The sequence below is a fragment of the Rutidosis leptorrhynchoides genome, chromosome 3 (genome assembly GCF_046630445.1).
Source record: "Rutidosis leptorrhynchoides isolate AG116_Rl617_1_P2 chromosome 3, CSIRO_AGI_Rlap_v1, whole genome shotgun sequence".
NCBI classification, from domain to species: Eukaryota; Viridiplantae; Streptophyta; class Magnoliopsida; order Asterales; family Asteraceae; genus Rutidosis; species Rutidosis leptorrhynchoides.
Window position 1 is genome coordinate 46,660,807 of NC_092335.1, and position 72,089 is coordinate 46,732,895.

General features: G+C 33.3%; 1 long non-coding RNA gene across 2 annotated transcripts; it reads right to left on the minus strand.

The window, feature by feature from the left end:
• Positions 1–30,610: 30,610 nt before the first annotated feature.
• LOC139896058 (uncharacterized) lies at positions 30,611–32,190 on the minus strand. Of its 2 annotated transcripts, none has more exons than XR_011776120.1 (2): positions 31,860–32,190; positions 30,611–30,995 (listed from the first exon to the last, which is right to left on the minus strand). It is a non-coding gene; the product is annotated as an uncharacterized lncRNA (long non-coding RNA). The 2 variants fall into 2 exon arrangements; XR_011776121.1 differs by having other exon boundaries at positions 30,611–31,008.
• Between the last annotated feature and the right edge of the window lie 39,899 nt (positions 32,191–72,089).

The window sequence follows — 72,089 nt, forward strand, 5'->3', positions numbered from 1 at the left end:
GGTAATCATCAACAATCCAACAAGAAACAAGAAACCACGCAAGGTGCGGGTAGCGGTTCAAACTCAGGTTACAAAGGACGAAATCCTTTATGTAACAGATGCCACAAACATCACTCTGGGTATTGTAATGTGGTGTGCAACAATTGTAATCGAAAAGGTCATCTTGCTGAATATTGTAGGGTTCCCGCTACAAATACAAACGGTACCAAGACTCCTGCCACCAATGCAAATAGAACTGCCTTGGCCACTGTTACTTGTTATGGGTGTGGGAAACAGGGTCATTATAAGAGCCAATGTCCGAATCCAGAGAATAATAATGGATCTGCACGTGGAAGAGCATTTGTTATTAATGCTAGAGAGGCGTGTGAAGACCCGGAGCTTGTTACGGGTACGTTTACCATTAATAACTTATCCGCATCTATTATATTTGATACTGGTGCCGATAGAAGTTACGTGTGTAGAGACTTTTACGCTAAATTGAATTGTTCATCATTACCTCTAGATGCTAAGTACATGATTGAGTTAGCTAATGGTAAACTAATTAAAGCCGATAAAATTTGCAGTGATTGTAAAATAAATTTAGCCGGAGAAACATTTAAGATTGATTTGATACCCGTAGAATTAGGAAGTTTTGATGTAATAGTCAGCATGGACTGGATGTCCAAAATAGGAGCTGAAGTTGTGTGTGCCAAGAAGGCAATTCGCATTCCTCGTAAGGATAAAACGCCAGTAATGATTTATGGAGAGAAGGGTAACTCAAAGTTAAAACTCATTAGTTGTTTGAAAGCTCAAAAGAGCTTGAAGAAAGGGTGCTATGCTATCTTAGCACATGTTAATAAAGTCAAAACGAAGGAAAAAGTGAAGAGCATCAATGACGTGCCTGTGGCAAGAGATTTTCCTGAAGTCTTTCCTGAAGAGTTGCTGGGACTACCTCCTTTCAGGTCTGTAGAATTTCAAATAGATCTTGTACCTGGAGCTGCGCCGGTTGCTCGTGCTCCATATAGACTTGCACCGTCCGAATTAAAAGAACTTCAGTGTCAGTTAAAAGAATTACTGGACCGAGGATTCATACGACCAAGTACTTCACCGTGGGGAGCTCCGATTTTATTCGTCAAGAAGAAAGATGGATCTTTTAGGATGTGTATAGATTATCGTGAATTAAATAAGTTAACTATCAAGAATCGGTATCCACTACCGAGAATTGACGACTTATTTGATCAACTGCAAGGATCATGTGTGTACTCGAAAATCGACTTAAGATCGGGCTATCATCAATTACGTGTCAAAGAAGAAGATATTCCGAAAACTGCTTTTCGGACACGTTATGGTCATTACGAATTTTTGGTTATGCCGTTTGGGTTGACTAATGCGCCAGCTGTATTCATGGACCTCATGAATCGAGTTTATAGTCCGTATTTAGATAAGTTTGTTATCGTTTTCATTGACGATATTCTTATCTATTCCAAGAGTGAGCAAGAGCATGAGCAGCATTTAAGGTTGGTATTAGAATTGTTAAGAAAAGAACAGTTATACGCCAAATTTTCTAAGTGTGCATTTTGGTTGAAAGAAGTGCAATTTCTTGGCCACGTTGTTAGTAGCAAAGGAATTCAGGTTGATCCAGCTAAAATTGAGGCCATTGAAAAATGGGAGACTCCTAAGACACCAACGCAGATACGCCAATTTTTGGGTTTAGCTGGTTATTATAGAAGGTTTATTCAAGATTTTTCTCGAATAGCTAAACCATTAACAGCGTTAACGTAAAAAAGGAAGAAGTACGAATGGACTTCTGAGCAGGAGAGTGCATTTCAATTACTGAAGAAGAAGTTGACTACAGCGCCTATTTTATCGTTACCTGAAGGGAACGATGATTTTGAGATATATTGTGACGCTTCACGACAAGGTTTTGGTTGCGTCCTTATGCAACGGAAGAAAGTTATTGATAATGCTAAAAACGAACATATATTTCATAGCATTATTCCTCAAGAAAGACAAGCTTTTAGTTGCAATTGTTCTATTTACAAGTGATATTCGTTTAAATAATAAAAGGTGAAGACAAAAGACAGATTCGACGAATTGAAGACGCAAACGACCAAAAAGCTCAAAAGAACAAAAGACAATCAAAGAGGTTCCAATTATTGATAAGAAACGTCTCGAAATCACAAAAGTACAAAATTCAAAACGCAAAGTACAAGATATTAAATTGTACGCGAGGACGTTCGAAAATCCGGAACCGGGACCAGAGTCAACTCTTAACGCTCGACGCAACGGACTAAAAATTACAAGTTAACTATGTATATAAATATAATATAATATATAATTAATTATATTAATTATATATATATTATATATATATAATAAAAACCGTCGGCAGAGAAAACTCCAAGGACTGAGCTGTAATTTCTATCTCCGCGACTCGCGGAGTTTGAAGGGCATTTTGTCGCGAGTCGCGGAGCCCCAAAAATCAAGTCTGGCTATAAAGCAAACCGAATTCTGATCAAATTTCATATTCTATTTCTCTATATCTCTCAATATATACGATATATATATATATAATTTATATTTTAATTTTAATTTTAATTTTAAATCCTAATAATAAGGGTATGTTAGCGAATGTTGTAAGGGTGTAAGTCGAAATTCTGTCCGTGTAACGCTACGCTATTTTTAATCATTGTAAGTTATGTTCAACCTTTTTATATTAATGTCTCGTAGCTAAGTTATTATTATGCTTATTTAAAACGAAGTAATCATGATGTTGGGCTAATTACTAAAATTGGGTAATTGGCCTTTGTACCATAATTGGGGTTTGGACAAAAGAACGACTCTTGTGGAAATTAGACTATGGGCTATTAATGGGCTTTATATTTGTTTAACTAAATGAAAGTTTGTTAATGTTAATATAAAGATTTACAATTGGGCGTCCTTATAAATTACCATATACACTCGATCGGACACGATGGGCGGGGTATTTATATGTACGAATAATCGTTCATTTAACCGGACACGGGAATGGATTAATAGCCACTAGAATAATTAAAACAGGGGTGAAATTACATTCAAGGGTAATTGGTGTAATTGTTAACAAAGTAGTAAAACCTTGGTTTACACGCAGTCGATAACCTGGTGTATTCATTAAACAAAGTATTAAAACCTTGTTACAATTCGAATCCCCAATTAGTTGGAATATTTAACTTCGGGTATAATAATAATTTGACAAGGACACTCGCAATTTATATTTATGACTGATGGACTGTTATGGACAAAAACCAGACGGACATATTGAATAATCCAGGACAAAGGACAATTAACCCATGGGCATAAAACTAAAATCAACACGTCAAACATCATGATTACGGAAGTTTAAATAAGCATAATTCTTTTATTTCATATTTAATTTCCTTTATTTTATATTTAATTGCACTTCTAATTATCGCACTTTTATTTATTTTATTTTATCGCACTTTTAATTATCGTACTTTTTAATTATCGCAATTTTATTTTATCGCATTTTTATTATTCGCAATTTCATTATCGTTATTTACTTTACGCTTTAATTTAAAGTCTTGTATTTATTTTATATTTTACATTAGGTTTTAACTGCGACTAAAATCTTAAAATCGACAAACCGGTCATTAAACGGTAAAAACCCCCTTTTATAATAATAATATTACCTATATATATATATTTGTATTTTTATAAAAGTAAACTAATATAGCGTTGAGCTTTGTTTAAAGATTTCCCTGTGGAACGAACCGGACTTACTAAAAACTACACTACTGTACGATTAGGTACACTGCCTATAAGTGTTGTAGCAAGGTTTAAGTATATCCATTCTATAAATAAATAAATATCTTGTGTAAAATTGTATCGTATTTAATAGTGTTTTCTGCTAAAATTAATAACTATTTTATATACACCCCGCTGCACACCAAGTATTTTTGGCGCCGCTGCCGGGGAACTATCTTAAAAGCCGGAAGCGCAACGCTAATATAAAAAGAAAAAAAAAAGATTTTTATCTACTTTTATTAAAAGTCGTTTTTGTAAAATTACGTTTTAAAAATTCGAAAAATATAAAAAGAAAAACAAAAATATTAGTATTTTTAAGATTTTGTTAAATATTTAAGTTTTATAAGTTTCTTTATTTCTATTTTAGTTTATAAAAATATAAGTTTTATTTTAAAATCTTTTATTTATTTAAGAAAACAGAAAACATAAAATAAAAAAAAATAATAAAGAAAACGCGTAAAAATTTCAAACCTGTCAACAGAATTTCTAAACCCCGCGACTCGCGGGGTTTTCTTCAATAATTGCCGCGACTTGCGGAGACCTTCTGACAGGCGACAGGAAGCCCTAAACCTGCATTAATTACGGTTATTATTAATTAATTATTATTAAAACCTAATTATTATTATTATTATTATTAGTTTTAGTTTTATTTTTACTTTTTATTTAATTTGTTGTATTTGCTTTTAATTAGTTTAATTAATTTGTAAAATTAGTAGTTTTATTAAATAAATAATATAAAAATAATATTTTTATAAAAATTGTACTTTTTACAACTTTTTGTATATTTTTATATTTTGTACCTTTTTAATCATTGTAGCGTAATATTTGTATTTTTAGCTCATAATTAATTTTAAACTTAGTTTTTGCTATAGTTATTTTTACTCCTAGATTTTTAGGCTTTGCCATAGAATTCCTTAAGTGCTTTTTCTTTAGACTAAGATTTAGGTGCTTTAGAATTTTGCGACGCCTTTTTAAGTTTTAGTTTCTTTTTAAGTTATTTCCATTTGGGATTTAGTTTTTCCTGTAAGCTTTAATATTTTTAGACACCTTTTACTATGTACCAATTATCATTCCAATTAGTAATTTCAATTTGCGATTATAATTTTAAGTTAGTTGTAGTAATAAGGTTAGGTTAGTTAAGTATTTTTAAGTTTTTATAAGTTTTTTTTATTTTTCCGTCACCTTTTATTTTTCAACCATTTTTTCTTTTTCGACCTTTTTCGACGAACTCTTTGTCTTTCTTATTTCTCGCTATTCTAGTTTTTAGGACTTAGAATTTTTTCTACTTCTTATCTAAATTTCTCAAAATTACGAAAATTTATTTTAAGTGGTTAAATTGATAGACATCAAAATTTTCTGGTTCGTAGTAATAGTTGGATTTGTACGTGGACCGGGTTATTGGAGCCAAACAGTCCTCAATTATATTGAGACCAAACGAATCCTGCCCCTCTGCTGCATCTTTTGGCTATTCGAAACGTGGGCAAAATCAGAAAAGTCTATTGATTGGATAACTTATTATAATTTTTCTTTCCTTTTTAAAACTAATAGGATATTCAGTGAATGCACCGAGCAAGACGTTCATCACCTTTTGTACGTTCACCACCTGTAACTCGATCAAGACATCGTTTAACAAATATAACCGCCGTTGATTTTTCTTTAGAATCGTCATCCAGTCGACCAAGTACTTCAGTTCAAATTTCCGATAATCCATTTTTTGAACCCAACCTCACAATTGAGAATCCAGAAAATATTCAGGAACGGTTCGTAGATCCTGAACCATTAAACTTTCCTCCGGAACCACCAATCATTCAAACAGAGATTGTTGAGGAACGAACCATTAAAACAGAATCATCTAGTGATACCGATTCAACAAATTCAATTATGGAGAATCTGGAACCTTTAAGTATGGAAGACCGAATGAGAGCTAAACGCACTGGCCAAGGTCACGCAATTACTCATCCAGACATTAATGCGCCAGATTATGAAATCAAAGGACAAATTCTACACATGGTGACTAATCAATGCCAATTTAGTGGTGCGCCGAAGGAAGATCCGAATGAACATCTACGTACCTTTAATAGGATCTGCACACTATTTAAAATACGAGAAGTGGAGGATGAACAGATATATCTCATGTTATTTCCCTGGACTTTAAAGGGAGAAGCCAAAGATTGGTTGGAATCGTTACCTGAAGGGGCGATCGATACATGGGATGTTTTAGTTGACAAATTTCTTAAACAATTCTTTCCTGCATCTAAAGCCGTAAGACTTCAAGCAGAAATTGTTACGTTCACACAGAAACCAAATGAAACTCTATATGAGGCGTGGACAAGATATGGAAAGTTATTAAGAGGATGTCCGCAACATGGTTTAGACACCTGTCAAATAGTACAAATATTCTACCGAGGATGCGACATCACTACAAGAAAAGACATAGATATAGCAGCTGGTGGTTCTATTATGAAGAAAACCGAAACTGATGCTTACAAAATTATTGATAATACTGCTTCCCACTCGCATGAGTGGCACCAAGAAAAAGATATCATTAGATCATCTAAAGCGGCTAGAGCCGATTCTAGCCATGACTTAGATTCCATTTCGGCAAAGATAGATGCTTTCGAGAGACGAATGGAAAAGATGACTAAGGATATTCACTCAATACGAATTAGTTGTGAGCAGTGTGGAGGACCACATTTGACAAAAGATTGTCTCAGTATTGAATTAACAATGGAACAAAGAGAGAATATTTCATACATAAACCAAAGGCCTGGAAATAATTATCAGAATAATTATCAACCGCCAAGACCGATTTACAATCAAAACCAGAATTATAACCGAAATATTCCATACAACAACCAACAAGGTCCTAGCAATCAACAAGTATCCAATAATACTTACAATTAGCAAAGACCGAATTTTCAAAACAAACCACCACAACAAACCGATGATAAAAAGCCGAATTTAGAAGATATGATGACGAAGCTAGTTGAAACTCAAACGCAGTTTTTCACATCTCAGAAACAAACCAATGAACAAAATGCTCAAGCATTTAGAAATCAACAAGCTTCTATTCAAAATCTGGAACAAGAAGTAAGTAACCTAGCAAGGTTAATAGGTGAAAGAAAACCGGGAAGTCTACCTAGTGATACAAATGCTAACCCCCGGAATGAGACAGCTAAAGCTATTACCACAAGAAGTGGTACAACACTTAAACCACCTGAAATACCTGTAACTTCTGATGAAACTATTCCTACTCCACAAGAACCACAACCTGATCAAGATAAGGAAAAAGAACCGGTAAAGGTTAATGAAGATAACACAGTTAAGGATAAACCTTATGTTAAACCATACCAACCACCACTTCCTTACCCGAGTAAAATGAAGAAAGAAAAACTTGAAGCCGAGCAATCCAAATTCTTGGATATGTTTAAACAGATAAATGTAAATCTTCCTTTCATTGATGTGATTTCAGGAATGCCAAGGTATGCTAAATTCTTGAAAGATCTAATCACGAATAGAAAGAAAATGGAAGAACTCTCGGCTGTTACTATGAATGCTAATTGTTCAGCAGTGCTGTTGAATAAGATACCAGAAAAACTATCTGATCCAGGAAGTTTCACAATTCCATGTTTTCTGGGTAGTCTTAGTTCAATAGAAGCATTGGCAGACTTAGGTGCTAGTATAAATCTAATGCCGTATTCACTATACGCTAAACTAGACCTTGGAGAATTGAAACCAACCAGAATAAGCATACAACTAGCCGATAGATCAATAAAATATCCTAGAGGGATAATGGAAAACATGCTAGTTAAAGTTGGTACTTTAGTATTTCCAGTAGATTTTGTTGTTTTGGACATGGAAGAAGATTCTCAAGTTCCTCTCATATTAGGAAGACCATTCTTAAACACGGCTAAAGCAATGATAGACGTGTTCGGTAAGAAACTGACCCTAAGTATAGAGGATGAGAGTGTTACCTTTTCAGTTGATAGAGCAATGCAACAACCACAATCTGCAGATGATACATGTTATTATATTCAAACTATAGATGCACATGCAGAATTATTAGAAGAATTTCCAGAATTACAAGGAACAGGAGAATGTTCTTTAGGAGAAGGTAATGAACCAATTGATGAAGCTGAAATGTTAGCTACACTTATAGCTAATGGATATGAACCAACAACAGAAGAAATTCAAATGCTAAAAGAAGAAGACAGATATCGATATAAATCATCGATAGAAGAACCTCCGAAATTAGAGTTAAAGCCACTTCCAAACCATTTGGAATACGCTTATTTACATGGTGAATCTGAATTACCTGTAATAATATCGTCTTCTCTTACTGAAAATGAGAAATCACAACTCATTTCTGTGTTGAAAGCTCATAAACCAGCCATTGCATGGAAGATTCATGATATTAAAGGAATAAGTCCTTCGTATTGCACACATAAAATCCTTATGGAAGAAGGTCATAAAACGTATGTGCAACGCCAACGAAGACTAAATCCTAATATGCAAGATGTAGTTAAGAAAGAGATTATTAAACTGCTAGATGCAGGTTTGATATATCCAATCTCTGATAGTCCATGGGTAAGCCCAGTTCAATGCGTACCTAAGAAGGGTGGCATGACTGTGATTACAAATGAGAAAAATGAGCTTATTCCTACTAGGACTGTAACAGGATGGCGTGTATGTATTGATTATAGAAAATTAAATGACGCCACCAGAAAAGATCACTTTCCCTTACCTTTCATAGATCAAATGTTGGAAAGATTAGCCGGAAATAGTTACTATTGTTTCCTAGATGGATTTTCCGGATATTTTCAAATTCCAATAGCACCCGAAGATCAAGAGAAAACCACATTCACGTGCCCTTATGGTACTTTTGCTTACAAAAGAATGCCATTTGGACTTTGTAACGCCCCTGCAACCTTTCAAAGGTGTATGATGGCGATTTTTCACGATATGATAGAAGAATGCATGGAAGTATTCATGGATGACTTTTCAGTCTTCGGTGATACATTTAAATCATGTCTAGTTAATCTGGAACGAATGCTAATTAGATGCGAAAAATCAAATCTAGTACTTAATTGGGAGAAATGCCATTTCATGGTTAAGGAAGGCATCGTTCTTGGACATAAAATTTCAAAAGAAGGAATTGAAGTGGATAGAGCTAAAGTAGATGTAATTGCTAAACTTCCACATCCCACCAATGTTAGAGGAGTTAGGAGTTTTCTAGGGCATGCCGGTTTTTACCGACGTTTCATAAAAGATTTTTCTAAAATTGCCACTCCTATGAATAAACTCCTAGAAAAGGATGCTCCATTCATCTTTTCAGATGAGTGTATCAAATCTTTTAATATTCTTAAAGAAAAACTCACTAATGCACCGATCATGATAACACCAAATTGGAATCTACCATTTGAACTAATGTGCGATGCAAGTGATTTTGCAATGGGAGCCGTTTTAGGACAAAGGATTGAAAAACGATTTCAACCTATATATTATGCTAGCAAGACATTACAAGGAGCACAAACGAATTGTACAACTACTGAAAAAGAACTCCTTGCTATTGTCTTTGCTTTTGACAAATTTCGATCATATCTCGTTCTAGCAAAAACGGTGGTCTATACCGACCATTCTGCTCTTAGATACCTATTTTCAAAACAAGATGCTAAACCAAGATTAATCCGTTGGATCTTACTCTTACAAGAGTTTGATATTGAAATCCGAGATAAAAGAGGAGCAGAAAATCTCGCCGCTGATCATCTTTCTCGTCTTGAAAATCCCGAATTAGAAGTTCTGAATGAATCGGCCATACAAGACAACTTTCCTGATGAATATCTATTGAAGATAGATTATAAAGAAATCCCATGGTTTGCAGAGTATGCAAACTACTTAGTTTGTGGATTCCTTGAAAAAGGATTATCGTACCAAAGACGAAAGAAATTCTTCAGTGATATAAAACACTATTTCTGGGAAGATCCACATCTGTTTAAAAGTTGTCCCGATGGAATAATACGCCGATGTGTATTTGGAGATGAAGCTAGTAAAATTTTAAACCATTGTCACACAGGACCAACAGGAGGGCATTATGGGCCTCAACTAACAGCAAGAAAAGTTTATGAAGCTGGATTCTATTGGCCTACAATTTACAAAGACGCACACCTTCTTTGCAAATCCTGTGATGCATGTCAAAGGGCCGGAAGAATAAGTCAACGTGATGAAATGCCACAAAATGTCATCCAAGTATGTGAAGTATTTGACATTTGGGGTATTGACTTTATGGGTCCATTTCCAAAATCTCATAATAATCTATATATACTCGTAGCCATTGATTATGTATCTAAATGGGCGGAAGCACAAGCTCTCCCAACTAACGATGCACGAGTTGTAGTCAACTTTTTAAAACGTCTTTTTGCAAGGTTTGGAACACCGAAAGCTTTAATAAGTGATCGGGGTACTCATTTCTGTAATAATCAACTTGAGAAAGTTCTTAAAAGATATGGAGTAACTCATAAAATCTCCACCGCATATCATCCACAAACAAGTGGACAAGTTGAAAATACCAACCGAGCTTTAAAACGTATTCTAGAGAAAACCGTAGGATCAAATCCGAAGGAATGGTCCATTAAATTGGAGGATGCACTCTGGGCTTTTAGAACAGCCTACAAAACTCCAATTGGAACCACACCTTTTAGACTTGTTTATGGAAAAGCATGTCATCTTCCAGTAGAAATTGAACACAAAGCATTTTGGGCTTTGAAGACATGTAATCTTGATTTACATGAAGCCGGACGTCTACGATTAAGTCAACTAAACGAATTAGAAGAATTAAGACATGAAGCATACGAAAATTCGTTAATCTATAAAGAAAGAACGAAGAAATGGCATGATAAAAGAATCAGAAGTTCAAAAGAATTTAAAGAAGGAGACAGAGTTCTTCTTTTCAATTCACGATTCAAGCTATTTCCTGGAAAATTGAAATCAAGATGGTCTGGACCATTCATAGTCAAAAGAGTTTTCCCATACGGAACAATAGAATTGATAAATTCAAATGGGATTGAATTTAAAGTTAATGGTCACAGAGTTAAACATTACATACATGGTCCGATGGAAGTCGACAACGAAGTTAATCACAATTTCGACACCACAGCTAACTAAGTGTGGGGAGAATCAAGTGTTTAAAGGATAATATGTATTTCTGTTAGAGTTAGATTGTCTGTTTTCGTGTAGTTCTCAAAAATGGAACACGTATGGTCTTTCCCTAGCAGACCCTAAAGAACTAGTCTTCTCCCCCCATTCTGAATTTTTATTTTTTTTAGGTTTTTACAAAATGAAGACTGCCTGTGAACTAAACCATGGTCTAATGCTACACGCTTTGATCACTAAACGTAATAATGACATACTACCGAGCGAATTAGTATCAGTAATCAGAGAAAGAATGGACGGAGTTAGAAAAGGATCCAGATGCGAAGATAATAAGTTACAATTTGGTAAAGGAAAATCAAAATCCGCAGCGAAAAGAAGAGCACGACACCTAGAAAGATGTCACAAATGCGGAAAATGGTCACATGGAGGTAAATGTTCAAATAATCAAACCTATTCAAATACCGAATTTGTTACTTTATGCAGAGACGGACCGTTCATATGTTTAGAAGAAAAGACAATGAATGCTCGAGGTTACGCCTATGCAGCCATGGAAAATCAATTAAACCGACTATCTTATGAATGGAATAGATCATATAACTAAGAAATCTATTTCACAGGTATGTCTGTACAGTTTTTATTTTTATTTTTATTTTTAACCTTTTGATAATAAACGCTAATTTGTTCGCTAAAAAGTATTAAATTGGTATTAAATAAAATTAGGTTTGGCGACCGAAATTATTGATATCATTCAAAAATTTATTACATCACTGCGAAATTTAACGTTTATTCTTAAGGTATAAATATCTTTAATCAATCAACCCAAAATATTTCAAAAATTCGTCATGAGTTAAATTAGGTCTTGGAACCGAAATTACTTTACCGAAAAGAGGGGCGCATATTTTTGATAATATTTGATTGATTAAAGTGGGATAAAAAGACAAAAAGATTTTTAATTTTATTTTTACCATGTTTTTAAAATTAATATTTAAATCTTAAATTAATATTGTAAACTTTGTAAAAACAATATATTTAAAATTGTAAATATTTGAAAAATTAATATAAGTTTGATATGAATTTATGAATTTTTAAATTAAGTTTGGTGTGAATTTTTAATTTTTAAAATATGAAATTTAAATTTTATGCATTTCAAATTTTAAGTTTGGTGTGAATTTTTAATTTTTAATTTTTAATTTTGAATTTTATATTTAAGTTGTGTGAATTTAAAAACAAAAAAAATTTACTTTATCTCATTAAGTTAAAAATATGATTTTTAAAAATTCGTCGTAAGTTGAAGACTAGGTCTTTGAACCGAAATTGCTTTACCCGAGGGAGGGACGAGAACTTTTATTATCAATATTTTTAATCTTATTGATTTAAAGTAAGCCAAAAACATTGAAAAAAACCCAAAAATCTTAGCTTTTAAAACAATCGCTACAAAAAGACAAATTTTAAAATTTTGTCGAAGGACGGACTAGGACATCGATCCGAAACGACCTCGTCCTAAATAACAAGGGAAACAAAATTTTAAAATTAATTTCTTAATTGTTTTCAAAAGTTAATGATTATAAAAAAAAAAAAAAAAAAAAAAAAAAATACCAAACTCCGCGACTCGCGGAGTTTGGAGCCTAAATCTCCGCGACTCGCGGAGGGACCAAATTACAGAAAAAAAATATAGAGAGCTGCACGAACTGATCAGCTCCCACACACAAAAACTGCAAAAATACAGCTCGAAAAAACCCCGAAAAAACCCGAAAATCACCCCCAAAAATCTCAATTTTTAACCGTTAATCACCAAATTTTTTGCTAAAATCATGTTGAGAAGGATGATATCTAAGAATTACTCAAGAAAAACGAATGAAAGGGGTGAATCTTCATCCCAAGCCCGCCATGCTCCTGCTGAGAACTTGGAACAACAGGAGGTAGATAACTACTACAAGCAGGATGTACCTCATCCAGTCATGACCTTTTCAGATATGCACTTGGAACAGTTGCACCCGAACCTAAGATTTGACAGACTTTGGATAGATTATCCAAAATATCAACGGGGTTTGCATACTCTTCATTCCAAGGTTGTTGAGGTACCGAGGGTCATAGAATGGGGACCCTTAGAAGCTGTAGAATTGGCCGGGCCAATTAGGGAATTACTTGTACAGAGGTATGGTAATTCTTCTTTTAATGACTGGATATGTTTATTCACCATACGCAGACCTGTATATAAAGTATGGTGTGAAGAGTTGTTATGTAGTATAGAGTTGAATGATCGGGTAGCTAGTTTAACCGATCGTTCTTTTATTAGATTTTTGTTAGGCGGTTCGATGCGCCACATGTCTTTACTGGACATGGCTCAGGCTTTACGTATATATACGCCTGAGGAATTAGCGTCTGCCGATTGTAGAGGATTGATACTAAACGGTAGAAAGATAGATGAGAATTTTGATACACACGGTGTGTGGAGTCAAATGACAAGCCATCACCGTTTCAAAGGGGGAAACTACTCTTATTTGGATATAGATAGAGCCGAATTAAGAGTGATACATAGGTTTTTAGCCAATTCGATTACACAAAGGGGTAAGAACAAAGAAAAGGTAAATGAACAAGATTTGTTTTACCATATGTGTATTCGAGACCCACACAGCGCTGTAAGTATACCATATTGTGTGGGTTATTATTTATCAGCTATGGTTCGGGGGATGCGTCCACATAGCATAATAGGAGGTGGTATTTTTATTACTTTGATTGGTGAATATCTCGGTGTGGATATAAGTCGGGGGGGATTATTAGTAGAAGAGCCGGAACCCCGCGACACTATAGGTTTAAATGTAAACCATGGTGCGAAAGTTTTGAAGCGGCGAAATAACGCCGCAGTACGATACAATGGTAGACATCCACAGGTAGAGAGAAACCAGCAGCAAGGTAATGTAGGAGGGGGGAATGAGATGCAAGAAATGCATAGGTTTATAGCTTCTCAGGAATACGAAAATGCTAGACAGAGAGCATTTGAAGATTGGCAAGTTCATCAGAACCAGATCATAGCGCATTGCCAACATATAGGTAGAAACTATATTCCTACACCGAAACCCGTCTTCCCTCCTTGGTCGATAGAGATGCAGCCACCATATCCTACGTATGACCCTGCCGAAGCATTCTATAGCACTTATGGTTATGCGTGGAACCCCTATTGGTACCAATATCATCCTTAGTTACTTATTTTTTTTTATTTTGTAATTTGTAATTATTGATATGTTTAATACTTTTGTTAATATTGTAATCATTTTTATAATTATCTAACTTTTATTCTTAGATTTTAATAATTTTTGAATGTGGGGTAATAAACCAAACTTCAAAAATATGTATATATGTTTGCAGTTTATCTTATGTACACAACAGGGTAAAACAACGCATTTTCAAAGACTGGCATTAAGTTCAGCAAAAGCAACTAATTTTGACGACAAGATGCAAAATATATGTGAAATAACAACAAGACGGAATGAACAAATGATGTGCACCATTTATCATTCAGCAAACAAACGCCAATATATTTGGAAACTTTGGTAAAAATTTAATCATTTTCACACAAATTACCCTCAATAATTTAAATTGTTACTGATTTCTTGCAAATGAGGGCATTGCAAGATCTTAAGTGTGGGAAGGGGTTAAATTCTTTCGGATTTTAAAAATTTTTACTTTATACACTTGGTTACCATTAAAAATACTAGTAAAGCAGTAGTTGTATTAGAATCTAGTGCTCTCTGATAAAAAAGAACAGCCCTAGTCTTATATACTGACTACCCAATTCTAGTAAAATTTTTCAATTAAATGAATTCAAATCATGTTTATACATATTTATGAACGATAAAACTAGGTTTTAACACCGAAATTATTGTTACCTCGGAAAGGACATAAATTGAGAAACAAACTAAAATGTTAAAATTCATTTAAAATGGAATAGAGGACGATAAAAAGAAAAATAAAAAGCCAAGTGTGGGAAAATTTACCAAGTTATTTTAAACATATGCCACATATATTTGTAACAAATAACTGAAAATACTTTTGCTTTGGACTAAACTAAACTGTTTTACCCAATGAAAGAAAAGAAGAGATGGATCTACACGATGAATCAATTCCATCATTAAAAGGAAGTAAAGTCTTCCGAAAAAGACACGCGCTTCTTGATTTAGGTCATGAAGTTGTCGTCCAGACCAGCTGTAGGTTGACGAAAAATCTAGAAAAGTCATCACTAAAATCAGCAGGAAATCCACAGACCTCAGCATTAAACAGGGTCGCCAAGTGGTCAGATTTATCCTAACCATGAGAAGGATTTATCTCGTACAATGGGGGGGCACCATGCAAATTAGCTGGATAAGACTAATGAATCAGATCCCCAGAAAGGATAATCTCCTTAAAGATTAAAAATCAGCTTTTAAGACTGATATTACTCAATCCTAGAGATTGACCTTAAAGATTGAGAATTCAAACTCATGGAATTCAATGATATCTAAACTCGAGCTTAAACGAGAAAATATTTTGATCAAAATTATAAACCGATTTGTTTTCTGAAAACCCTATTTTCAAGGCGTTCATTACCATTGAACGTAAAATCCTAGGAATTCACCTGGAATTCATTAGGTCACCTGAACCAAATCGGGTGTCAACCGTAAGAACGGTGGTTGCATAGCATGGTCAAAGACAGGACTTTGTGCCAAACCGACAAATTATAAGGGTGAGCTTTACTATTGCTCCTACCAAGGATAGTAATTGCGTCCGACACGTTATAGACCATAATCAAAAGCATGTCACGGGACATTGCCTTAACAGTTGCTTGTTCAACGCTTTCCTTTACAACCGGACGGTAGTTTGCCGAAAGGTAATATACGGAACAAGTAAACTGGACGTGTTGCTTTCCAAATACAAGGTTAGCAAGTGGGTGACAAAAAACCGCAAGTTTTGAGCTAAAATTTTCAAATCTGAAACCCACCAAACCCACAAAAATATTTTGCAAACACCGGTAAAGGGTTATTCCGGAAAACTTATCTAGGGTAAAAACTAGATTTAATTTTCAAAAGATCAAATGTTTTTAATAAAGATCCAATTTCCTTAATGGATCTAAATTTTTAGAGTCATGTGGGACTGTAAACCATATCGTTACTACCATTGTTTATACCGCCGTATAGAAATCACTGATGTACAAAGTGTGAAGAATAAAGAAGTGATTCTAGTATTTCAAGACAATATTGCTTGAGGACAAGCAACGCTCAAGTATGGGAATATTTGATAATGCTAAAAACAAACATATATTTCATAGCATTATTCCTCAAGAAAGACAAGCTTTTAGTTGCAATTGTTCTATTTACAAGTGATATTCGTTTAAATAATAAAAGGTGAAGACAAAAGACAGATTCGACGAATTGAAGACGCAAACGACCAAAAAGCTCAAAAGAACAAAAGACAATCAAAGAGGTTCCAATTATTGATAAGAAACGTCTCGAAATCACAAAAGTACAAAATTCAAAACGCAAAGTACAAGATATTAAATTGTACGCGAGGACGTTCGAAAATCCGGAACCGGGACCAGAGTCAACTCTTAACGCTCGACGCAACGGACTAAAAATTACAAGTTAACTATGTATATAAATATAATATAATATATAATTAATTATATTAATTATATATATATTATATATATATAATAAAAACCGTCGGCAGAGAAAACTCCAAGGACTGAGCTGTAATTTCTATCTCCGCGACTCGCGGAGTTTGAAGGGCATTTTGCCGCGAGTCGCGGAGCCCCAAAAATCAAGTCTGGCTATAAAGCAAACCGAATTCTGATCAAATTTCATATTCTATTTCTCTATATCTCTCAATATATACGATATATATATATATAATTTATATTTTAATTTTAATTTTAATTTTAAATCCTAATAATAAGGGTATGTTAGCGAATGTTGTAAGGGTGTAAGTCGAAATTCTGTCCGTGTAACGCTACGCTATTTTTAATCATTGTAAGTTATGTTCAACCTTTTTATATTAATGTCTCGTAGCTAAGTTATTATTATGCTTATTTAAAACGAAGTAATCATGATGTTGGGCTAATTACTAAAATTGGGTAATTGGGCTTTGTACCATAATTGGGGTTTGGACAAAAGAACGACACTTGTGGAAATTAGACTATGGGCTATTAATGGGCTTTATATTTGTTTAACTAAATGAAAGTTTGTTAATGTTAATATAAAGATTTACAATTGGGCGTCCTTATAAATTACCATATACACTCGATCGGACACGATGGGCGGGGTATTTATATGTACGAATAATCGTTCATTTAACCGGACACGGGAATGGATTAATAGCCACTAGAATAATTAAAACAGGGGTGAAATTACATTCAAGGGTAATTGGTGTAATTGTTAACAAAGTAGTAAAACCTTGGTTTACACGCAGTCGATAACCTGGTGTATTCATTAAACAAAGTATTAAAACCTTGTTACAATTCGAATCCCCAATTAGTTGGAATATTTAACTTCGGGTATAATAATAATTTGACAAGGACACTCGCAATTTATATTTATGACTGATGGACTGTTATGGACAAAAACCAGACGGACATATTGAATAATCCAGGACAAAGGACAATTAACCCATGGGCATAAAACTAAAATCAACACGTCAAACATCATGATTACGGAAGTTTAAATAAGCATAATTCTTTTATTTCATATTTAATTTCCTTTATTTTATATTTAATTGCACTTCTAATTATCGCACTTTTATTTATTTTATTTTATCGCACTTTTAATTATCGTACTTTTTAATTATCGCAATTTTATTTTATCGCATTTTTATTATTCGCAATTTCATTATCGTTATTTACTTTACGCTTTAATTTAAAGTCTTGTATTTATTTTATATTTTACATTAGGTTTTAACTGCGACTAAAATCTTAAAATCGACAAACCGGTCATTAAACGGTAAAAACCCCCTTTTATAATAATAATATTACCTATATATATATATTTGTATTTTTATAAAAGTAAACTAATATAGCGTTGAGCTTTGTTTAAAGATTTCCCTGTGGAACGAACCGGACTTACTAAAAACTACACTACTGTACGATTAGGTACACTGCTTATAAGTGTTGTAGCAAGGTTTAAGTATATCCATTCTATAAATAAATAAATATCTTGTGTAAAATTGTATCGTATTTAATAGTGTTTTCTGCTAAAATTAATAACTATTTTATATACACCCCGCTGCACACCAGTTATAGCATACGCATCCCGACAATTGAAGATTCATGAGCGGAATTATACGACGCATGATTTAGAATTGGGAGCAGTAGTGTTTGCATTGAAGATATGGAGACACTACTTATATGGGGTTAAATGCACTGTGTTTACCGATCATAAAAGCCTTTAACATATCTTCGATCAGAAACAGCTGAACATGAGGCAACGTAGGTGGGTCGAGCTGATAAACGACTACGATTGTGAGATTCGCTATCATCCCGGGAAAGCAAATGTAGTGGCCGACGCTCTAAGCAGAAAGGAACGAGAACCAATTCGAGTACGAGCGATGAACATAAAAATTCGCATGAATCTCAACTCACAAATCAAAGAGGCTCAACGAGAAGCTCTTACTAAAGAAAACATAGGAAATGAAATAATGAAGAAGTATGAGAAGCAACTCGTTATACGGGAAGACGGAATTCGATATTTCGCAAACCGTATTTGGGTACCGAAGTTGGGTGGATTAAGGAAGTTGATATTGAATGAGGCACACAAGACAAGATACTCGATACATCCTGGAGTTGGAAAGATGTACCAAGATCTTAAGACGCATTATTGGTGGCCTAATTTAAAGACAGACGTTGCAACATATGTTGGGGAATGTTTAACTTGTTCTAAAGTTAAAGCAGAAAACCAGAAGCCGTCAGGGTTACTTCAACAACCAGAAATCCCAGAATGGAAATGGGATGGTATTACCATGGATTTCATCACAAAGTTACCTAAGACTGCCTGGGGTTATGACACTATTTGGGTAATAGTTGATCGTCTCACCAAATCTGCACATTTCTTGCCTATAAAGGAAACGGATAGAATGGAGAAACTATTACGACTGTACATAAAGGAAATTGTTTCAAGGCATGGAATACCTATTTCCATTATATCCGATCGTGATAGTAGATTTACATCAAAGTTCTGGCAATCACTACAGGAGGCCCTGGGAACTCGTTTGGATATGAGCACCGCATATCATCCACAAACTGACGGGCAGAGTGAAAGAACAATTCAGACTCTTGAAGACATGCTCAGGGCATGTGTGATTGATTTTGGAAACGGATGGGATAAGTATCTACCATTAGCAGAATTCTCGTATAATAACAGCTATAATGCGAGCATTAAAGCTGCACCATTTGAAGCACTGTATGAAAGGAAGTGTAGATCCCCTATCTGTTGGAATGAAGTAGGAGATCGACAATTAACTGGTCCCGAGATCATACACGAAACGACTGAGAAGATAGTACAAATCAATGAGAGATTGAAAACAGCCCGTAGTCGCCAAAAGAGCTACGCCAATGTCCGAAGGAAACCATTAGAGTTTCAGATCGGTGACATGGTTATGTTAAAGGTGTCACCTTGGAAAGGTGTAATATGTTTCGGTAAAAGGGGTAAACTGAACCCAAGGTATGTAGGCACGTTCAAGATCATCGAACGCATTGGACCGGTAGCTTATCGACTCGAGTTACCGCAACAACTCGCCGGAGTACATAATACATTTCACGTATCAAATCTTAAGAAATGTCTTGCAAAGGAAGATCTCACCATTCCTCTTGAAGAAATCCAAGTCGACGAGAAACTACAATTCATAGAAGAACCAGTCGAAATCATGGACCGTGAAGTTAAACAACTCAAGCAGAGCAACATACCGATCGTTAAGGTTTGTTGGAATGCTCGAAGGGGTCCCGAGTTTACTTGGGAACGAGAGGATCAGATGAAACGAAAGTACCCACATTTGTTTCCCGAGAACGCAAAATAGGTACAATTTTAAAATTTCGGGACGAAATTTATTTAACGGGTAGGTACTGTAACGACCCGGATTTTTCCGATCATTTTATACCTATGAGATTAATATTTACATAAATTAAACCTTACCAACATGATAAGTAATCTAAATTGTTGAGATTTATGTTTTTAAAAAGAGTTTTACACAACGTTTGACCGTCCAATTTGACCGATGATATCACGAACTATATAACAAACGATAATTATACGTTTGTGTATATATATGTATTTATATATATTTAACATGATCTAAGAATGGTTTAACATCTTATTTTGTACTAATAAAAATAAGTTATAAGTATACTTTGAGACTACTAACTTAAGTTTTCAAAATGATAACTATACGTAACGTTATTTGACATATATACCTTTAACCTATAATACTTATACAAGTATCGTATAAATATGTATTTAATCACTTTTAAAGGGATTATATACATAAAACAATATAAGTATATTTACAAAAGATAGCTATATTTGAATTCTCGTTCCGTTTCCTCAAAATTTCTACATGTATACCTAGAGTATATGTACTCGTATCATACCCAGCTCCTATATGTATTTACTATTAGTATATACACATCACAATTACTTTATTAGCAGCCATGATTCAGCCAATTTTGGATCTTAGCATGCATGATTAATCAATTTGGCATATTATAAGACTTTTGCACAATATTACAAATTTATACATCTTTTCACCACCATTTATACTCCATTCCAATTTCATTTTTACTACACATTTTCTCTAACCAAAAACACACTCTTAGGAACCTTAAGTGTTCTTCACAATCTCAGCAAATAACCATGAAGATCTAGCTTCAAAAACAAGCCTTAATCATCATAATAAATTCCTTACAAGAAAACTTCAATAATCCTTCCAAAAATACAAGTTTACTTCCAACCTTTTGATCCAACTCCACCACTCTTTTGGTTCTAAGACTTTTCTCATCTTTTACAGTAACTTTGTCCAAGTAACTTGAGGTAGTAACCTTGTTCATAACCTTATTCGATTCATATTTATATAGCTATCTTATTTTGTGGTATAAAATTTTAACAACAAGAACATAGTTTGAATGATTTCAAACTTGTTCGCAAACTAAATAGATCCTTCTAACTTGACTTTTAAAACACTTCAAGACCTGTAATATATCATAATGATATGCTAACTTAACAAGATATAACTTGGTTTTACAAAGAACACCTTAAAAACTGAATCTACGTCGTCGGAGTGCAACCGGGGGCTGTTTTGGGTTGGATAATTAAAAACCATCTTAAGCTTTGAATTGGAAGTTCATGTTCTGGAAAAATGATATTTCTTATGAATATGTTAACACATAAAAATTTCATGGTTTAACTCAAAGTGTAAGTATTTTTAGAAAAATGATCATTAAATGTTGTTTTTATGATGAAAAATGATCACTTTCATAAGTTTTACCAAAGTTTGACCTATAACCTGTGATTTCGAATACAACCTAAGGTATTTTCAGTTCATATTCTTAAAATTTGACTTGATCCAAGGAAGTGGCAAGTTGAACCAACAAAAACGGAGTTGTAATGAAGAAACTACGACTAAAACAAAATCGGGTATCCGAAGCTAGTTTAGCTACGAAAATATTTGGAGAAAAATTAAATTAATCATATATTTCTAATTAATATGATATTTCATATATATTTACTTATGATTTGATTTTATATATTTCAGGACTACCCGTAAACAACACGAGAAGATTAATCATAAGACCTCATGATTGTACGCAACACGTCATTTGACAACACGGTACTTTATGTACGCAACACGTCACTTGACAACATGGTACCATGGGTCGAGATTAATTCTGATCAATACGAATACGATGGAGTCTTTATTTATTTTATTGAGCAACTAATTGTGGACCACTAACATCGGACTGCTAACTACGGACTAAGAAAATATTAAAAGTATTAAAAGTATATATATATATATATATATATATATATATATATATATATATATATATATATATATATATATATATATATATATATATATATATATATATATATGTAACGATTACTTAAAAAGAAAATATGTTGATATATTATATATATGGTTAGGTTCGTGATATCTATCGGAGACCAAGTCGTGATAAATACCTTTAAGGCAAAAGTGAGTATATAGTCCCACTTTTTAAACTCTAAATATTTCGGGATGAGAATACATGCATTTTATGATTTACGTTATGGACACAAGTGATTAAAAATATATATTCTACATTGAGTTGTACCACTGGCATACTTCCCTGTAACTTGGTAACTATTATTTACATGAGGTATTGTAAATGCGAATCCTATTGATAGATCTATCGGGCCTGACAACCCCAACCGGACTGGACGACCAGTATTCAACGGTTGCACAGTACTTCATTTCGGTGACTACACTTGGTACGGTGTAGTAAGATTTCATAATAAAGGGAATATGCGACGTTGATTGAATGTTAAGTATGGTTATCAAGTGCTCAACAACTTAGAATATTTTTATTAAAACGTTTATATATGAAAACTTGTGGTCTATATTTATAATGCTGCCGGCATTAAACCTATATCTCACCAACTTTATGTTGACGTTTTAAGCATGTTTATTCTCAGGTGATAACTAAAAGCTTCCGCTGCAACATGTTGAATTTAAGCAAGATCTTGAGTATGCATATTTGTGTCAAAAATAAAACTGCATATCGGAGGATTTGTAATGTAAAATATGTTGGAAGTCATATTGTTATTATCACATGTAAAGTTTGTAAGTCTAAGATTATCGCTAAACGATAATCATTATTAAGTTGTTTAAACCTTGTATTTGTAATAAAAGCTATGGTTTGTATTGTAAAAACGAATGCAGTTTTTGAAAAATGTCGCATATAGAGGTCAATACCTCGCGATGAAATCATATGTTATTGTAATCGTCCTTATGGTTAAGGTCGGGTTATGAAAATTATGTGGGACACCTGGTCCTCGAGCTCAGTTACCCGAGCACGGAGGATATCCACCTCCCTCGTCAGTTCCTCGACAGAGGGAAAGGCTGGTGGAGCAGGCGGTGCTGAAGGTGCAGGTGGTGCCGGTGGTGCAGATGATGTTGGTGGAGCTGGTGGTGCAGACGGTCCAGTACCAGAAGTAGAATGGATCAGCATGATACGGCACAAGCCGCTTACGGGCGGTAACTCTAACCTTCAGTCCACGTGCGTTAACGAATGACCTACCTCCATTAACCCCCAGAATAACAGTACCGTCGAAACGATACCGCTTCTTCGGTGGGGTGGAGGGTGGCTGCACGGGTGCCTCATCAGGGTCCTCATCGGAATCCTCGTCACTGGAGTGGTCGGAGGATGAGTCGTCGGATGATGAGTCGGCGGATGATGGGTCGTCTGAATCGGCTGGGGGTGGCTGCACGGGTGGCTCTGCTCGGCCGTCTATCATCAGTCGGTATCTGAAAGGCGGGATCGGAACGAGACGTCCATCAGGAAGGCATCGGCACCAATGGTTATGCTCATTACGGAACGGACCTTCTCCATGTTCCCCAGGAATCACAACACCACCGGAATGGTGCTGTGGCTCCGAGGGTCCTGGGGCAAGTGGAGCTGGAATCTCCTGTAGGTCCTCGGCTCCGTCTGAGGTGATCACTGGGTCGGGTGCATGGCTACTGGCTCCAGAGGACGAAGCGCCAGAGTCACTGGAGGGTGTCGAAGAAGGGATCTGAGAATCGGCAACAATGGCAGGCGAGGTGGCGGATGAGTCTGAGTCGCTCTCCAAAATGATAACGGGCGGGACATCCGACATCTGAACAAGGAAAAATAACTTTTTCCATGTCAGTAAGTCATAAAGAAAGCACGTATTAGGCAAAGTAACTACGACAGTCTAGATCATGTATAGCAGTAAATAGCATGGCAATAATGACAAGTATCATGCAATCGAAAGCAGACAATAGCATGCAGTAGTGAAAGCAAGTAACAGTATACGGCATATAGCGGTAAAAGTAAGCAGCAGCATGCAGCAAGTTTCGCAGAAATAAGTAAACTAGCAAGTTGTAGATTAGTCCTATTAGTGAATCCTACTCGGGTCGGTCCAGAATCACTAATGCAACCTAATTCCCTACAACCAATCCTCTGATACCAAATGTGATGCCCCGTACAAAACCATCGTGTACGAATCATCAACAACAGGATCATTACAAAGTCAAATACTATATGATGTTTCAAAATAAGTTTGCATTCATAAAATGAAGTGACGTTTTAACCAACGTCAAATGTTTAACAACCAAAAGTATGCTCTTACGAATAGCAAGCAATAATAGTACGTGACCCATAGGTCGTTACAAATACATCATTTCAAAAGTAATATAGTTTGAATGCAAAATAAACGTTTCATGCGGTGACATCTCTAATAAGCGCAGCGGGTGTCTACAAAGCATGACTAGTACAGCGGAAGCAAGAAAACCTTAAGCACCTGAGAAAAACATGCTTAAAAACGTCAACAAAGGTTGGTGAGCTATAGTTTAAGTATAACAGTAATGTAAGGTAGGCCACGAGATTTCAGTGCTTCAAACAGCGTTTCAAAACAGTATGAAAAGTATATGTTTAACCGTGGGCACTTGCTAACTAACTTAATGTTAATAACCCCCTAAAAGTACACTTGGTGAGTGCGTATGTTTACGAAGTATTAAACACCCGTTAAATGCTAGCGCTACTAGCCCGAGTGGGGATGTCAAACCTTATGGATCCATATCTAAGATTCGCGTTCACCGGTTCAAAGACCAATGACTAAACGTTACCGAGCTAAGGGGAAAGTTTATGCCGTTGTATAACCCACACATATATAAAGTTTAAGTACTCGTGCCTAGTATGTAAAACGTAAAATGCGCATGTATTCTCAGTTCCCAAAATAGTTAAAGTAAAAAGGGATGCTATAACTCACAGTGGAAAGTAGTAAAAGTCGATACGCGGGAATAGTAAGCAAATGGTTGGTCCGGAAGGTCCTCAACCTAAGTCAAAAGTTACTAAGTCAGTAAATCGTTTCCAAAGGTTTAAAAGTATGTAAATTAGGTCTTAAGTACCATCATCATTCATCATTAAACAAAAAGTGTAAAGTAAGTTTTAAGTCAAGACTAGGGTTTGAAACAAGGGCTGACTTCGTTCAGTCGCCACGACCTCTATACAAACTGAAATGGGGTGAGACCAGTGGCCATGGCTCCATATATGAGTCCCCTAGAGGCTGACCAATTTCCAGAACCAAACTCGTCTTCGTTTGACCGTGGTGATGGTTTAAGTGCGAGTAGGTCAGAAATTTCAGCACAACATTAATAGGGTGTAGTGACTTTCGGGAGGCCATAGATCCTAAACCGTAACTCGGATTAAGACGAGGTCTAAACGGAAAATCATCTACTCGAACCAAATTAACTGAAAATCAACTTTCCACTAGCCCAGGTAGTCTGATCAGTTCCATAAACAGTAAGTAAAGTTGTTCTGGTGGGTTCTTGGTGCGTGATGCTCATCACGGTTCTCATCCTTGATGCGTATAGCTTCAAGTGTACAACTCGTTGATGGGTTTGCATCATCTTAACCAAGGTTTGACCATCATAACACTAGTGTAAGTCTAAGATATGTAGCACAACTCACTTAAGAGTTGTATGTAGTTTGATGAACCAAAGTTACATCAAGATCTTAGATCCGACACATACAAGAGTTCTAATAATAATATAAAGTTATAAACTTGAAAGTAAACTAAATAATCAAGATCATAAGTTGTAGAACTTAGATCTTAGCTAGATCTTAAAGATCCTGGACTAGAAAGTCTAGATCTAGTGTTCTTAAGTTAGATCCTAAGTTACAAAACTTGGATCTACACTTTAATGAAACCATAAGTTATGAAACTTAGATTTTCAACTCGTAACATGTATATAAGCTTATAAGCTCTTGTTTACAATAAATTTAGAATACCATAAGCTATAGAAACTTAGATCCAACACAAGTATATGAAGTTGTAACTAGAAAGTTAAACCTCCATGTTCTTGAACTTATAAAGTTAACTTTTAGTTCAAGAAAAATGAGATCAAGATTAACTAGTAATACTTGACCAAAGAACAATAATCACGAATTTAAAGTGCAAGAAATGAAGAAATAAACTAATCTACAAGTCATAAGTTCATGGTTGTTCATACTTAGAAAGATTCAAGCCAAGGCTTTGATCTTTAAGAAAGTAAACCTTAAGTTTACAAACATGAACACAAGTATGATAATGAAACTTATGAACTTTAAATCTTTAAATCATTCAAGTGTAGAACCATAAACTAGAAAGTTTAGATTCTTGTTCTTGGTTCTTCATCAAACAAAAGATGGAAGTAACCAAGATTACATGAAGATACATGTTAGAAAACTTGATCTTTAACAAAAACAAGTAACAAGTAAGTAAAAAAACAACAAAGATCAAGTAAATGATGATGAAGATTGGCGGTTTTATGAAGGAAAAAGAAAGAACATAAAGCCTTGTTACTTACAAGTTAGAGAGAGAAAAAATGAGAGAAAATGAAAGTGTGCAAGTATGTGTGTGTAAATGTGAGAGAATACTAGTAAATAAGTAGTAAAAAAAATTGAAAAAGAATTCCCTCCTCCCCATTGAAGTTCACGGCCAAGAGTGCCCAAAGAAGCAAGGTCAAAAGCCAACTTTCCAACATGGGAGAATGGTGTGAGCTAGAAGAAGTAATAAAGCTAAATGGTGTGGGAAAGATGTGTAAGTGTGCATGTAACTAGTCTTTCTAACTAAGCTAATTATTCTTGTTTATCATTAATGTAATACTTGCATAAAAGTGGGCTTACTTAGACCATTAAGAAGGTAAGGTGGGCTTCCAAGTCCATATCAAATAATAAAAGTCCAAGTCCAAGTATGTACCAAATTAAATAAATAAAGCCCAAGTAATTAACTAGTTATATTAGTTAATTAAAAATGATCAATATTAATTAATCATGAATGTAAATAATATTCGAAAATATTATTCGTGAAAAGTACGTGTGTCACAAAGACAAGTCGGGCCATGAAAAGTTAAATACGGTAACAAGTAACACGTATAAGAACACGTTTATTAAAACACAAGCATTAATAATAAATTATTAATAATTAAACGTTGAAAAATCCAGGGTCGTTACAATTTTTATTATCATTATTATTAGATTTATCATTTATAAGTATCATTATCATTATTTTATTATTTTTACCATTATTAATATTATTATCATTATTATTATTATTATTATCATTATTTTATTATTATTATTATTATTATTATTATTATTATTATTATTATTATTATTATTATTATTATTTTTACGAACAGAACATATTTATAAAAAAAATATATATTTATTTCATATATCATAAGTATACTAAATTGCTAATATATTAACTAATATAATAATATTTATATTAATATAACATTTATGAAAGTATACACATATAAGTATTATAACAAATCATAAAGATTAATATAACTACATATAAAGATATGGAGGGTGATCCTCACACACTATATATTAATTCATACACACTATTTTTTATTAAATGACCAACTACCCCTGTCGTAATTTCAACATGTAAAGCATCTCCTCATCCTCATATCTACATGATAACATAGACGCAACCAACCGTAACCTCTGTTTCAATTTATATACAATCTATATCTATTTTTTACTCCGTATAACACCTATATAATTAATATCTAATCTATCAAAATTGTTCGAGAGCCCCAAATCTCACATTTTCTTAGAAGCTATTTAAGCACTAGGTCCCATCTAATGGATACATCGATTAAAGAGGCAATATAATCTTTTACTCGCTATCAACACCTTTACAGAGCCTTTACACAATTATTTGTACACTATTTGTGTTTTAATTTTATGTAATTTAAGGCAATTTTTCTTAAGATAAAAACATGGAAGTGAACTGTGAAAGAGTATTTAGATTGTGGGAATTCTTCAAAGATAGTGGTGTTGAAGCAGATGAAACGGAGAGCTAAGATTGTGATTTCTAGGAGTTTCGGATATCCGCAATTGATTTTGGTAATTGATTGATGTTCTTGTTCTTCTATTATCCCTGCCGCCATGTATTACGAGTTCACAAAGGCGACATTTCCATGAAAAAATTAGCAGCTTAAAAAATGCTTGAATTTTTACCAATTTTAATTTTTTGAGTTAAATGTTAATCATAAGAGAGAGAAGATCAAGAAGTGTGCTTATTCATCTGGGTTCATCAGAGTTAGAGAAGAGTAGATGGTGTAATATTGAAATAATAACAGGGGCAAATTAGTCATTTCTTATAAAATAGTGTGTATGGATCAATATATGGTGTGTGAGGATCACCTCCCTAAAGATATTAATCTATATATATTATAAAAAATATATAAACTTGGTTGATTAATATTACGATGTGTTAATATATATATTTGATATAGGTTCGTGAATCTGAGATCAACCCTGCATTGTTCAGTTCCGTCGTATGCATATTTTTACTACAAAATATCATATTGTGAGTTTCATTTACTTCCTTTTTAAATGCTTTTGCAATATATATATTTTTGGGACTGAGAATACATGCGCTGCTTTTATAAATGTTTTACGAAATAGACACAAGTAATCGAAACTACATTCTATGGTTGGATTATCGAATCGAATATGCCCCTTTTTAGCTTGGTAGCCTAAGAATTAGGGAACATCACTAATTTTGAGAATTAGTGCACCCATAATTGACGCAAATCCTAAAGGTAGATCTACGGGAACTAACAACCCCCATTCTGGAATTTGGAATGCTTTAGTACTTCGATTTTATCATGTCCGATGGGTGTCCCGGAATGATGGGGATATTCTATATGCATCTTGTTAATGTCGGTTACCAGGTGTTCACCATATGAATGATTTTTTTTATCTTTATGCAGTTTGCGAAATGTCTGATATGAGATGTATGTTTATGGAAAAATGAAATCTTGTGGTCTATTAAAATAATAGAAATGATTGTTTATGATAAACTAATGAACTCACCAACCTTTTGGTTGACACTTGAAAGCATGTTTATTCTCAGGTATGAAAGAAATCTTCCGCTGTGCATTTGCTCATTTTAGAGATATTACTTGGAGTCATTCATGACATATTTCAAAAGACGTTGCATTCGAGTCATTGAGTTCATCAAGATTATTATTAAGTCAATTATAGTTGGATAGATTATGAAATGGTATACATGCCGTCAACTTTCGATGAAATGAAAGTTTGTCTTTTAAAAACGAATGCAATGTTTGTAAAATGTATCATATAGAGGTCAAGTACCTCGCGATGTAACCAATTGTAGTGTATTCGTCCGGATGGATTAGGACGGATCTCTACAAATTGCTCGCCGGTCGATAGTCGGAACCTATCGACGGCAAAGGGAGAAAAAACCCTACAAGACCCGTAGGAAAAAACCCTAGTGTTATAGGTGGTGCTCCGATTGTAGAGACGATCGTAGAGAGATCCGGCAATGGAAGCCGTATGTGGTGCAGTGGGCGAGAGGCGAAGTGTAATGACCGTATGAGGTGTCTTTGATGTAGGGAGAGAACCCTATATTTATAGGGGAAAGACTAGGGTTAAGGGATAATTAGGGTTTATATCTTATGGGTCAAGCGTAAATACAACCCTAATGGACCACACCCGATCATTTTATAACTTAGTCCAACTAATTATTATTCTATAGCTTATTTTCTCACAGGGCCTAGAAATTTTGTCACACAAACAATGTTATCAGCTCGAGCTTATAAAAAAATATGTTTAAGTTGTGTTTGGTGAAAGATGGATCTTGTAGTTGTATTTTTTTCTGTAAATTGGTAAGTTGAAACTTGTTACTCTGTACTTTTTATAGGTGTTTAACAAAGTGGATAGATTTAGAGCTTGAAGCTGTAAATTTACTAAAATGAACTATAGAATAAATGAAAAACTATCATATAAAGTAGTAAATAACCTTATTTTTCTATAACTTATGTTTTTCCATAGCTCTAAGAATTTTATTACTCAAACGATTATTACAAGTTTGAGCTTATAAGAAAATAAGTTTATACTCACATAAGTGACCATAAGATTGTCATCCAAACACATCCTTAAGCTCCTATAAACTATCCACTCAAACATACCCATATATAAAGTATTTACTCCTTAAGAACGACAATGTGTTCAGTAAAACTAGTTTATAGTCGGAGCTGATATTTTGTAGTTGAAAGTTATCTTAAACAAAACTAGAGCTCTTTTATAAGTTGTTTGGTCAAATTAGTCGGATTAGTAACTTAAACATGTAAATTGGCGTAAAGGCAAACGAAATCATTGTACAAAATTATATAAGGAGTATTTATGTAAAAAAAAATTTATTTCAATTTCCTTTTAAAAGTTACTTTAAAAGTTTATTCTAATAATAAGATTATGAAATATGAAATTTTGTCTTTAAAAGAACTTAGAAGCTAAAGCTTATTAGAAAAAAAGTTTAAATTCTCGTAAACACCACCAAGTTGAACACATCCTAAAATTGCAATTTCTTACTCAAGACTTGAAGAATAAAGGGAACACAAAAAAGCTTACAAATCCCACTAACTATAAACAACTTTATAACGTGGGTTGAAATTTAAAAATGTAAACAATCTTTAGCATATACATAATAATACATTGATGTTTATGTAGATAAGAGTAGTAAGAAACATTTACGGCGGTATATTTTATATAAAATATTAGTATCAAGACTTCAAGAGTAATATTTATATTTATACTTTTATTTATTGTTGGGTGGTGTTTGAAGTTGCACTCCATACGGTGGTGCCGGAGTTCCATAATATTGAGGAGCTGTTGCTTCAGCACGAGCACGATGTTTTCCACAAAGGTAACACCCAATCGCAACGATCATAAACAACAGTATCAAAGGCAATGATATCACAATCACGTACCCCATCGTTCCTTGCTTATATCCGCTACCCTCCTGTAATCACAATCTATGATAATCTTAAATGAGCCGAGTTACTCGTAAACTACTTGAGTTTGACTTGTTAAAAGCCCGATTCGAGCCAAGCCGAGCTTAAACGAGCCCGCACTAGGGACTGAGTATATTGTGAAAATTGTTTATTAAACAAGCTCGGACTTTTTTTATTTGAGCTGAAACAAAATCACAAACCTAAACGAGCATTTCATCTTCATATACATTAATTATTATTTCTATTTTATGATCATATTCATATTTCATTTCATATAATATATAATATTAGAATGTTAATATTAATAATACATAATCACATAATAATAGTTGTGATATGTAAATGAGCCAATATCTAATTCAGCTCGTATAATAAGCCGAACTCGAGTTTAATTCACATTAGCCTCTAAACGAGTCATGCTCGAGAACCCTGATTTACAAATTCACCTATCTTTGTGCACTCTTCATGCCGAATTAATCAATCAATCATCATGAATATAAAACCATAATAGTTAATACACTTGTGTTTAGTAATTGCCAATTAATTATGAATATAAAATATAATCTCTATACATATGTGGCTTCTGGCTTCAGCTCCACCTCTGATTTTTTTTTTTTTTTTTTTTTTTTTATGTGAATTCGTTCTACATATTAATAAGTCGATCTGGTCACTAGTAATTTGAATTATCATCTAATAAACTGCATATATTCAATCCTTTCAATTAAATTGTGGGCAGACTAATAAATATGAAATCATGTACTATGTTGTAGTCATGAAATGAATAATTTAGTGATCTATCAAAGAGTGATGTCAGAAACAACAAGAGAACATGAAGAACAATTAACTAATAATGAAATATAAATTAGACGTACCTCCTGATTCTTGAACCACCACGGCAACTGTGTGTTCGTGTGTGTGTGTGGTAGATACAAAAAAGAAAAAGATGAGTCTGGACGTGCGGTGTACTCACGCGGTTTCTAATAATTTAATTTCTTTTTTTCCCTTTTATTCCTCTAACTAAACTATACGTTTTCTTATATCTTAGCTTTTACTTAATCTATTTTTAGAATACTGAAGAAGATTTATCGGTACATGATAAAATACAGAATATATTATCACTGCCTAGCACAGCATATTGAAAAAAACAACTCCGGGTATCAAAACTATTTTATATAACTATTTGTGGAAAAAATTCTTGTTTGAATGTGTATTTATTCAAATAAATACTACTTGAGCAATATTATTGTCTGTATGATTTACATATTTATATTGCAGGATATAAACAACGTTAGATTATCGTATTACTATTAATACGATATATTTAGTTACCTATATAAGATTAACTAGTGAAATAACTCGTGGAATCACGGTTTTGTTTAAACGAAACAGTTTAATTATATGTTTTAGGTATTAAGTGAACGTAAATGCTAAAGTCATTTAGTTTAATGACCCGTGTAACCACAGATTCCAATTAAGAAACTCGTCAGCCGAACATTTTATCAAACACCTAAAGTGCATCATGTAAATAAAAAGTAACAAACCTTTCTTTCAACCTTACTTATTATACAGATGTAAACTTATTTAAAGAAGAGTCAAGAATCAATTAGCAAAATTAAGTATAAACAACTTTTGAAAGAAAATAGAACCATGAATATAATACATATAACTGAAAGATAATAAAAAATGAAAGTCACTATATGACCCGATTTTTTTCTTCAAATCTTACTTAAACGGAAGAGAAGAAGTACTTACATAAGAAGGGGGTACTCAAAATATCTTCAAATAATCTGTAGAAAAACATAAAACAAACACACAAAAGCAATTTTGGAATGATCTTGGACTTTCACAAAACTTACACTAACTGCAACCAAAAAAGATCAATTTTTGCCATTAAAATTAATCAAAAGACCATCCAAGATTCAAAATAAAATTATATTCAAGAACATGTTCTTATCAATAACTAAACCCGAAACTATCAAAATCAAGCAAAACAAACACTCAGAATCAGTCAAATAGAACCACTAACTAAAAACATGTTAGTGACATACAGGAGGAGTAAACCAATTATATTGGCCACCTTTAAGTTTGCAGCGTTGACTTGACAAACTCAAACTCCACAAATGTTCTTTACCTTGAACCCGTAGGCATGTTGTTTAAATCAATTTACACTTTAGATATTGCTAGCTATATTTGGAGCCAACTCCCTTTGGTATTAGGTTGTCAGCTCATAAATCATCAAGATATGACACTTATCAATTACAATAAGCATATATAAATGAACTACATTTATGTAAATAAAAAAACAGAACTGGAGTAATTTAAAAGGCACATTATTATGAAACACAACCATGACTAACCACAACCCCTTTGAAGATTCCATTTCCTATGCTTGAATACATCAACAGCTTGGAGTTATAGTCATTATTAGGTTGGACTGTTTCACATTAAGATATATGTAGCAAACTTTTCATCATCAGCAAAATTAAACATTCAAATTCAACAATTAAAAAGTATCAGAAAATGTAAGCTTCTTTGATTTGTTTATCCAAGTCTCATATTCTGCTTAAATACCAAAATTCAACTTTGTCATTTTAACGAACAGCTGATGTGCATCCAAAAAGATGCATATCTTTTGCATTGGCGAACAACATTATAACATTTCTAATACATAAAAAAGTAGCATACAGATGTAGGAAAGGAAGAAATCGGATGGGGATAAAAAAGATGCAACAATTTGAGTTGCATATATCTAACCGTGTAAAACCCTGTAAGAGGATTACAAATCTAGAGACAAATCCTTGAGATAAAATTGAGAAATATGTAGAAAAAAAGTAAGAACAAAAAAAAAATCAAATATATAATACCAAATCTATACAAATCACATACACGACGTTGAAGACGATGACGGTTGTTGCGATGGAGAAGGTTACAGGCGGAGATAACGATAGTCGTTGCGAAACTAAAGATAGTTATCATCTCCAAATTTGAAACCCTAAATTTTAAATGTTATTGTTTGGGTTATGAAATTGACAACAACTGTAGATGGCAGCCGCGATGGTGGTGCCTGTAGATGATGGTGGAGATGGTGGCAGCTATAAATGGAAACGATGGTTTGTTGTGAGGGTTTTGAAATCAGATTTAGGGGTTGATTGATTTGGGTTAGAGTTCAAGAGAAAGAGAGAGAACTGAGCAATCATTTTAAATTAGAGTTACACTTTAGATAATATAAACACGGGTTAAGAGAAAGAACTGCTTTTTTGTTTATAAATTTTTTTTAATTTAATTTACTTAATGTTAATGACATCATCAAGATGACTTAGATTTTTTTTCTTTTTATTTTTCATTTTTTTAATGAAGAAAAAACCTTATTTATGACGTCATCATTTTAGAATTTTAATAGAAACTATAGATTGCAACAAAAATAATCGTAGTTAAAAAATATTATTAAAAAAGGGAGATAGCAATAACAAAGACGGTAGCCTTTCAAAAGAAAAAAAATAACAAAGACCGTAACTTTTGAAAGATTGCATAAGAGATTTTTACTTCAGGAGACGGTGTCGAAACCTAATTTCAAAAATAGACATATGGACCATCAGAATTGGACAAAGGATTCGATGGTCCGGCGGCAACCACTTACCAATCGACACGTGTATTCCACTAACTTTGGTCCCATAATTCGATGAATGTATACCACTGGACAATGGGCGGGAATAAATGGCTTGGCAGTATCGCAGTAGAGGATTGCACGTGTTGATTAATGAATGAATACCGCCGGTATCGCCGGGTGAATTTCGCATTCCAGCATCTGCGCATCTACTTTTAAAAAATCGCTTCTGACTTCATCCTGTGCTGTAGATTTCTCTTTCTCCAATATCCACCCTCATAAAACAACAAAAAGAATTTAACATCGTTAACCATTTGTTTGTACTTCTTTCAGTCGCCAATGAGGAAAAAAACAAACATCTACAGGCGACATGAATGAGGAGAACATCCACCGTAACTATTGAAAGAACGTAGTTGTTTTCTAGCGTTTTCCGACTCCAATAAAAATGGTGACATATGTCAGTTACAAGTTACAAACTTACGATACATAAGGAGTTGTTGTTGCTGACAAGGCAGGTTTATGTGCCACAGTTAATGTAGTGCCCGTCCTAATCCATCTGGACGAATACATTACATTTGGTTACATCGCGAGGTACTTGACCTCTATATGATACATTTTACAAACATTGCATTCGTTTTTAAAAGACAAACTTTTATTACATCGAAAGTTGATGGCATGCATACCATTTCATAATATATCCAACTATAATTGACTTAATGATAATCTTGATGAACTCGATGACTCGAATGCAACGTCTTTTGAAATATGTCATAAATGACTCCAAGTAATATCTCTAATATGAGCAAATGCACAGCGGAAGATTTCTTTCATACCTGAGAATAAACATGCTTTAAAGTGTCAACCGAAAGGTTGGTGAGTTCATTAGTTTATCAATAATATTCATTTTCATCATTTTTAATAGACCACAAGAATTTCATTTCCAGTTCTCATAAATATACGTCCCATGCATAGAGACAAAAATCATTCATATGGATTGAACACCTGGTAACCGACATTAACAAGATGCATATAAGAATATCCCCTATCATTCCGGAAAATCCTTCGGACATGATAAAAACGAATTCGAAGTACTAAAGCATCCGGTACTTCGGAAGGGGTTCGTTAGGCCCAATAGATCTTTCTTTAGGATTCACGTCAATTAGGCGTGCACTAATTCTCAAAATTAGTGATGTTCCCTAATTCTTAGGCTACCAAGCAAAAAGGGGCATATTCGGCTTCGATCATTCAACCATATAATGTAGTTTCGATTACTTGTGTCTATTTCGTAAAACATTTATAAAAATTTCGCATGTATTCTCAGCCTAAAAATATAAAGGGTAAAAAAGCAAATGAAACTCACCTAATGTATTTTGTAGTAAAAATACATATGACGTCATAGAACAAGTGTAGGGTTGGACTTGGATTCACGAACCTATATCATTTGTTTATTTATTAATATACTTAATTGTAACCGAACAAACAATATATATATAAATTTATTATTTATATCATTTTTATATCAAAAATATATATAGGTTTCATATATTCATTTTGTATATGAAAATATAGATTTTGTTATGTTATATGTATTAAATATATAAATATATCGTTTGTTTGTTAAAATATATAGTAACTAATATAATATTAATAATGGTAAAAATGATAATAACTATAATACTTAATATTACTAATAAAGATATTAAGGTTAATAATTTTATTAATAATAATATTGATGATAGTTTTTAATTATAAATTTCATAATGATAATATCAGTAGTAAAATGAATAATTTAGTAATAATAGTAGTGAAAATAATGATTTTGAATATTAGTACATAATACTTAATAATAATAATTATAACAATCTTATTACTAATGGTACTTTTAATAATCATACTTTTGTTAATAATAATCATAATTCCTAAATGTTTCTAATACTAATATTAATGATAATAATAATAATTCTAAAGAAAACACTTTTATTACTAATGCTAATAATGATAATACTAATAATAACAATATTGTTAATAATGATACTTATGTTAATAATAATAATACTGATAATAATAACTATAGTTTTACTACTAATGGTAATAGTTTTAATAATAATAATAATAATAATACTAATATTAATGATAATAATATTACTTTACATCATGATAGTGATAATAATAAATAACTTAGCAATAATAATAATAATAACTACAAATTGTAACTAAAATAATAATAATAATAATAATAATAATAATAATAATAATAATAATAATAATAATTGATAATTACTACTTTAGTAATTATGATAATTATAATAACAATAATAATTATTAACAATAATAATAATAATACTAGTAATAATAATAATGATAGAAATAAATAAGAAAAATAAAAGAGTATACCCTTCTCTAAAAAGAATTGCCCCATACGGGACTCGAACCCACGACCTCTCGAACACCCGTCAAACATTCAAACCATCAGGCTACTGCCCATTTTTCTGTTTTAATACACCCTACATAAATATATAACCCGTATGATTACGGTGCCTTCTTCTTCATCTTCCATTTTCAATTTCAATTCAGCAATCAACCATTTAAGTTACCAGATTAGTTTAGGTTTTAACATAGATACCGAAATATTTAGAAAGTGATTAATTTACTTAGCAACATTTAAAAAAAAAAGATTTATATTAAAACAGCTTCAGCTGCTGTTCGAGAAAACAGAAAAAAAAGAATTTCAAACTTTGATTTCTAAATCATTTTAGGTAAAATTTATAACAGAAAAACATTGCATTTCATTCCTATAAACATCTTGAATCGTCAATTAAACTCAATTCATCACAGAAGTTTCAAATTCCAACTAAGAACAAAGTTTGACTTTTCTGAAATTAAACTTTGACCTTGAAATTCATTTTCGTTTTATCAAATTAAAATATGAAATTGTGCGTATACAATCACGACATGAATAAAAAAAGATTTGAATTCTTACTTTTCCTCAATTTGCACCGAATTAGATCAAGTGCTAAATGGTTTTTGAGTTTATGATAGAACGAGAGAAAAAAAAATTAATAACTATCCAGCATTTGTTTTTAATCTTGCAGCTATCAGCGAACGATATACCTATTGGGATTAAATGATTGATACAGAAGTCAAAAATTGATAAATAATGTGTGTAGGGTTCGATATGAAGTCACGGATCAGAAGAAAACAGAAGGAGAAAGCAAATATCTGGTATATACGCGTTTTATTTATTTATTTATTTATTTTTACATATAATATATATATAATAATATTAATATTAATAATAATATTAATAATAATAATACTAATTAATAATAATTATATCAATAATAATAATAATACTATTAATAATAATAATAATAATAATAATAATAATAATAATAATAATAATAATAATAATAATACTGATAATGATAGTTATAAATATGATATTATTTATAATAATAATAATAATAATAATATATTGTATTATTTATAATAGTAATGATATCCTAAAACAATATAATGATTTTTAGTGAAAATGATAATAATAATTCTAAAATAATAATAATTATAATGTAACAAATATCATATATCAATTTTATATCTATGTATTATCAGTTTAATAATATTAATAATACTGATATTAATACTAATATTAATATTTATATTTTAATGAAAGTATATATAATAACTATATTTTAACTTGTAATTACATATATTAATATTACTTTTTATTAGTTATGTAATATCATAATATATATATAATAACGTACATTGAATATTTAATATTTATATATATAATAGTATACATACAATCAGAAATTTTTGTATCACAATCATATATATATATATATATATATATATATATATATATATATATATATATATATATATATATATATATATATATATATATATATATATATATATACTTTCATTGCTACATATTTAATTTTATTTTAAGTATCAAGTAAGTAATATATTAATTATATATATTGAAACAAATAATTTCAGAGTATAACATTAAATACTTTATTAACATTGTCATATTATGTAAATCCAATCTATTCTCTATATTTAAATAAACAGTTTTAAATAACAAGTTTAAGTTTTCCTTCATAATAATTAAATCACATGATAATTAATTTATAATATATAATTAATTACATGTATAGTTGTTTATATATTCATTTCTATTTACAGTTAAAGGTTCGTGAATCGTCGAAAGCAGTCGAAGGTCAATTGAATATATGAACATCGTTTCAAAATTTTCTAGACTCAACATTACATACATTACTTATCGTATCGAAATCATATAAAGATTAAGTTTAAATCTGGTTGAAAATTTTCGGGTCGTCATAGTACCTACCCGTTAAAGAAATTTCATCCTGAAATTTGAGTGAGGTCGTCATGTCTAACAATAAAAATGTTTTCATGACGAATATGAGTTGATAAATAGATTTTTATCATCATTGAGTAATGTGGATAAAACAATTCGATTATTCGAAGAGTACGAATGAAGCTATACTAAATAGTGAATTGAGAAAGACAAGTTTCATCATAACTTTTGACTAGTCATGGTTAAATTTAGAAAATAAGGTGCGTCTTAACTTTTGACGTTGTCTTGGTTGAATTCCAGAATTCAAGGGATTTAAAGAAAATCTTCGTAATCTTTAAAAGATTTGATTCTTCGGTGATTAAGGAAATTAGGATCTCTCTAATTAATGTGAAAATCTGCCTTGATTTCTTTATCAGAAATTTCATTATAAAATAACTTCTTCCGTTCCATTACTTTTACCATTCCTATACTAAATTCTCAAATTCAAAAGATTGTGAAAATGCTTAATCCAGTTCTGATCATTGTTCTTATTCTGACTATCGCAACAATCATCCTTCTCTTCCAACTTCCACCAGAGAAATCTGTTTTCTTCTACTTCGCACTTGGGGTTATAGTGTTTTTAATTCTCCCGTGTCTTTATGTTACGATAAACATTGATATACACGATTTGTAATTTATGTGTTGTTATTGGGATTTATATTCTCCCTTATATTTCGGAACTCCATGCTTTTGTTTTCTCTTCCCGACTTTAAGTCAAGCGAATAATGGTCCAGAATTTGTAGATATGAAATTCGGAATGAACATAGTTAACATTTTAAGAAGGAACTTGTAATGGCACGATCTTGATTTGTCAAATTACCAGAATATCCTGGAAAAATAGATTTATCAAGAAGATATAATCTTAATGTGTTTGGAGATTAGGTAGAATGTAAGAGTCGTGTAACATGGCACATGATGACGTTATGATCTGTGAATCACCATGTTCCATTTAGAAACTCATCATGACTTACTGTAATATAATCACGTTGATCAAGTGTCATTATATTATACTAATTCATGCATCAATTTCTTTACATTTCTCCAAAATTCATTCATAAATTAAACTTAGATTTTATAGAAGTTTTCAATATAATGAAACACATGAAGCACGAAGAGGTATATAATTTTGGACGAGAATATTTATGAAAATATTCTCAGAAATATCGAAGATATTTATGATGATATTTTGGAATTTCCAAGTTCAAAGGTTGATGAAGAAAAATTTTCCGCAAGATTTTAACATGACTTCGGAGCAAGATATTCTCTAAAGATTTCAACGGATCCAGAATTACCTGGATTCTTTGAATATAGGGTATGGTCCTTGTATTTATCCTTGGTCTCCTTCGTGGTTAGCTCAATCCATTTTTCAGTTCCAACTTTTCTGAGCTTTACCAACATACTATTCTTTATCATCAAACTTCCGATGATTAAGGTCATTTACGGTTGTCTACGGTTTCTGCTGCTTCATTCAGCTTTTTCAACATTTAGAGTATTAATTTGTAGACTGAGTGCTTTTCAGAATTTCAGAATGAAAGATCATAATTCTAAGAGATAAATGTTATACATATAACTGTTGATGTAGATATGCTGTGAGTTTTCAAAGTACTGATTGCTGATTCCCGGTAATTGGTATGGCAGTTCTCATTACAAGATGCGGATGAGTATATGATAGGGTTTCTATGAATAAATATAATGATTTATCAGAGAGATTTAAGCCAAGAAGCAAAGAGGTTGCTGGTACGTCTGCTGGTAATATGGTGGAATATAAAAGGTTCCCTGGTAACAATAAAAGAGCATGCATATATTTCAAGGTTATAATAAGGTTGTTTCGAACGAAAAGTCGAATTTGACTTGTTGGAGCTGTGACAAAATTTGCTACTTTGAAAGGGATTAACAAGTTATTTTTGGGTAATAATAACACTAAAGAATTAGCATAGCTACGTGTTAAATGTTTACTCCGTTGCCGAGAGTTTCTCAGGTGCATAACTATATGCATAAATCTTTCCTTCCGTAGATGAAGTGCGGTTGATTCATCCTATCGATTGAAGTGTTTTCAAGAATCATGAAAGGTTTGAACGCAGATAGTAATCGTCAAGATACAAATGAGGTTTAAGATAGAATCAAGTGGCAAGCTTGAAGAATTGTTTAGTTTCGTATGTTATAATCAATATTTTAATTCATTTTAATTGTCCAATGTCGGCAGTCCACAGTTGATAGTCCACAGTTAACAGTCCAATAATTCATATATAGCTTAATATATAATATTCGAATTAATTAATACATATCGTGACCCGTATACATGTTTCAGACTCGATCACAACTCAAAGTATATATATTATTGTAGAATCAACCTCAACCCTGTATAGCTAACTCGATCATTACTGCATATAGAGTGTCTATGGTTATTCCAAATAATATATATAGATGCGTCGATATGATATGTCAAAACCTTGTATACGTGTCCCGATATGTAAAGTGCGTAAAATAAATAACAGAAATTAAATGACGATAAATAAAATTGCGATAATATAAATTGCGATAATTAAATTGCGATAAATAAAATGTAATCAGTTAGCTAGGAACAGTTAGCTAGAAACAGTTAGCGTGGATTCTTAACAAAATTTCTCATAGTTAATTTGTTTGTTTCTAACAAATTTTATTTTTTCAATGTTTTCTTCATTATATCACTTGTTGGATTCTGATAGGTCAAAATCTAAATATGAAATTGAATGAAAATGGTTATTCTGTGATGAACGGATTCGTACTTCTGTGGTTGTAAGTAGGATAGTAAATGACTATTGAATCAAATTCGAAGAATGTACAGTGTAACTTATTAATGTGAAATCTAAATATTTCTAGGGTATTACCTACCCGTTAAAATATTTTCACCATTAACAGTTTGTACAAAAGAATTTTTAATTACAATCTTTATGAAAATATACTTACATATATATTTTCCTCAGATGTAATCATGGATTTAATGAGTTAATATGATATTAACTCATCTGATTTACCATTAGAACAAGAATATATAATCTCTAAAACATTAGAGGTTACATAACCATCATGTTGAACGAAGATAAATGATGTAGAACGTCATGTAGAACGAAGATAAATGATGTAGAATGATACGTAGAACGATGATTATACTCGAGGTACAGAATAAGATGTTGAGGCATGGTTTGTCGATGGTACTGGTGCTGTTACTGATGGTACTGTTGATGACGGTGATGTTGCTGAAGCTGGTAAATTTTGCACCATATTTTTCAAGGCTACAACTCGGGCGTGAAGCTCGTTGACTTCTTCTATTACTCCGGGATGATTAGCGGTTGGAACGAGCGGATGAATAAGATTTAGAATTTGAGATAATATATAATCATGGCCAGATACTCTGGAAATGAGGGTGAAAATGGTGTTTCGGATTGGTTCGCCGGTGAATGCTTCAAGTTCTTCGCCCAGCGGACAATATGGTGGATGAAAGGGATCGCTTCTTCTTGTCTCCAATGATTAAGTAGACTACGAACCCATCAGATGAATTAGGGATGGCTGATTGATTGAGTCATTCTGGTGACACCGCTTTCGGAGCTTAGGTGAATATCCATGTCGAAATAGCTGTCGGAATAACTATCGGAATAGCTATCGAAATCTGAGGGACTCGAACTGGTTGAGGGATTCATCTCGTACGATTAGATGAAGGATTTTCGATAAGAAATAGATTATAAGATATATATTAGTACCCTGCAATACATAATTTACATATGCATATATAATACTAAAATCCCATAAGTTACGGAGGAATCTACGGAAGCTGTCAGGCAAAGGTAACAATAACAGATACGTTAAGATATGAATTTATCTATACACTGTCTATGCAATAGAGGCAGTAAGAAATGTCTAGACTAAGAATGATAAGCAGGCAATTTCCTAAGGATGATAAGCAGATGATTTTCGACTAGAAATGATAAGCAAAACTTTTGACATGCAGACACGGTCGAAGTCCAGACTCACAAATGCATCTAAACAACTATCAGTTAGACACACTAATGCAAGACCTGGTTCGCTAAGACCACCGCTCTGATTCCTAATCCATCTGGACGAATACATTACATTTGGTTACATCGCGAGGTACTTGACCTCTATATGATACATTTTACAAACATTGCATTCGTTTTTAAAAGACAAACTTTCATTACATCGAAAGTTGATGGCATGCATACCATTTCATAATATATCCAACTATAATTGACTTAATGATAATCTTGATGAACTCGACGACTCGAATGCAACGTCTTTTGAAATATGTCATGAATGACTCCAAGTAATATCTCTAATATGAACAAATGCACAGCGGAAGATTTCTTTCACACCTGAGAATAAACATGCTTTAAAGTGTCAACCAAAAGGTTAGTGAGTTCATTAGTTTATCAATAATATTCATTTTCATCATTTTTAATAGACCACAAGAATTTCATTTCCAGTTCTCATAAATATACGTCCCATGCATAGAGACAAAAATCATTCATATGGATTGAACACCTGGTAACCGACATTAATAAGATGCATATAAGAATATCCCCTATCATTCTGGGAAATCCTTCGGACATGATAAAAACGAATTCGAAGTACTAAAGCATCCGGTACTTTGGATGGGGTTCGTTAGGCCCAATAGATCTATCTTTAGGATTCGCGTCAATTAGGCGTGCACTAATTCTCAAAATTAGTGATGTTCTCTAATTCTTAGGCTACCAAGCAAAAAGGGGCATATTCGGCTTCGATCATTCAACCATATAATGTAGTTTCGATTACTTGTGTCTATTTCGTAAAACATTTATAAAAATTTCGCATGTATTCTCAGCCCAAAAATATAAAGGGTAAAAAAGAAAATGAAACTCACCTAATGTATTTTGTAGTAAAAATACATATGACGTCATAGAACAAGTGTAGGGTTGGACTTTGATTCACGAACCTATATCATTTATTTATTTATTAATACACTTAATTGTAACTGAACAAACAATATATATATATATATATATATATATATATATATATATATATATATATAAATTTATTATTTATATCATTTTTATATCAAAAATATATATAGGTTTCATATATTCATTTTGTATATGAAAATATAGATTTTGTTATGTTATATGTATTATATATATATATATATATATATATATATATATATATATATATATATATATATATATATATATATATATATATATATATATATATATATATATATATATATATATATATCGTTTGTTTGTTAAAATATATAGTAACTAATATAATATTAATAATGGTAAAAATGATAATAATTATAATACTTAATATTACTAATAAAGATATTAAGGTTAATAATTTTGTTAATAATAATATTGATGATAGTTTTTAATTATAAATTTCATAATGATAATATCAGTAGTAAAATGAATAATTTAGTAATAATAGTAGTGAAAATAATGATTTTTAATATTAGTACATAATACTTAATAATAATAATTATAACAATCTTATTACTAATGGTACTTTTAATAATCATACTTTTGTTAATAATAATCATAATTCCTAAATGTTTCTAATACTAATATTAATGATAATAATAATAATTCTAAAGATAACACTTTTATTACTAATGCTAATAATGATAATACTAATAATAACGATATTGTTAATAATGATACTTATGTTAATAATAATAATACTGATAATAATAACTATAGTTTTACTACTAATGTTAATAGTTTTAATAATAATAATAATACTAATATTAATGATAATAATATTACTTTGCATCATGATAGTGATAATAATAAATAACTTAGCAATAATAATAATAATAACTACAAATATAACTAAAATCATAATAATAATAATAATAATAATAATAATAATAATAATAATAATAATAATAATAATAATAATAATAATAATAATAATAATAATAATAATAATAATAATAATAATAATAATAATAATAATAATTGATAATTACTACTTTAGTAATTATGATAATTATAATAACAATAATAATTATTAACAATAATAATACTAGTAATAATAATAATGATAGAAATAAATAAGAAAAATAAAAGAGTATACCCTTCTCTAAAAAGAATTGCCCCATACGGGACTCGAGCCCACGACCTCTCGGACACCCGTCAAACACTCAAACCATCAGGATACTGCCCATTTTTCTGTTTTAATACACCCTACATAAATATATAACCCGTATGATTACAGTGCCTTCTTCTTCATCTTCCATTTTCAATTTCAATTCAGCAATCAACCATTTAAGTTACCAGATTAGTTTAGGTTTTAACATAGATACCAAAATATTTAGAAAGTGATTAATTTACTTAGCAACGTTTTTTTTTAAAAAAAAGATTTATATTAAAACAGCTTCAGCTGCTGTTCGAGAAAAAAGAAAAAAAAGAATTTCAAACTTTGATTTCTAAATCATTTTAGGTAAAATTTATAACAGGAAAAACATTGCATTTCATTCCTATAAACATCTTGAATCGTCAATTAAACTCAATTCATCACAGAAGTTTCAAATTCCAACTAAGAACAAAGTTTGACTTTTCTGAAATTAAACTTTGACCTTGAAATTCATTTTCGTTTTATCGAATTAAAATATGAAATTGTGCGTATACAATCACGACATGAATAAGAAAAGATTTGAATTCTTACTTTTCCTCAATTTGCTTCGAATTAGATCAAGTGCTAAATGGTTTTTGAGTTTATGACAGAACGAGAGAAAAAAAAATTAATAACTATCCAGCATTTGTTTTTAATCTTGCAGCTTTCAGCGAACGATATACCTATTGGGATTAAATGATTGATACAGAAGTCAAATATTGATAAATAATGTGTGTAGGGTTCGATATGAAGTCACGGATCAGAAGAAAACAGAAGGAGAAAGCAAATATCTGGTATATACGTGTTTTATTTATTTATTTATTTTTACATATAATATGTATATAATAATAATACTATTAATAATAATAATACTAATTAATAATAATTATATCAATAATAATAATAATACTAATAATAATAATAATAATAATAATAATAATAATAAATAATAATAATAATAATACTGATAATGATAGTTATAAATATGATATTATTTATAATAATAATAATAATAATAATAATATATTGTATTATTTATAATAGTAATGATATCCTAAAACAATATAATGATTTTTAGTGAAAATGATAATAATAATTCTAAAATAATTATAATTATAATGTAACAAATTTCATATATCAATTTTATATCTATGTATTATCAGTTTAATAATATTTATAATACTGATATTAATACTAATATTAATATTTATATTTTAATGAAAGTATATATAATAACTATATTTTAACTTGTAATTACATATATTAATATTACTTTTTATTAGTTATGTAATATCATAATATATATATAATAACATACATTGAATATTTAATATTTATATATATATAATAGTATACATACAATCAGAAATTTTTGTATCACAATCATATATATATATATATATATATATATATATATATATATATATATATATATATATATATATATATATATATATATATATACTTTCATTGCAACATATTTAATTTTATTTTAAGTATCAAGTAAGTAATATATTAATTATATATATTGAAATAAATAATTTCAGAGTATAACATTAAATACTTTATTAACATTATCATATTATGTAAATCCAATCTATTCTCTATATTAAATAAACAGTTTTAAATAACAAGTTTAAGTTTTCCTTCATAATAATTAAATCACATGATAATTAATTTATAATATATAATTAATTACATGTATAGTTGTTTATATATTCATTTTTATTTACAGTTAAAGGTTCGTGAATCGTCGAAAGCAGTCGAAGGTCAATTGAATATATGAACATCGTTTCAAAATTTTCTAGACTCAACATTATATACATTACTTATCGTATCGAAATCATATAAAGATTGTAGTGACCCGAACTTTTCCATGTTTATATATATTAATTGAGATTGATATTTACATGACTAAATGTTTTCAACGTGTTAAGCAATCAAACTTGTTAAGACTTGATTAAATGAAATAAGTTTCATATAGACAATTGATCACCCAAGTTGACCGGCGATTCACGAACGTTATAAATTTGTAAAAACTACATGTTGTGGTATATATAGACATATATATATGGTTGACATGAGATTATGATGAGTAAGTATATCACTAAGTATATTAACAATGTGTGATATACATAAGAAATGAGATTACTAAGTTAAGAAACTCGAAATGATATATATAACGATTATCGTTATGATAACGTCTACTAAATACATATGTATCATATTAAGATATTGATACATTATATTTAACATGATAAAATGATATTTAAATATATCATTAAGTGTGTTAACAATGAACTACATATGTAAAAACAAGACTACTAACTCAAGAATTACGAAATGAGACTTATATGTAACGATTATCGTTGTAACGATATTTTAATGTATATATCATATTAAGAGATATTCATACATCATAATATCATGATAATATAATAATTTAACATCTCATTTGATATAATAAATGATAATGCTAAAAACGAACATATATTTCATAGCATTATTCTCCAAGAAAGACAAGCTTTTAGTTGCAATTGTTCTATTTACAAGTGATATTCGTTTAAATATTAAAAGGTGAAGACAAAAGACAGATTCGACGAATTTAAGACGCAAACGACCAAAAAGCTCAAAAGTACAAAATACAATCAAAGTGGTTCCAATTATTGATAAGAAACGTCTCGAAATTACAAGAGTACAAGATTCAAAACGCAAAGTACAAGATATTAAATTATTCGCAAGGACGTTCGAAAATCCGGAACCGGGACCAGAGCCAACTCTCAACGCTCGACGCAACGGACTAAAAATTACAAGTCAACTATGCACATAAATATAATATAATATTTAAATAATTCTTATAATTATTTATATATTATATAATATACTATATACCGTCGGCAAGAAAGGCTCCAAATTTGTGTGAGCTGTAAAAGCAAACTCCGCGAGTTGCGGAGTTTGCAGTGCAAAAATTACGCGAGTCGCGGAGACCCCTGAACTCAATTCCCTATAAAAGCAAACGAATTCTGATCATTTTATAAATCCAATATATCAATCTCTCTATATCTATACGTAATATTTATATTTATATTTATATTTTAATTTTAATTTTAATTTTAAATCCTAATAATAAGAGTATGTTAGCGAATGTTGTAAGGGTGTAAGTCGAAATTCTGTCCGTGTAACGCTACGCTATTTTTAATCATTGTAAGTTATGTTCAACCTTTTTACATTAATGTCTCGTAGCTAAGTTATTATTATGCTTATTTAAAACGAATTAATCATGATGTTGGGCTAATTACTAAAATTGGGTAATTGGGCTTTGTACCATAATTGGGGTTTGGACAAAAGAACGACACTTGTGGAAATTAGACTATGGGCTATTAATGGGCTTTATATTTGTTTAACTAAATGATAGTTTGTTAATGTTAATATAAAGATTTATAATTGGACGTACCCATAAATTACCATATACACTCGATCGGACACGATGGGCGGGGTATTTATATGTACGAATAATCGTTCATTTAACCGGACACGGGAATGGATTAATAGTCACTAGAATTATTAAAACAGGGGTGAAATTATGTACAAGGACACTTGGCATAATTGTTAACAAAGTATTAAAACCTTGAGTTACACTCAGTCGACATCCTGGTGTAATTATTAAACAAAGTATTAAAATCTTGTTACAGTTTAAGTCCCCAATTAGTTGGAATATTTAACTTCGGGTATAAGGATAATTTGACGAGGACACTCTCACTTTATATTTATGACTGATGGACTGTTATGGACAAAAACCAGACGGACATATTAAATAATCCAGGACAAAGGACAATTAACCCATGGGCATAAAACTAAAATCAACACGTCAAACATCATGATTACGGAAGTTTAAATAAGCATAATTCTTTTATTTCATATTTAATTTCCTTTATTTTATATTTAATTGCACTTCTAATTATCGCATTTTTATTATTATTGTATTTAATTGCACTTTTAATTATCGTACTTTTTAATTATCGCAAGTTTATTTTATCGCACTTTCATTTATCGCAATTTCATTATCGTTATTTACTTTACGCTTTAAATTAAGTCTTGTATTTATTTATTATTTTACATTTGGTTTTAACTGCGACTAAAGTTTTAAAATCGACAAACCGGTCATTAAACGGTAAAAACCCCCCTTTATAATAATAATATTACTTATATATATATATATTTGTATTTTTATAAAAGTAAACTAATATAGCGTTAAGCTTTGTTTAAAGATTTTCCCTGTGGAACGAACCGGACTTACTAAAAACTACACTACTGTACGATTAGGTACACTGCCTATAAGTGTTGTAGCAAGGTTTAAGTATATCCATTCTATAAATAAATAAATATCTTGTGTAAAATTGTATCGTATTTAATAGTATTTCCTTGTAAAATATAAAGCTATTTTATATACACCTCGCACGACATCAAGTATATTTTTGGCGCCGCTGCCAGGGAGAAGACTAGCTTAAAAGCCGGAAGCGTAACGCTAAATTTTTTTTTAAAAAAAAAAGATTTTTATTTTTAGTTTACTTTTATTAAAATTCACTTTTGTAAAAATACGTTTTTAATTATTCGAAAATATAAAAAGAAAACAAAAATTTATATATTTTTTAAGATTTTGTTAAATATTTAAGTTTTATAAAGTTTCTTTATTTTTATTTTATAAAAATATAAGTTTTATTTAAATATTTTTATTTAAAACATAAAAAAAAACCGAAAAAAAAATTTAATATATATATAAATCTATTTTTAAGATATTTTTAAAATTATAAAGTAGTTCTATTTTTATTTTAGTTTTTAAATATAAGTTTTTATTATATAAATATTTTTATTTAAACAGAAAATATAAAACAGAATATAAAAAAAAATGCGTCGAATTTTAATCAACCTGTCATCTGAAAATTGGAACCCCGCGACTCGCGGAGTTTGCAGCTTTGAATACCACGACTCGCGGAGACACTCTGACACGCCGACAGAAACCCTAATCAGCATTAATTACGGAGTAATTATTATTTATTTATTATTATTAACCCTAATTACTTATTTATTATTATAATTAGTTTTAAGTTTTTAAATTAAATTGTATTTTAGTTAAATTAGTTTAATTAAAATATAAAATTAATAGTTTAATAAAATAAATAATATAAAAATAATATTTTTATAAAAATTGTACTTTTTACAACTTTTTGTATATTTTTATATTTTGTCCCTTTTTAATTATTTTAGCGTAATATTTGTATTTTTCGCTCGTATTTAGATTTAAGATATAGTTTTTGCCATAGTTATTTTTTTTTACTTCTAGATTTTTAGACTTTGCCGTAAAATTCCTTAAGTACTTTTTCTTTAGACTAAGATTTAGGTGCTTTAGAATTTTGCGACGCCTTTTTAAGTTTTAGTACTTTTTTAAATTATTGCCATTTGGGATATAGTTTTATTTGTAAGCTTTAATATTTTTAAACACCTTTTACCTATGTATCAATTATCATTCCAATTAATAATCTCAATTTGCGATTATAATTTTAAGTTAGTGATAGTAATAAGGTTGGGTTAGTCGAGTGTTTTTAAGTTCTATAAGTCACTCTTTTTCTTTCTTATTTTTATTTTTCGATCTTTTTCTGACACGCTCTTTTTCTTTCTTATTTCTCGTCATTCTAGTTTTAGGACATAGATTTTTATTCTACTTCTTACCTAAATTTCTTAAAATTATGAAAATTTATTTTAAGTGGTTAAATTGATAGACATCAAAATTTTCTGGTTCGTAGTAATAGTTGAATTTGTACGTGGACCGGGTTATTGGAGCCAAACAGTCCTCAATTATATTGAGACCAAACGAATCCTGCCCCTCTGCTGCATCTTTTGGCTATTTGAAACGTGGGCAAAATCAGAAAAGTCTATTAATTGGATAACTTATATAATTTTTCTTTCCTTTTTAAAAACTAATAGGATATTCAGTGAATGCACCGAGCAAGACGTTCACCACCTTTTGTAACGTTCACCACCTGTAACTAGATCAAGACATTTAGCAAATATTACCGCCGTTGATTTTTCTTTAGAATCGTCATCCAGTCAACCAAGTACTCCAATTCAAATTTCCGATAATCCATTTTTTGAACCCGACCTCACAATTGAGAATCCGGAGAATATTCAAGGATGATTCATAGATCCTGAACCACTAAACTTTCCTCCGGAACCACCAATCATTCAAACAGAGATTGTTGAGGAACGAACCATTAAATCAGAATCCTTTAGTGATTCCGATTCAACAAATTCAATTATGGAGAGTCTGGAACCTTTAAGTATGGAAGACCGAATGAGAGCTAAACGCACTGGCCAAGGTCACGCAATTACTCATCCAGAAATTAATGCGCCAGATTATGAAATCAAAGGACAAATTCTACATATGGTGACTAATCAATGCCAATTTAGTAGTGCGCCAAAGGAAGATCCAAATGAACATCTTCGTACCTTTAATAGGATTTGCACACTATTTAAAATCCGAGAAGTAGAAGATGAACAAATATATCTCATGTTATTTCCCTGGACTTTAAAGGGAGAAGCCAAAGATTGGTTGGAATCGTTACCTGAAGGGGCGATTGATACATGGGACGTTTTAGTTGAAAAATTTCTTAAACAATTCTTTCCGGCATCTAAAGCCGTAAGATTTCAAGGAGAAATTGTTAGTTCACACAGAAACCGAATGAAACTCTATATGAGGCGTGGACAAGATTTGGAAAGTTATTAAGAGGATGTCCGCAACATGGTTTAGACACCTGTCAAATAGTACAAATATTCTACCAAGGATGCGACATCACTACAAGAAAAGACATCGATATAGCAGCTGGTGGTTCCATTATGAAGAAAACCGAAACTGATGCTTATAAAATTATTGATAACACTGCTTCCCACTCACATGAGTGGCACCAAGAAAAAGATATCGTTAGATCATCTAAAGCAGTTAGAGCCAATTCTAGCCATGACTTAGATTCCATTTCCGCAAAGATAGATGATGTCGAGAGACGAATGGAAAAGATGACTAAGGATATTCACTCAATACGAATTAGTTGTGAGCAGTGTGGAGGACCACATTTGACAAAAGATTGTCTTAGTATTGAATTAACAATGGAACAAAGAGAGAATATTTCATACATAAACCAAAGGCCTGGAAATAATTATTAGAATAATTATCAACCGCCAAGACCGATCTACAATCAAAACCAGAATTATAACAGAAATGTTCCATACAACAACCAACAAGGTCCTAGCAATCAACAAGTGTCCAACAATAATTACAATCAGCAAAGACCTAATTTTCAAAACAAACCACCACAACAAACCGATGATAAAAAGCCGAATTTAGAAGATATGATGACGAAGCTAGTTGAAACTCAAACACAGTTTTTCACATCTCAAAAACAAACAAATGAACAAAATGCTCAAGCATTTAGAAATCAACAAGCTTCTATTCAAAATTTGAAACAAGAAGTAAGTAACCTAGCAAGGTTAATAGGTGAAAGAAAACCGGGAAGTTTACCTAGTGATACAAATGCTAACCCCCGGAATGAAGCAGCTAAAGCTATTACCACAGGAAGTGGTACAACACTTAAACCACCTGAAATACCTGTAACTTCTGATGAAGCTATTCCTACTCCAAAAGAACCACAACCTGATCAAGATAAGGAAAAAGAATCGGTAGTTGAAAAGGTTAATGAAGATAACACAGTTAAGGCTAAACCTTATGTTAAACCATACCAACCACCACTTCCTTACCCGAGTAAAATGAAGAAAGAGAAACTTGAAGCCGAGCAATCCAAATTCTTGGATATGTTTAAACAGATAAATGTAAATCTTCCTTTCATTGATGTAATTTCAGGAATGCCTAGATATGCTAAATTCTTGAAAGATCTAATCTCAAATAGAAAGAAAATGGAAGAACTCTCGGCTGTTACTATGAATGCTAATTGTTCAGCAGTGCTGTTGAATAAGATACCAGAAAAATTATCTGATCCAGGAAGTTTCACAATTCCATATTTTCTGGGTAGTCTTAGTTCAATAGAAGCATTAGCAGACTTAGGTGCTAGTATAAATCTAATGCCGTATTCACTATACGCTAAACTAGACCTTGGAGAATTGAAACCAACCAGAATAAGCATACAGCTAGCCGATCGATCAATAAAATATCCTAGAGGGATAATGGAGAACATGCTAGTTAAAGTTGGTACTTTAGTATTTCAGTAGATTTTGTTGTTCTGAACATGGAAGAAGATTCTCAAGTTCCTCTCATATTAGGAAGACCATTCTTAAACACGGCTAAAGCAATGATAGACGTGTTTGGTAAGAAATTGACCCTAAGTATAGAGGATGAGAGTGTTACCTTTTCAGTTGATAGAGCAATGCAACAACCGCAATCTGCAGATGATACATGTTATTATATTCAAACTATATACTCACATGCAGAATTGTTAGAAGAATTTCCAGAATTACAAGGAACAGGAGAATGTTCTTTAGGAGAAGGAACTGAACCAATTAATGAAGCTGAAATGTTAGCTACACTTATAGCTAATGGATATGAACCAACAACAGAAGAAATTCAAATGCTAAAAGAAGAAGACAGATATCGATATAAATCATCGATAGAAGAACCTCCGAAATTAGAGTTAAAGCCACTTCCAAACCATTTGGAATACGCTTATTTACATGGTGAATCTGAATTACCTGTAATAATATCGTCTTCTCTTACTGAAAATGAGAAATCACAACTCATTTCTGTGTTGAAATCTCATAAACCAGCCATTGCATGGAAGATTCATGATATCAAAGGAATAAGTCCTTCGTATTGCACACATAAAATCCTTATAGAAGAAGGTCATAAAACGTATGTGCAACGCCAACGAAGACTAAATCCTAATATGCAAGATGTAGTTAAGAAAGAAATTATTAAACTGCTAGATGCAGGTTTAATATATCTAATTTCTGATAGTCCATGGGTAAGCCCAGTTCAATGCGTGCCTAAGAAGGGTGGCACGACTGTCATTACAAATGAGAAAAATGAGCTTATTCCTACTAGGACTGTAACAGGATGGCGTGTGTGTATTGATTATAGAAAATTAAATGACGCCACCAGAAAAGATCACTTTCCTTTACCTTTCATTGATCAAATGTTGGAAAGATTAGCCGGAAATAGTTACTATTGTTTTCTAGATGGATTTTCCGGATATTTTCAAATTCCAATAGCACCCGAAGATCAAGAGAAAACCACATTCACGTGCCCTTATGGTACTTTTGCTTACAAACGCATGCCATTTGGACTTTACAACGCCCCTGCAACCTTTCAAAGGTGTATGATGGTGATTTTTCACGACATGATAGAAGAATGCATGGAATTTTTCATGGATGACTTTTCAGTCTTCGGTGATACATTTGAAACATGTCTAGCTAATCTTGAACGAATGCTTATTAGATGCGAACAATCAAATCTAGTTCTTAATTGGGAGAAATGCCATTTTATGGTTAAAGAAGGCATTGTTCTTGGTCATAAAATTTCAAAAGAAGGAATTGAAGTGAATAGAGCTAAAGTAGATGTAATTGCTAAACTTCCACATCCCACCAATGTTAGAGGAGTTAGGAGTTTTCTAGGGCATGCCGGTTTTTACCGACGTTTCATAAAAGATTTTTCTAAAATTGCCACTCCTATGAATAAACTCCTAGAAAAGGATGCTCCATTCATCTTTTCAGATGAATGTATCAAATCTTTTAATATTCTTAAAGAGAAACTCACTAATGCGCCAATCATGATAACACCAAATTGGAATCTACCGTTTGAATTAATGTGCGATGCAAGTGATTTTGCAATGGGAGCCGTTTTAGGACAAAGGATTGAAAAACGATTTCAACCTATATATTATGCTAATACGACGTTACAAGGAGCACAAACAAATTATACAACTACTGAAAAAGAACTCCTTGCTATTGTCTTTGCTTTTGACAAATTTCGATCATATCTCGTTCTACCTAAAACGGTGGTCTATACCGACCATTCTGCTCTTAGATACCTATTTTCGAACAAGATGCTAAACCAAGATTAATCCGCTGGATCTTAATCTTACAAGAATTCGATATTGAAATCCGAGATAAAAGAGGAGCAGAAAATCTCGCCGCTGATCATCTTTCTCGTCTTGAAAATCCTGAATTAGAAGTTCTAAATGAATCGGCCATACAAGACAACTTTCCTGATGAATATCTATTGAAGATAGATTATAATGAAATTCCATGGTTTGCAGACTATGCAAACTATTTAGTATGTGGATTCCTTGAAAAAGGATTATCGTACCAAAAACGAAAGAAATTCTTTAGTGATATAAAACACTATTTCTGGGAAGATCCACATCTGTTTAAAAGTTGTCCCGATGGAATAATACGCCGATGTGTATTCAGAGATGAAGCTAGTAAAATTTTAAACCATTGTCAAACAGGACCAACAGGAGGGCATTATGGGCCTCAATTAACAGCAAGAAAAGTTTATGAAGCTGGATTCTATTGGCCTACAATTTACAAAGACGCACACCTTCTTTGCAAATCCTGTGATGCATGTCAAAGGGCCGGAAAAATAAGTCAACGTAATGAAATGCCATAAAATGTCATACAAGTATGTGAAGTATTTGACATTTGGGGTATTGACTTTATGGGTCCATTTCCAAAATCTCATAAAAATCTCTATATTCTCGTAGCCATTGATTATGTATCTAAATGGGCGGAAGCACAAGCTCTCCCAACTAATGATGCACGAGTTGTAGTCAACTTTTTAAAACGTCTTTTTGCAAGGTTTGGAACACCGAAAGCTTTAATAAGTGATCGGGGTACTCATTTCTGTAATAATCAACTTGAGAAAGTTCTTAAAAGATATGGAGTAACTCATAAAATCTCCACTGCATATCATCCACAAACAAGTGGACAAGTTGAAAATACCAACCGAGCTTTAAAACGTATTCTAGAGAAAACCGTAGGATCAAATCCGAAGGAATGGTCCATTAAATTGGAGGATGCACTCTGGGCTTTTAGAACAGCCTACAAAACTCCAATTGGAACCACACCTTTTAGACTTGTTTATGGAAAAGCATGTCATCTTCCAGTAGAAATTGAACACAAAGCATTTTGGGCTTTGAAGACATGTAATCTTGATATACATGAAGTTGGACATCTACGATTAAGTCAACTAAACGAATTAGAAGAATTAAGACATGAAGCATACGAAAATTCGTTAATCTATAAAGAAAGAACGAAGAAATGGCATGATAAAAGAATCAGAAGTTTAAAAGAATTTAAAGAAGGAGACAGAGTTCTTCTTTTCAATTCACGATTCAAGCTATTTCCTGGAAAATTGAAATCAAGATGGTCTGGACCATTCATAGTCAAAAGAGTTTTCCCATAAGGAACAGTAGAATTAATAAATTCAAATGGGATTGAATTTAAAGTTAATGGTCACAGAGTTAAACACTACATAGATAGTCCAATGGAAGTCGACAATGAAGTTAATCACAATTTCGATACCACAGCTAACTAAGTGTGGGGAGAATCAAGTCTTTAAAGGATAATATGTATTTCTGTTAGAGTTAGATTGTCTGTTTTCGTGTAGTTCTCGAAAATGGAACTCGAATGGTCTTTCCCTAGCAGACCCTAAAGAACTAGTCTTCTCCCCCCATTCTGAATTTTTATTTTTTTTAGGAAATGAAGACTGCCTGTGAACTAAACCATGGTCTAATGCTACACGCTTTGATCACTAAACGTAATAATGACACACTACCGAGTGAAATAGTATCAGTAAGATTGGACGGAGTAAGAAAAGAATCCAGATGCGAAGATAATAAGTTACAATTTGGTACAGGAAAATTAAAATTCGCAGCAAAAAGAAGAGCACGACACCTAGAAATGTAATGACCCGGAATTTTCCGACCAAATTATACTTATGAGATTAATATTTACATAAATTAAACCATAACAACATGATAAGAAATCCAAATTGTTGAGACTTGTGTTTTTGAAAAGAGTTTTACACAACGTTTGACCGTCCAATATGACCGATGATATCACGAACTATATAACATACGATAATTATACGTTTGTGTATATATATGTATTTATATATATTTAACATGATCTAAAGATGGTTTAACATCTCATTGTGTACTAATGACAATGAGTTATAAGTATATTTTGAAACTACTAACTTAAGTTTTCAAAACGATAACTATACGTAACATTCTTTGATATATATACTTATAATCTATAATGCTTATACATGTATCGTATATATAATGTATTTAATCACTTTTTAAGGACTTAAATACATAAAACAATATAAGTATATTCACAAAAGATAGCTATATTTGAATTCTCATTCCGTTTCCTCAAGATTTCTATACGTATATCCAGGGTATATGTACCCGTATCATACCCAGCTTCTATATGTATTTACTATTGGTATATACACATCAAATCAACATCCTAATCAACATTATTACTGCCCTAGATATGAGGTAACTAGGATTTGTCAAGTAGTATGAATTATTAGTAAGAAAACAAAATTAGGAATCATTTTCTTTCTTTATAAACTAAAAACGTTTTTATAAATGAACACCATTTCTTCACTCCATTTTCTCATACCTACACCCTCATTTCTCTCTCAAAATACCCTTAACTTCATACTTGATCATCTCCAAGCATTTTCCCCATCATTTAGCTTCAATTACAAGCCTTAAACACCATAAGAAAACTCTTTCAAGAACATATCAAAATAACCACCCATTTGAAGAAGTTTACTTCCAACCTTTTGATCTAACTCCACCACTCTTTGATTCCAAGATTATTTCTTATCTTTTGCAGTAACTTTGTCCAAGTAACTTGAGGTAGTAACCTTGTTCATAATCTTATTCAATTCATATTCATATAGCTATCTTATTTTGTGGTATAAAATTTTAACAATAAGAACATAGTTTGAATGATTTCAAACTTGTTCGCAAACTAAATAGATCCTTCTAACTTGACTTTTAAAACACTTCAAGACCTATAATATATCATAATGATATGCTAACCTAACAATATATAACTTGGTTTTACAAAGAACATCTTAAAAACTGAATCTACGTCGTCGGAGTGCAACCGGGGGCTGTTTTGGGTTGGATAATTAAAAACCATCTTGAACTTTAAATTGGAAGTTCATGTTCTGGAAAAATGATATTTCTTATGAATATGTTAACACATAAAAATTTCATGGTTTAACTCAAAGTGTAAGTATTTTTAGAAAAATGATCATTAAATGTTATTTTTATGATGGAAAATGATCACTTTCATAAGTTTCACCAAAGTTTGACTTATAACCTATGATTTCGAATACAAACTAAGGTATTTTCAGTTCATATTCTTAAAATTTGACTCGATCCAAGGAAGTGGCAAGTTGAACCAACAAAAACGGAGTTGTAATGAAGAAACTACGACTAAAATAAGATTGGGTATCCGAAGCTAGTTTAGCTATGAAAATATTTGGAGAAAAAGTAAATTAATCATATCTTTCTAATTAATATGATATTTTATATATAATTACTTATGATTTGATTTTATATATTTCAGGACCACCAGTAAACAACACGAGAAGATTAATCATAAGACCTCATGATTGTACGTGTAACATCCCGCCTTTTTCCGTTTTCTTTTCCGTTATACTAATTTAAACTCCGTTATATGTTTATAACATCTCCCGTTAATACGCGTTTTAAAATATTCCGTTTAGGTATTTTCCGCACCCGACTACAAACTCGAGGGACTAAAATTGACACGGGGCAAACTAGTTGACTAGGTCACCTAGTCTACCCCAATCACCACCATTCAACCATCTCTCTCTCTCTCTCTCTTTCTCTCTAGCAAGAACACACCCAATTTCCAAATTCATTCAATCATCATCTAAATTCGATCTAGGAGGCTTACAACAAAATAAATTACATATTCGTGATCCTCTCTTCATCCTCTTCGTTTTGGTACCAACTTCATCTCGTTTGGGTAACATTTCTAAAACACTAGTTTTCTTTAAATTTGTGTTCTTGACTTAAAAGTATGTTAATTAGTGTCTATGGCTCATTGTGATGTCGTGTATGTAATTTGTATGCTCGATTTGTTGTTTTTGGTGTAACTAGTTCATTATGAAAATTTCTTGCTAAATCCTTGATTATGGATGATCAAATGTTATTAGATTGTTAATGTGCATGTTTTAAAAGTGTTACTAGTATCATTAGCTTCATTTTGATGTATAGATTGATTAAAGAAACTTCATAAACGCGATTATTGATTTTGTGAACTTTTGGTTAGGGTTGACAACTCTTAAAATGAACTTTTGATGCGTTGAATGCTTGTTAATGTTATTGATAAGTGTTTAGTTTTATTACATGTTTCATTACCTTCAAAACGGCATATCATATGTATAAATTGGATTCCCGAAACTTAAATTACAATTGATAAACTTGAAACTTGAAAATAAACCTCTATTGATCACTTGACGGGATTTCGGTTATAGTATATGATGTTTTTGCATGATGAAAAGTGCTTAGTTGTGTTCCTTGTCGAAAGAGCTTTCCGATGATATAAAATACATGTTCTAATTGTTTGCGGATCATAAAATGTGATTGTTTGTGTTTTGGTTCGTCCATTTGAGGAATAAAGCAAACAGGGCCTGGGAACTGATCAGGACGCCGTCCAGATACTGGGGACGCCGTCCCGCCTTTTGAACCTAGACGCCGTCTAGGATATCAAGACGTCGTCCCACCCTTCATTGTGGGACGCCGTCTAGCCATTTGGGACGCCGTCCCATTGTACTAAAACTGGCTGTTTGAGTTGTCTTTTGACGTAAAAATGTTTGCTATGCTACGGACCTCCGATTAACATGAAACTTGGCCAACATACTCATATATGATTATATAACTTAGAAAAATTGTCGGATACCCGACCCGACCCCGTTGACTTTGACTTTGACCAAGTTTGACTTTTAATCAAACTTAACCAAATGGTTGTGCAATCGCTCTAACATGCTTTTATACTTGTATCTTGCATGAAACATGACAACTTAATTCACATGCTACATTATTGAGTTGTAACGAGCCATAGGACTAATTGAACATCTTTGACCTATCGTGTTTACCGTTATTGATACAAACCTATTGTTTAGGTTAAGACTAGCATTGTTCTTTGCACACGTTTACTTGTCGAAGTACTTTACTACTCGTGCACTCAAGGTGAGATCATAGTCCCACTTTTACTCTTTTTGAACTTACATTTGGGATGAGAAAACATAAACATTTCTTTTACTAAGTGAACACAAGTACAGGAAAACAAACATTCTACATACGAGTTTAGAACAAAATCCTCAATTCGATTATCATTAGTTACACTTGCCGGGTGTAAGCGAGAACTTATGTTGTATGGATCCATATGGGTTTGACAAACCCTCATTCAAACGGTTCGCTACCGTTTATGAATGAAATATATTTTCGAGAAACAGTGTATGTTCTAGCACTAAGTGATGGGGTTCAATGGAAGGAAATGTTAAGCATTGATAATTGGGTGCTCGTGAAACAAACTTTTGGAATGTATTACTATTATTTCATTGATGCAAATCTTGTGGTTCACTTGTACTTACTTACTTAAACCTATGATTTCACCAACGTTTTCGTTGACAGATTTCTATGTTTTTCTCAGGTCCTTGAACGATACATGATACATGCTTCCGCTCATTATTTTTGATACTTGCATTGGATGTCGAGTATATATGCATACATGGAGCGTCTTTTGGATACTTTTAAATTGTGTCGCATAAGTTTCATTTGCACTTAAAACTTTGTATCGTAACTTGTGGTGGAACTATTCTTGTAAACTTGAACAACCTTTACATTTGAAATGAATGCGACATATCTTTTGGTCAAACGTTGTTTTAAAGACTTATGACCACGTAACGGGACCTAAGTAGACGGCGCCGTCAATGACGATTTGGTCGGGTCGCTACAGATGGTATCAGAGCGTTGGTTGTAGGGATTTAGAGTTCATTGATGTCAACCTCGAGTCATAGGGTACATTGGTGAGTCTAGACTACAACCGGCATATAGACTTGAAGTAGGAATTACTTGACTACTTGTGCATTTATACTCGAACGCTTCTACTCATATCTACTCTTAGTTCATCTAAATCTCACGTTGTTTAATTTGATTGACGCGCCACCTTGACTATATGAAATGATGTCGAATGCACATATGAATCAGGGTAATATAATTTCCGGGATTATATTACGGTGACTCATATGAACGTTCCGACATTATGACATAAAGAATTTAAGGCGAGTCGAGGAAAAAAAAAAAAAACTTCTCTTTATCTTTATTTTATATCACGGTTAGTATTATTGAGAATACTAATCAATGATATTCTTGTGTCTTGAAGGAACAATGGCTCCTCGTCGTGTACGCCGCAATGAAACTCCCGAACAAGCTCTCGAACGGATGATAGCTACCGCCGTAGATGCGGCCATGGCCGGTCACTCATCCAACAACAATAATAATAACAACCACAACAACAACAACAACAACAACAACAACAACAATGGAGCCGGAAACTCAAACGAGGGATGCTCCTATAAAGCTTTCATGGGGTGCAAACCTCACACTTTTGATGGAACCGGGGGACCCGTCGTGCTCACCCGATGGTTTGAGCAAACGGAAGCCGTCTTTAGCATAAGCGGTTGTCGGGACCAAGACAAGGTCAAATACTCCACTCACACTTTCTCCGGAATTGCTCTAACATGGTGGAACACCTATGTTCAATCGGTGGGTACCGATGAAGCTCATGCCCTCTCTTGGGCCGATCTAAAGGAAAAGATGATTGTTGAATATTTTCCGCGCGAAGAAACCCGAAAGCTTGAGGAAGAACTAAGAGCTTTGAAAGCGGTCGGAAACGATCTTAAAGCTTATAATCAACGCTTCGCCGAACTATCCTTGATGTGTCCTAATCTTGTTAACCTCGAATCTCAAAGGATTGAGCTCTACATGCTCGGTCTTTCAAAAAGCATCAAACAAGGGGTGATGTCATCCAAACCCACTACTCATCAAGCCGCTATGAACATGGCTCGCCAACTAATTGAAACGGTTGACGAAATCGTAGTTCCGGCACCTAAGGCCGAGGATAAATCGGGCGGCAACAAAAGAAAGTGGGAACCCTCCCAATCAAGCAACAACAACTTTGCTAAGAAGCCTTACACCTCCGACGGCAAGAGGGGTTATGCCGGGAACCTACCTCTTTGCAACAAATGCAACAAACATCACTTTGGTGAATGTGGCAATTTAATTTGCCACCGGTGCCAAGGAGTTGGTCATAAGGCCAACGATTGTAAAAGTGCCACTCCCGTTGCTCGAAAGTGGCCCAATGCACCAAAGACGGGCACTTGTTACGAATGTGGTCAAACGGGTCATTATAGAAATGCATGCCCAAAGAAGAAAGATAACCCCAACACGCGCGGCCGAGCTTTCAACATCAACACTGAGGAAGCCCGGGATGACACTGAACTAGTCACGGGTACGTTTCTTCTCAACAATTCTTATGTCTCCTGTTTATTCGATTCGGGTGCCGATAAATGCTTTGTATCCAAGACTTTGACTCATTCTTTTAGCACTCCACCTCTTCCATTAGATACCTCTTATACCATTGAAGTGGCTGACGGGAAACTATTAAGTGCCGACACATATTACCGAGGGTGTACGATAAACATTTTGGGTAAGGAATTTGAAATTGACTTGATACCCATGGAACTAGGAAGCTTTGATGTAATAATCGGTATGAATTGGTTAGTCAAAACGAAATCTCACATTCTTTGTGATCTTAACGCAATCCGAATTCCTATCGAGAATGGTGAACCTTTGATCGTCTATGGCGATAAGAGTTGCACCGGACTCAACCTCGTTTCGTGTATTAAAGTTAGAAAACTACTCCGTAAGGGTTGTTTTGCGATCCTTGCTCACGTTAAGAAAGTCGAGTCCGATGAGAAGCACATCGATGATGTGCCAATTGTTAGTGACTATTCCGATGTATTTCCCGATGAATTGCCGGGTCTTCCGCCTCATCGACCGGTTGAATTCCAAATCGATCTTATTCCGGGAGCCGCACCCGTAGCACGTGCACCATATAGACTCGCTCCATCTGAAATGCAAGAATTGCAAAGTCAAATCCAAGAACTACTTGATCGTGGTTTTATCCAACCTAGCCATTCACCTTGGGGCGCTCCGATTTTGTTTGTTAAAAAAAAAGACGGATCCCTACGAATGTGCATTTGATATCGCGTATTTTATACACATTTTCATTGGCGATATCGGTTACATTTTGGTCCATTTGGATACGATTTGGCGGTTATCTTGGTAATTTTGAGAAGAAGTGAGTTTGAAGAGGCAATTATTGAAAAGTAGTGATTTACGATGTTTATGAGGCATTTTGTTAGTATGTTATTGATAATGGCGCACCGAGGATGAATATGTTCAGTAATTATCAGGTATTTTGGGTTATTAGATGATTCAAGTGAAGAAAGTGTGCAAAAAGTCGAAGTTTTCTGTTTCAGCTATATGTCGCGGCGCGACAGAGGCCTCCGCGGCGCGACATTGCACTATATTCCAGATCAGAAAGAGAGTTTACAAGGCCAGAATTTCCTTTGTATTGTCGCGGCGCGACAAATAAGGTCGCGGCGCGGCAGATCTGTCGGTTCAGCTATTTTGGCAAGTATTTAAGCCCGAATTTAACCCTAATTATTAATAATCGCATCCTGACGAATTCCAGCCACTTTTTGACGAACTTAGGTGATTTTTGGAGATCTTCAAGGTCATTCTAAGGTACCAATCATTCCGGGAACAAGTCTCGATTCGTGTATCATTCAGATTTCAATCTTTAATTAGTTTTATTCTTTTGTTATCAAGAATGAATTATTCTATGTCTTTGATTGTTATTTTGATTTCAGCCATGATTGTAGGCTAAACCTTTAATGTTTGTCTAGATTGAATATTTGCAAGTGTTTGGATGATACTTTAATGTTTTATTGATTGATGCATGATTAATTATGAGTTTTGATTAAAGAACCATTCTTGTGGGTGTTAATTATTGATACTAGGTTGATTAGTGAATCTTGTTTGAACAAAGGGAACCCTGTTTCAATTTAGTGATCTAATTTCCAATTGATTTGTCTTAACCGATTGGGTGCTTACTGGACCAAGGGGGTAAACCGGGTATGGTAATTAAATAAAACAGGGGTGAATTGTGTGGAGCGAACGCGTAACCAATTGAATCTTAATCTTGTAATTAGTTAGTTACTAAGTCACAAACGAAAGATAGTTTTTGGTGAAAGGGAACCCTAAGCCAATAAGTCCTAGTTTGATGTGTTTGCTAAAAGAGAACTCTGGGTAAACCGACTCTGTAATTGCGTGCATTGATTAATAGAACTAGTGCTTAATAACAAATCATCCAACACTGCGAATAGGATATCTAGGCGAACATTCTTTTATCCATTGAATTCAAATATCTTTATTTTTCTGTCGAGTCTGCATTTCTTTTATTTAAACTTAAAAACCAAAAATATTGTCTTTTATTTTCAAAGCTATCTTGATTTGGCTAATCGTTAAATAGCCGCAAAACAAACTATCTAGTACTTTCGATTTTCATAGTTTAACTTAGTTTACTTTTATTTACAAACTTAATTCTCACGTTAATACTGTCCTTGGAACGATCTTGGAATTACCATCTTTATACTATTGCACGATCGGGTACACTGCCCGTTAGTGTGTAGTAATCTTTAAACCAGGCATATTTCCAGTGATAAATTTATATACTAGATTTCACACATCAAGTTTTTGGCGCCGCTGCCGGGGACAGTTGTGTTGAAAATTAAGTTTGAAAATTAAGTTTGTTTTTAGTTAATTTTAACTGTTTAGTTTAATTTAATTCTAATTGAGTCGGTGCGTTTAATCGGTTTGTTAGCTGTGTTCTTGCAGTTACAGGTAGTGCATGCAACATACGCGTTCTTCAGATTCTCCAATTGTTAAACCATTTGACGAGCCTGAAAGAGAGTTGTTTAAAGCTTTAAGTCAGAAGCAAAAGTTAACAGTGGATTCATCAGTTTTATCGGGTGATACTTACGTTAATTTGGGTAGTACTTCTGAGACTGTGGTGCCCGAGACACCACCTGAAATTTTTAACGAAGAAGACTCTTACGCTTCGTCTGATACTACAGAAACTGAAGAAATGGCCGAAGGAGAAGCACCCCGTCCTCAGACTATGGCTGAAAAGTTAAAGGCCACCCGAGGAGGCCAAGGCAATTCGATTACTCAGCCGAATATTACTCAGCCTTTTCAAATTACAGGGCCGATCCTGAATTTGATTTCTTCCGATTGCCGATTCTATGGCAAAGATACCGAGGATGCTAACGAGCATCTTCGTAATTTTAATGATGTTTGTAACTTGTTTAAGCTACATGAGGTTGCCGACACTTCAATTAAGACAAGACTTTTTCCTTGGACTCTTAAGGGAGAAGCTAAGAGATGGTTAGATAAGCAACCAGAAGGTACGATTACATCTTGGGAGACTTTGGAAGATAAGTTTTTGTCGAAGTTTTTCCCTGCATCTCGAGCTGCTCGACTTCAAGCAGATATTTCTCAATTTAGACAAAAGAGCAGTGAGACATTGTTTGATGCTTGGGACCGTTTTGCTACTTTGTTACGCTCGTGCCCGCAACACGGGTTGAATGATTTACAGAAGGTTCAGATTTTCTACAAAGGTTGTGATATTCCTACGCGTCAGAGTATTGATCAAGCTGCAGGTGGTACGTTAATGGATAAGACTGAAGAAGAGGCGTTAGAGATCATTGAAAAGCAAGCTGCTTATTCTCATGAGTGGCATCAGGATCATGAGTCTTTCCATTCAGCTTCAGTTAAGAGAACAGAGACTACAGGTACAGGTGCTTATGATGATTTTGGGTCTATCAGTGCTAAGTTGGATTCGTTTGGTAGGAATTTGGAGAAGATGAACAAGGATATTCATGGTATGAAGGTTGGTTGTGAATACTGTGGAGGTTTGCATCTGGGCAAAGATTGTGATGCGGGTTTGACTATGAATCAGAAAGAAGAGGTCAACTATATTAGTCAGCAGAATAACAATCAGTTTCAGGGACGTGCTCAGTTTAATAGGAATTTCAATAATCCTTATAATCCGCAAGGTAATCAGGGTTCGAGGTTCCAACCGGGTTCTAGTGGAGGTTTTCAGCAGCAAGCTCCCGGTTATTTTCAGAAACCACAGGTCGAAGAGAAAAAGTCCAACCTTGAGGCTATGATCGAGAAGTTAGTGATATCTCAGACTCAACTTGTCACTACCGTTACTCAGAATAATGAAAAGAATGACCAAATGTTTCGAAATCAACAAGCAGCTATTCATAATCTTGAACAGCAGATTGGTCAACTTGCTAATAAAAGTAGCGAGAGGAAACCGGGGGAGTTACCGAGCAAGACGGATACTAATCCGAAAAACGGGCATGTTAATGCTATCACCACCCGAAGTGGTTTAGCATATTATCCACCAAGGAAGCCCGACGAGTATGACTTGAGGGTACCGTTAGTTAATGATAGTGAGCCGGTTGTTGAAAGTGAACCGGCAAAGGAAAAGGAGCCGGAACAGGTGGCTGAAAAAGTTGTTAAGGAACCGGTTACTGTTGCTGCTAAACCGGTAGTTAGAGAGTATCAACCACCGCTCCCATTCCCGAGGAAACAGCGATTGGAGAAGCTAGAGGCCGAAAAGTCCAAGTTCATGGACTTGATTAAAAAAGTTAACATAAATATGCCTTTTATTGATGTTATTGCAGGTGTGCCTAAGTATGCGAGGTTTCTTAAGGATTTGCTGACTAACAGGCAGAAGCTGAAGAACGTGTCTTCAGTCAGGTTGAATGCCGCATGCTCAGCGGTTGTTGCAAACAAGCTTCCCGAGAAGCTTGAAGATCCTGGAAGTTTTACCATTCCTTGTTTACTTGGTAATTTGGACTGTATGAGGGCTTTGGCGGATTTGGGGGCTAGCATTAATTTAATGCCTTATTCTATTTACTTAAAGCTAGACCCCGGGGAGTTAAAACCCACGCGTATGGCTGTGCAGCTAGCCGACCGCTCTATTAAATTCCCTCGTGGAATCATAGAGAATATGCTAGTGAAGACCGGGTCGTTAGTTTTTCCGGCGGATTTTGTGGTTTTGGATATGGAAGTGGATGAAAGGATTCCACTAATTTTGGGTCGGCCATTCTTAAATACTGCTAGGTGTATGATTGATGTGTATGGCCAAAAGCTGACCCTTAGGATAGATGATTTGAGTGCAACATTCTCAATCGACCATGCTTTGAAATACCCTGGCTACACTGATGATACATGTTATTTTCTTAACACTGTGAATGTCCAGTCTGAGTTTTTGCAGGAATTCCCAGAGTTACAGGGTTCAGGAGAATGCTCATTGGTTGAGATTGATGAGGATGTGCAGGTTGAGGAGGTGGATCTTTTAACCACCTTGATGGAAAACGGCTATGAGCCGACTGAAGAGGAGTTCAAAGAACTTGAACGTGATTCAAATTACCGGAGCAAGTCTTCAATTGAAGAACCTCCCGAGCTTGAATTGAAGCCACTTCCAGATCATTTGGAATACGCTTACTTGCAAGAGGAATCTAAGCTTCCGGTAATTATTTCTTCTTCTCTTTCAGCAGGTCAGAAAACTGAGCTTGTTACCATGCTAAAGGCCCATAAACCGGCCATTGCATGGAAGATTCACGACATTAAGGGTATTAGTCCCTCCTATTGCACCCACAAAATCCTAATGGAGGATAACTCCAAACCCGTGGTGCAACGCCAAAGGAGGTTGAACCCGCACATGCAAGATGTCGTGAAGAAAGAGATAATAAAGCTCCTTGATGCAGGTCTGATTTACCCGATTTCTGACAGTCCATGGATTAGCCCGGTACACTGTGTACCTAAGAAAGGTGGTATGACTGTTACCACCAATGATAAAAATGAGTTAATTTCCACCCGGACTGTCATGGGGTGGCGTGTTTGTATCGACTACCGTAAGTTGAACGACGCCACACGTAAAGACCACTTCCCGCTACCTTTCATGGATCAAATGCTAGAGAGGTTGGCGGGAAACAGTTTCTATTGCTTTCTCGATGGTTTCTCGGGCTATTTTCAAATTCCTATCTCACCCGAGGACCAAGAGAAGACCACTTTCACGTGCCCGTATGGCACGTTTTCTTATCGACGCATGCCCTTTGGCCTTTGCAATGCTCCGGCCACTTTTCAAAGGTGTATGATGGCCATATTCCATGACATGATCGAAGATTGCATGGAGGTGTTCATGGATGACTTCTCGGTCTTCGGTGACACTTTCGATTCATGCCTTCTTAATTTAGAACGGATGTTGGTCAGGTGCGAAAAATCCAATCTTGTGCTCAACTGGGAGAAGTGCCATTTCATGGTTCAAGGGGGCATAGTTCTCGGGCACAAGATTTCTAAGAACGGTATAGAGGTGGATCCCGCAAAGGTTACCGCTATTAAGAACCTTCCACCCCCTACCGATGTTAAGGGTGTTAGGAGTTTTCTCGGGCACGCCGGTTTTTACCGGCGATTCATTAAAGATTTTTCTGAGATTGCCAACCCGATGAATAAACTCCTTGAAAAGGACACCCCGTGGAAATTCTCCGACGAATGCCAAAAGGCATTCGAGCTTTTGAAGGAGAAACTCATCAATGCGCCAATCATAATTGCTCCGAATTGGTCCCTTCCGTTCGAGCTTATGTGCGATGCATCTGATTTCGCTGTTGGCTCAGTTTTGGGTCAAAGGGTCGAGAAGCATTTCCGACCCATCTACTATGCAAGCAAGACCTTGCAAGGAGCGCAATTAAATTATACTACCACTGAAAAAGAGCTCCTTGCGGTGGTATTTTCGTTTGATAAGTTCCGGTCCTACTTAGTCTTATCTAAGACTATTGTCTTTACGGACCATTCTGCTCTAAAGTACCTTTTTGCCAAACCGGATGCAAAACCCCGACTTCTTAGATGGATCTTGCTTTTGCAAGAATTTGATGTGGAGATCCGGGATAAAAAGGGTGCTGAAAACTTGGCGGCCGATCACCTTTCACGTCTTGAGAACCCCTCCCGTGAGGTTCTCGATGAGACGACCATTCATGATGATTTTCCCGGCGAATATCTCATGAAGGTGGATAAGGTTGATGAGCCGTGGTACGTGGACATTGCTAATTATCTCGTTGGGAGATTCTTGGAGAAAGGGTGGTCACATCAAAAGAGGAAGAAATTCTTCAGTGACCTTAAGTACTATTTCTGGGAGTATCCCTATCTTTTTCGTTGTTGTCCCGATGGAGTTATCCGCCGGTGCGTTTCCGGTGATGAGTGTATGCGAATTCTAACCGAGTGCCATAGTGGGCCTACCGGTGGGCATTTTGGACCCCAAATTACGGGGCGTAAAGTTTATGATGCCGGCTTTTATTGGCCGACAATCTTCAAAGATGCCCACCTGGTTTGTAAGTCATGTGATTCGTGCCAAAGGGCCGGTAAAGTCACCAAACGTGATGAGATGCCTCAACAAAGCATCCAAGTTTGCGAAGTATTTGACGTTTGGGGAATTGACTTTATGGGGCCATTTCCGAAATCTCAGAATTATAGTTACATACTCGTTGCCATCGACTACGTGTCTAAATGGGCCGAAGCGCAAGCTTTACCCACAAATGATGCACGAGTTGTGATTTCGTTCCTTAAGCGTTTATTCTCTCGATTTGGAACTCCTAAAGCTTTAATTAGCGATAGGGGTACTCATTTTTGTAACGCTCAAATGGAGAAGGTATTGAAGCGATATGGAGTTGTCCATAAAGTTTCTACTTCATACCATCCCCAAACGAGCGGACAAGTTGAGAATACCAATCGAGCTCTTAAAAGTATTCTTGAGAAAACTGTGGGTTCGAATCCGAAGGAGTGGGCAAATAAGCTCGATGAAGCTTTGTGGGCGTTTAGAACCGCCTTCAAAATGCCACTTGGTACCACTCCTTATCGGTTGGTTTATGGGAAAGCGTGCCATCTCCCGTTGGAGATTGAGCATAAAGCTATGTGGGCACTTCAAAAGTGCAATTTAGACTTGAAGGAAGCCGGACGCCTAAGGGCGGGGCAATTGAACGAGCTTGCTGAATTACGCCTTGATGCGTACGAGAATTCATTGATCTATAAAGAAAAGACCAAGCAATGGCATGATAAGAAGTTGAAGGGTCCGAAAGAGTTTAACGAAGGCGACCGAGTGCTTTTGTTTAACTCTAGATTAAAACTTTTACCGGGAAAACTTAAGTCCCGGTGGACGGGACCATTTGAGGTTGTTAAGGTGTACCCATACGGTACGATTGAGTTAATAAATGCAAATGGTAGCACCTTTAAGGTTAACGGACATCGCGTGAAGAAGTATTTTGAGGGTCCGTTGGAGATTAATGATGAGGTTCGCGTTGAACCCGATCCCAACGCCACTTGAAGTTGGGGACGAGTCGCGTGAACGACTCGTTAAATAAGGTTCACATTGTTGTATAGTTTGTATAATTTGCTAAGATCACGGGTTCGCTGAGTCTAAAATGCTAAATGATTGGTTTTTACTGATTGCTAGTTGGTTTTGAGGTTTAAGGTTAATTAATGGTTGTTAATTAAGTAAAAAAATGAAGTGGCTGTTCCCTTTGTATTGCCGCGTCGCGGCAACGGCCTTCGCGGCGCGGAGAAGTGCGTAGGTTGGAAACAGAAAGGGACTTAAAGATGATATTTAAATATGTGTATTACCGCGTCGCGCAATTTTGGTCGCGGCGCGAGGTATCATTGGTTTGGGGATTCACGTTTCTCAAAAGAATTAACCATCAGGGGTAGTGTACTGCCGCGGCGCGGCAGTTAACATCGCGGCGCGACGAATCACGCAACCAGATACTGAACCCCCGGTTTTGTTTAAAGTTAAATGGGCCAACCCGAATAATTACATGACCCGTCGCGAATTTGACTCTTTTTAGGGTATATGCATCAGTTTTACACCACATATTATCACACACTTATCTCAAGAACACCTAAGGCTTTTCAAACTCTAAATTCAATTACCCAAATCACTTCTTAATTTCTTCAATTAATTGCTACATCATGCCGGTTAAGGTCCGATTTTAACTAATCTCTTGCTTTTTCTTTCATTAATCTTGATTAATCTTGTTAATTTTAGGGTTCATGTTTGAAAATTTAAGGGGTTATGTTTAATTGAATCTTTTATGCTTTAATATGAATTAATTGTTGATGAATTTGATATTATGGTGTTTCTTCATGATTTATTGTGTTGATTATGCATGATATTGATTCTTGAAATTATGGTAGTGATTAAATTCGAATTTCATGTTAAATATTTGGGGATTTTGTTTGAAAGGGTGTTGATTGTTAATGATGGTATGTTTTAAGATAGTGTGGGGTAATTTGGGCGGGTTTCATGTGAGAATTTGGAATTGGTTAAGTTTGTTGAGTTTTTGTGATTAATGAGATGACTATTTGAATGTGGAGTTGTTTAATCTTGATGTAATTGGATGGTTGATATGATGAAGTTTGTTATATGGAGTTTAAAGTTAGTTGTTTAAAGAAACACATTTATGCTATAAGAGTTTTGGAATTAGTTTGAATGTGATACATGAAACACAAACATATGTTTTGGATACTTGCTATTGTTTAAATGTTTAATTGAAGTTGAAACGAGTTTGATGACAATTGATGCAAGTATGTGGAACATGTTGATTTCGCTTAACGCTAACTCTTCAATGTTTGTGTTTGGATTTGTTTTTGTTTAATT